Raw genomic sequence first — 58849 nt, forward strand, 5'->3', positions numbered from 1 at the left:
ATGCACAAGTAGCACGTAAAATGCATAAGGATGGTCCTTTATATTGGGTACACCTGTCCTAGACGAACCCAACCCCTGTGTTGAGTCCCCAAAGTCAAATGCACGTGATACAAATAAACGTTCATACTAGGGATCCGGCATGAGGCTATGATATTCTAGATTTAGATCCTGGGTGTGTTGTTCTAAACCTGGCTTACCCGAGCGGACAACTCGAGCCGAGGGAGGGCAGCATACCGGGAATACAAAAGCTTCACCGGCTTTGCAACTTGTCCGATCCTTATTCTAAAATTAGGGGTATGACTCTAACAGAAAAGAAGTCACGCGAAACGCACGCTTCCCAGAAGATTTAGAAGACTCAAAGAGAAGAGGGTTTCGTAACAGTTTATATACAGTTCAAGCAATATCAAAGCGGTAAAAAGCGGCATTTAGCACATTAGGCTCAAACACGTAAAAATCAGATAATAAATAAAAGCCAAGTATAACAGCTATTCTAAGATCGAATTCTGAACCTTGAACCAGAGATTCTGGGTTCTTTTCCCCAGCAGAGTCGTCAGAGTTGTCACACCTTCTTTTTCCCGCATTGGGAATAGGGGTAGGGGAGTTTTTCCAATTAAAGTGACATTATTCGAAATAGAATTATTTGTTTCAGTCAGAGTCGCCACTTGAAATAATTTATGGTGTCCCAAGTCATCGGTTTATTTTAAATCTTAAATCGAGGAAATTTGACTCTATTTTTGTGGTCTGTGAACACAGAAGATCAGGTAAGGAATTCTGTTAACCCAGGAGAAGGTGTGAGGCACTCCCGAGTTCCGTGATTTTAGCACGGTCGCTCAACTATTAGTGATTGGCCTAATTATCTTATTTAATACATGCTTAAAACCTATTGTGTATTTTTAACTTTTAATCGCTTTTAATTATTTATGGAATTTATTTGAACAAGTCGCGATGTCGCACACTCATTTGTTTTTGTACATATTGCGAATCGCATCACGTGAAATGCACCCGCGATTTACAACATGCTTATTTTTATTATTATTCGAAGTTGAAGTCAAGTCGCGTGAAACGCGCACTTGAGTTGGAGTTTACATATTGTGACTATGCAACGGGAACCGTATCCATAGTCACGATGATTTATTAATCGCGCCTAAAGCAAGCTATGAATGTTTATGAGTCTATCTTCCTAAACTAATTTGAGATTATTGTGAAGGCCATAGATTATGGAATTTATTTGTGGATGACATGTCTTAATTGCTAATGGATTTTAGTACTTGATGATCAAAAGGCTCTTTCAATTCATCTTATAATCTATAGAATATGCCCCAAGTGATAGTAATATATTAATTAATCCAATCGTTCTTATCATTAAAAAGTAATTCCTAAAGCCCAATCATTTCATGTGAATGTCCAACTCATCTTTCAAGATATTAGTGTATGGCCCAATTAGGAAATAATTCATTTACCAATTAAGCTTTGAGCCCATATTCTTAGCACTAACAATCATTCCAAAATAACGACACCGGTGAAGCAAAATTCACGTCTTAACACCAAAAGAATTAACCAAGGACTTCAAGGCATGCTAATTAACTAAAACTAAAAACAGTAAGCAATTAGACTAAAATATCCTTAAAAAATAACAAGTGAAACGGTAAACCAATCGTGAAACAATCTTTAAGCAAAACAGAAAAAAAAAAACATTCAAACTTATAGCAAATATAATATGAATTGGAATCCGAAAACTGGAGAATAAGAAATGGCCCTTTCAATAGCTAAATATTCTTCGGTACAACATTAACAAAGCTCTGATGGACTTTTGTACGAACTAACCACAACCGGAAACGGTATCGAGAACATCGACGGAGCTTCTAACCTCGACTGAAACTCTTTTGTTTTAGTGTTTGGGTAAGTTTCAGATGGTGGTTCATGGAGGAAGATGAGGTGTTAGGTGTTGGTTTTTTGCTGGAATTTTAGGCTGGATTTTCGAAAGAAAGACGAAGAAAGAATGACATAAGTAGAAATTCCCTTATCCTAGAAGAAGAAAATAAATTTCTCTCAATTCCCTCCTCCCTCTTTTTTTTTCTCCTTTCTCTCCTTTTTTTTTCTCACATTTATCTTCTATTTATAGAAAATTTTTTGGATTTTTCAGATTTTTTTATTTTTTTAATTAAAAAGAATTTTCACTTCCCATTTTTTTTTATTTTTTTTAAAAAATAATTCCCCACTTTCCTTTACTTTTATTTTTTAATTTCTCACTTTTTTTTACTTTTAATATATTTAAAATCCCACTTTTTTTCTTTTTTTTTTAATTTCCCACTTATTTTACTTTTATTTTTTTTTAATTTTCACTTACTTTTACTTTTATTAAAAAAAAATCACATACCCTTACTTTTATTTTTTAATTTCAACTTTATTTTACTTTTCATTTTTTTAAATTTCCACATTCTTTTACTTTTATTTTTTTTACTTTTTCACTTTCATTTACTTTTTTATTAAACAATTTTCACCTACTTTTACTTTTACTTTTTAATTTTATATTTCTACTTTTTTTATTTTTTAATTCCCATCCGAAATTTTAAAAAAAATAATTAATTTTTAATTTTTTTTGTTTTTGTAATTCATTTTATTTAAAACTAAAGATAAAAATAAAAAATAAAAATAATACTAATAGTAATAATTGATATTTTAAATTATTATTAATTTTTACACTATATAAAAAAAATGTAACAAAGCTAAAAGAATATATATTAAATTTATGAAAATATTTACATAATAGAATGTGATAAAAATTCAAATATAGTCAAAAATTAGGTGCTCACAGTGTCTAAACCTCCAGCTTCTCGTTAACGCCGGCTCGCGACTCATCAATCAGAACTATGCCATCAACGAATAGCATATACCATGTCACCTCCCCTTGAATATGGTGTGTTAACGCGTCCATCACCAGGGCAAACAAGAACGGACTGAGCGCAGAACCTTGGTGTAATCCCATAACAATCGAAAAATCTTTAGAGTCGCCTCCTATTGTCCTAACCCGAGTCTTAGCCCCATCATACATGTCCTTAATCGCCCTAATATAGGCAACCGACACACATTTCGCCTCCAAGCAACTCCAGAAAACTTCTCTAGGAACCTTGTCATATGCTTTCTCTAGGTCAATAAACACTATGTGCAAATCCTTCTTCTTTTCCCTATATTGTTCCACCAATAGTGTAACAAGGTGTATAGCTTCCGAAGTAAAACGACATGGCATGAACCCGAACTAGTTGTCTGATATTGACACCGTCCTCTTCGCCCTCACTTCAACCACCCTCTCCCAAATTTTAACGGTATGAATGAGTAATTTGATACCCCTGTAGTTGTTACAACTCTGGATATCGCCTTTGTTCTTATACAACGGTATCACTGTACTCCACCTCCACTCATCCGGCATCTTCTTTGTCCTAAAAATAATATTAAACAACACAGTCAGCCACTTCAAGCCTGCTCAACCCACATACTTCCAAAAATCAACCGTAATTTTGTCTAGCCCGGACGCTCTGCCCCTACTCATCTTACACATAGCTCCCACGACCTGCTCAACCTCGATATGCCTGCAGTACCCAAAAGTATCCATTTTCTCTAATTTAATATTGTAAAGGTATTGATTTAGTATCTTACGTATCAAACGTTTCAATACAACGATAAGTATTCCTTTATACTTGGTAAATAATACTTACCCTCAAAGTTAGACTTTCTAGTTAGAATCTAGATGAGTTTGGAGTACCGAAGTGGGAAACCAAAATAAAATTCTTTATCTTTTTTTTTTGTTGTTATTTTTCTATTGCGTGGTAAGTTATTTGAAAAAAATAGATGGACATGTATTTTTTTTCATCTTTTAATTTTTGTTTATTTATATTTTTGTTGTGGAGTAATTGAAATTTGAAACTCAAAAACTTCATATAAATAGAGAAATGGAAGACAGTCAAGTCTTTTCTTTTCCTGGTTGTTCCATTTCATCCCCCATTACTTTCTCAATCTGTCTCCAAAACTTCCATCGGACGCAGTCACCGTCACCATTTCCGATTCAACAGAGAAAAACAGTAGTAAACCTCGAAAACTACAGAGTCTTCCCTCAGTCCAAACTCTGCATCAGTAGTCAAATCTCCATTCTCATGTTCTAGTCCAACTTCACAGCCCCTCATGCTTCTACAGCTGGGGCTGTAATTCACTTCAACAAGAAATAACAAGTAATCAATTAATTATTAATCACTAAACCCTAGCTATGGTATTCAAAGGCCGATTTTTCTCATCTAAGAAATCCGACCCATCAAGCCCAGATGGATCCTCCAACAACAGTCCACGATCCCTTGGGTCCAATTCCCCGATCCGATCCGACAAGAAGAAGTCTAAGTCCACTTCTACTTCTTCTTCCAACTCTCCTATTACCCCATCTTCCATTTCAACCTTTGCTACTAAGAAAAAAGATGTTAAAGGTAAAGAAAGTCCGAGCCCGAGTCCGACTTCCACTAAGAATCCGGCTAAGGAAGTGGGGCCTACGTCTGTATCAGTGTCGCCGATTGTGGCATCATCGTTGGGCTTAAATAAGATAAAGACTCGATCTGGGCCGTTGCCACAGGAGAGCTTTTTTGGGTATGCTAGTAGAGATAAGGGAAATTCACTGGGTGCTAGCAATCTGTCAAAGAATGTAGTGGGCCCGTCGAGTTCTGTTTCGGGTAAGAAGAGTGTTGAGAAGAAGTCAGTGATGGGTTCCGCAGATAATGTGAGAAATTCAGATAGTATGTCTTCTGAGAGTGGTCATTCCAGGGAGCAAAGTCCACGTGTACCTGGTCCATCGAGGCTGCAGAATGGTGAATCATCTACTGAAGCAGGTAAAGTCCTTGCCTTTGCTATTACAAAAGCTACATGAATTACAATGAATTACACACATACAGTATATCTGTATGAAGCACGTAAATATTAGTGAGTGAGTGTGGTACTTCACATCCACTGGCTTAAAATGTGAATACTAGTTGCTGTGTTTGAAAGGCTAATTCTATTATCACACAAGGGAAGTAGAAAAGTAGCAAATGCTGATGCAACTAGAAACTCTGATACAACTTTCAACTTGTGTATTTCAACAATACAAGGATCTTAGTTCCAAATCAGTTGATTCTTGGCATACGGTGATCCAACACTCGAACACTAAGACAGATGCCCTTGACGGTGTGATTTACTAGGTTAGGAAACTGAATCATGCAGTACATGGTTTTTCATGGTGATCTTGATTGTTAGAATAGTAAGTTTCTAGACAAAATGAATTATACACTATTTGACAAGGAGGTAGAAGCTAAGGCTTAGTGTAATTCTCAGAAGGTTTTACTTTTGAATGAAATATCTAGTTATGCAGAGGGCTGTCTGCTATTTTCCAAATGAGCAAATGTTCAATTGGAGTCAAATGGAAGAAAGATGGAACATTTTGGTTTGCGGGGAAAAATTGGTTTTGGTATAGAATTCCACATTGTCCTCGGTCACAGTTTAGTTGAAGTGCTTTCTGTGAATCCATTGATACGTCAGATGATAGTGACAGGCGGAGTGCCGGAGGTTTTTCTTTTGGGTGGGTTTTCTTCAGGGACAGGGAGCAGATGGTGGTTGCAGTGTTTCTCATCTTGCAACTTTTCATAGTGCCTTAGATGTTGAAGGAAAATTATGGAGGAAATAAGACTTTGTTGATAATTAAGTCTGATACTACGAACTAAGTTTTGAGGGCTGCTAATACAAAAGCATTGATACTTTTGATTTCTACTAGAAAACATAACGGGATTCTTAGTTGGCCCTGTTTCTTTCTGGTTCACAAAGAAATATTAAGAATGGGGTATGGCAAGATCTATTCCTCCAGGGATGATCCTCATTGTCCTAAGCTATCACAATAAGTGACTAAGATGAAGTGGGTGGGTTGGCTTGCTGCGCACCATCAAAGCCATGTCATGGTTTATCGCTCAGGCTGCTCTGCCCTTGTTGGTACGTGGTCGAGGTGCTGCATGCCCATGTGTTCCACCTTGCCCTATGCTGTCACTTTCATGTGCAGCACTGGGCTCTCCCATGCGTGTCTCGTTGCTGATATTCACCTAAACTGTGCGGTTGACATAGCTGTCCTGCCCACATCCTTGACATTCTAATTGGGTAACGTGGTGCACCACCCCTGTGCCACCATATAATGATAACACCTACAAAACTGTACGGCAGAATTAAAGACTGATGCATATGAAATTCTTTTGGCTTCTGTTTTGGCATTTTTTTCAAGTTTTCTGAAAAAAGGAAATAAAGAACCAAATACACCTGTACTGATAGTTTTAGAAATTTAGCGTACATAATGTTTATTTAAAAATATGACGCATATAAAAATAAGGAAACAGAACAGTTAGCCCTGGAGATCTCAATTGGCCCCATAAAAGGATAACACAATCAAAGATGTTTGACATAGTTAGTGGTGAAACTTTGGCCGAGCAACGATACTAGATAATTTTTTTTTTTGATGTAATAAATTGTTGTATTAAAAGGCATCAAGAAGATGCAAGAGTACAAGGAGCTACTTACAAGAAGCAGATATACAAAAAAAACAAAAGTGAGTTGCTAGCCCCTATACAATGTCTCAATCTAGGACAAGAGAGCTAATAAACTCCAAAAAGTGTTCAGTACTAACTATTGGGGACAACTTTGTCCAGCACGATACTAGATAAATTTCCCTTTTAGGCTCATGAAATTATCATCCACAAGCAAGAACTGCATATTGAGTTTAGATTATTCAGTGGTACATTATTATTTTTAATTTTCAGGTTTGATTTCTTGTTACACTATTTTGCATGTTCATCCATATTTGGTGTTTTTCCTAGTCTTCTGTGATTCCCAAAGAAGGTGGAAGTATTGGATTTTTTCATTTCCATGATTAAGCAATGCTAAAAGCTTCTGCAATAATTTTATTGTGATTTTATTGTCTTAAGTAGGCTCCATCGACTACTAAAAAAAGAATCTCTTAGGCTCCCAAGGACTACCCTTTCGCTTTGCGGCAGACTGAATCCTATTAGCGGGCTTTGTTTATAAAGTTCGTAAAAGTCCGATGCAAAGTTACATTTGTTTCCTATAGTTTCAGATAAAAATGCACTAGTTTGCGACTCTGATAGGAAATTGGCATTGGTCCGATAAAGGACAAACATGGCTGGTTTCCGATCTTTCTTCCTTCCTTTCTTTCTTTCTTTCTTTCTTTCTTTCTTTCTTTTGTTTTGTTTCCTTGACAAGTCTGGTAATCCCATGTTTCTGGTCCATACAGTATCATGGAAGTAGTTCTTCTTCACTACTTCAACCAGTTGTACCTTATGCCTCTGGGCTCCCTTTCTTGGCTGCTTGAATGTTGATTACCTCTATCCGACTAAGGATTAGACGTTAGGTGCATATATGGACAGAGATATAAATTGATCATTAGGCATTTTAACAACTGAAGTCCAGTAAGAGCTAGTTCTCCTCCATTGCAGTAAGCATTCTAGGGAATTGTATGAATGGCTTTGTTCTTACTACATGCAACGTTTTGTGTTGTAATCTGGCCAACAAGTGTTCTTCCTTTTCTTTTATTCGACTTAAAAAAGAAAGCTATTCATATGACCGCTGAAAAGTCACTGAATTAGTAATATGTTCTGGGATAGGAAGTTCACGTAGTTGCTTGAGGTTAAAGTTATGCTCTAGTTTCTTATGTTTTGATCCTTATGCAGGCCGATTCAGTTCATCTTGCGGCTATTCTGGAGGTCTGAGGAGCTCAGATGTTTATACTCCAGAATTGAAGGTAAAGAGGATTAACCTGTTGCATTAATTGATTCTTTTGTTGCTATTGTATTATTCTTATTCTAATGTAATTTGTACTTTCTAGGCATCTTATGAATGTGACAACCCAAAGGAGTCTGAATCACCACGCTTTCAAGCTTTACTCCGGGTGACTAGTGCTCCTAGGAAAAGGTTTCCTGCAGATATAAAAAGTTTTTCGCATGAACTAAATTCCAAAGGTGTACGGCCTTTTCCATTCTGGAAACCTCGAGGTTTAAACAACTTGGAGGTAATTCAACTGTTTTGCAAGGTTCTTGAAGTTTGTAAATGATCAGCATACTTTTTCAAATGTTGATCAGTATATTGCAATTTCAACAGGAGGTTTTAACAATGATCAGGGCAAAGTTTGACAAAGCAAAGGAGGAAGTCGATACTGATTTGCGTGTTTTCGCAGCAGATCTGGTTGGAGTTCTAGAAAAAAATGCCGAAACTCATCCAGAATGGCAGGAAACTATTGAAGATTTACTGGTTTTGGCTCGGAGATGTGCAATGACATCTCCTGGGGAATTTTGGCTTCAGTGTGAGGGCATCGTTCAGGAACTTGATGATAGACGCCAGGAACTCCCCATGGGTACGCTAAAGCAGCTGCACACTAGAATGCTTTTTATACTTACAAGGTGCACAAGATTGCTTCAGTTTCACAAGGAAAGTGGATTTGCTGAGGATGAATCTCTATTTCAGCTTCGTCAATCGTTGCAACCTGTAGAGAAACGAAGAGATGGAAAGATATCTGGTCCTCTGAAGTTCCCAAAGTTGCCTCCTACAAAAAAATCTTACAGTCAGGAACAACATGGCTCTGAATGGAAGAGAGATCAAGCTGTACAGCCAGGTAACTTTCAGACCTCAGAAGCTGAAACTGCAAAAAAACTGGATTCTCCAGGCAGTAGGAATCGAATGGCATCTTGGAAGAAATTTCCAACTCCAGCAGGAAAAAGTCCCAAAGAAGCTTCTCCAATCAAAGAGGAGAACACTGATAGCAATATTGAATCTACGAAGCTATTAATGGATAAAAGAGGCCCTTCTGATGATCTAGCTACTGCTAAGCATCCTGATCTTTCTTCTGCTAGGGATTCTCATGCACACTCCTCAGTTCCTTCCAAACACCATCGTAAAGTTTCCTGGGGTTACTGGGGTGATCAACCAGGTGTTTCTGATGAGAGTTCAATAATATGTCGTATTTGTGAGGAGGAGGTCCCCACATTACATGTAGAAGACCACTCCAGAATTTGTGCAATTGCCGATCGTTGTGATCAAAAGGGTCTAAGTCTTAATGAACGCTTGATAAGGGTTGCAGATACTCTTGAGAAGCTCATGGAGTCATTTGCACAGAAGGACATTCAGCATGCTGTTGGAAGCCCAGACGGTGCAAAAGTATCAAACTCTAGTGTAACGGAGGAATCTGAACTTCTTTCTCCAAAGCTTAGTGACTGGTCTCGCAGAGGTTCAGAGGATATGCTCGACTGTCTTCCTGAAGTGGATAACTCTGTTTTCATGGATGAACTTAAAGGTTTACCTTCTATGTCGTGTAAAACCCGGTTTGGACCCAAGTCTGATCAAGGAATGACAACATCATCTGCTGGCAGCATGACACCTAGGTCCCCATTACTGACACCAAAGACCAGCCCAATCGACCTGCTATTGACAGGAAAAGGTTGTTTCTCTGAGCATGATGATCTCCCTCAGGTAGACACTACTATGATTCTTCAGCCTGTAGTTGTTTCACTTTTTTTTGGTGATACGACTATAAAAATTTTATTGCTGCCAGCAGAGTCTGCATGCACTTGCATGTATTTTCTCTGGTTGTGGATATGTTAGTAGATGTAGCCTGTCTTAGAAATTGTTATCTAACCTGAAAATTTCAATTTTGTGCTCTTTTCTCGAGATGCAGTCACGGTGCTTCTTGTGGAAAGTTGGATATCCTTATAGGTTATAATTGATCCAGCTGCCACGAAATTGTTCATCATTTTGGCAATTTTTGCATGAAACTGTTTTTGGTGGCATCCTCTCCATTGAAGTTTCTAGAAGTTGCAGCTTTTCTGTTAGGTCCATTAACGGAGTTGTCAAATCCCTTTCTCCCCTTTTTTCTTTTTCTCTCGCGCATCAAAACCTTGGCCCGAAATGATTTTGCTGCTGCTAGTTTTTCTTCTTCTCCTTTTCCTCCACCTCCTATCCCCTCAAACATTAGTCATATTCTTATTCTTGCCCTCCCATGCTTCGCTGGATGAGACAATAGAGAGAGATGCAACAACAACTACGCCTTAGTCCCAAACAAGTTGGGGTCGGCTATGAACCCTCACTTCTTTCTTTAAGCTCAATTCATATCATCATCATGCCAAAATAAAATCAGAGTGAAAGTGAAAAGGAAGTTTTATATATTATAATAATAAAAGAAATTCTATAACACGTCTAAACCTATATCCAACCAGGAGATATCACCTATATGGATCATTACAATAGAGAGATGAAAGGGAGAAAAAGAAAGTAAAATAGAAAAGAAAATAAAGAGAGAAACACGAACATAAAAGTACTTCGGCTAACAGTTCTGGGCTCAAAAGCACACTCCTTCCTGTGCTGCTCTGGATGAGAGCATAAAAGGAAGATGAATGGGGAAAAAGAAACAAGAATAGAGAAAAAAAACAACGATTAAAATGAACAAGAAAGCAGTCTGCTTATTCGTACTGGGCTTGCTGCCGGCTATCTATGGGTTTGACCATCCTTTCACCGGTTGGTCAGTTATAGGATGCTTTCATTTTCCTACTCTGCTAAGGTGCATAAGTCGAAAGAAATGCTAGTTCATTCCTTCTCCATACACGAATTCTTTTAGTAACTGGAATTACAAAAGTACTTTAGCTTTTGCAATGTGATCATGATAAGCAACAGGCATATTTTCACTGTCCGAGCAATGGAGATGGAGATACAAAGCAATAATCTCTGCCATTGTGCTTTTCCTTCACCTGGCTATTCCACCCCCCCCCCCCCCCACCCACCCCCCTCAAAAAAAAAAAAAAAAAACTTAGGAAATTAGAGGAGAATAAGAAAGTGAAGGTAGGCAGGGAGGAGAGAAGTGGTCTATCTTATTTACTTTTTCTTTTTGGAAAGAAAGAACCCATAATTTTTTAAATTCCCACTTTGCTCACGGAGTTCCCCACTTTTTTTAAAAACTAACGAAAGAGGATTTCGTACAATGGTTTAAATTTAAAGAGGTTAATACCAAAAAAATCTGTTTGATGGGTGAATTTCCAAAAGGTGAAAAGGTTAGTGTTCTCTGGAGCACTGCTTTCTGTTTCCCAGTGTGAATATACATTTAATTATTGTCGTGGATGGTTTTAATTCTACGGGTGATAAGCTGCCTAACTGTTGACTTCAATAGGTGCAGGATAACTTGTATCGACTTCTTTTATAATGCATCTTTCTTCTTCTCTTTTGTTTATTCGCCTGGAGGATTTTTTTGACAGCTTCATGTTACTTTTTAAATTTTGCAGATGAATGAACTTGCCGATATTGCTCGATGTGTGGCAAATACGCCTATAGATGATGATCGCTCTTTACCTTATTTGCTCTCTTGCCTTGAAGATTTAAAAGTTGTGACGGAACGCAGAAAGTTGGATGCACTTACTGTTGAAACATTTGGAACTCGCATTGAAAAGCTGATTCGGTAATTTGACCTTTCCTGTGTTTTATCCATATACTGCTTGTACTCTCAAAAAACAAATGATAAATAGTAAGAACCATGAAGTGGAGAGGGGGCTCGGAGATAAAACAAAGGAATCTTGCCATCCTTTTTCTTCTTCTTTTTCCTTCTACTCCATCTTTCAAGAAGTTTGTCTTTATCTTGAGTTCACAAATATCCAGGGAGAAGTATTTGCAACTATGTGAGCTGGTCGATGATGACAAAGTGGATCTAACTAGCACTGTCATTGATGAAGATGCTCCCTTGGAAGATGATGTTGTACGTAGCTTGAGAACCAGCCCAATTCATTCTAAAGATCGTACGTCTATTGATGACTTTGAGATTATCAAACCAATTAGCCGTGGGGCATTTGGTCGGGTTTTCTTGGCGAAAAAGAGAACAACTGGGGATCTCTTTGCAATTAAGGTACTATGGTGGTTTGCTGCTTGTGTTTTATTGATCAACATTTCTTGAATCATTCAGTATTTCATTTTTGAAGTGATTTTTGCGTGACCTGTGATCAAGCACATGTGGAATCCCCTTCCGCAATCGTGGTCCCAGGCCAAGGGAAAACCAAAAACAATATCTCTGTCTGTAAGGGATAGCGTCTTGTCCCATGTCTTTAACATCTGTTTTTATGCATGTCTCATCTCTAGCAAACAAATATATGGTGAAATTTTTGGGAGTTTATATATAAGGATTGTGTTACAATTGCATGTTGTCTTGCAACGTTACTTATAAAAAATAAACAACTAAAGGATCTTATGAAACCTCCATCTCCAATTGCTATTGGTGATTAATGGAAAAATTGTCTTGTTATAAATTTACTATTTTCGATATCTACATGTGTATTACATGTATCTCTCTGAAAGGGATGTTACGTGTGTTTACAAAGGGAGGGTTAGGATTCCTCCCTTTCTAACTGTGGGTTTCCCAGTTTTATTTTTCATGGTATATGCTTCTTTTGTTATGTCTGTTGGTTTCTCTGATGACATCATCAATTCAATTGTCAGGTGAAACCAGCATTCCCAACTCGTCGTAACTGTTAGTTTATAGATATGTATAGTGTAGTCTTGTCCCACATTGGAAGAGGAGTAATATCTCCTTGTAGTGTATAGCTATAAATAGGGACATCTTGTATTGAATTTATCATCTAATATCAATAACATATTTTCTCCCGTGCCTTCTCACATGGTATCAGAGCATTAGTGAGAAAAGATCGATGTGCGTCATTCCAGCGTTAACCGAGAAGAAAGAACTTAGTCATCGTGTAATTTTCCGGTGACCTAAGGCTTGTCTAAGTGAAAGTCACTTTCTGTCGGTGTTGTGCTAAAACCAACACCACCACGAGGTAGATCACCCTCCGACTACCAACCCCTGAAATTTTATCCGGCAGAAAAGCCGCCACGCTTCTCCACGCGCCGGCAACAACTTTTCCGGCGAGGGTTCCGGCCACTTTCCGGCCATTTTTTCGCGAAGCTTCTTCAGGACAGTGTGCTCTCCTCAAAATTCCGAGCCTGCCCATCTAATTCAAATCAAATTCCGGCCACTTTTATATTTTTCCGGCGTGAACAGTGACCTTTCTGGCCATTTTTTGAAAATATTTCTTCAGGACAGCTTGCTCGCAAAGGAATTCCGAGTCTATCCATCCTGGTTACAACAAATTCCGACAACTTTGGAATTTTCCGGCGAGCTACAGTGTTCCCGGCGTGAACAGTGTTTCCGGCACAGAACAATGTTCTGTTTTCCTGCTGTAAATAGTGTTTTTCAAGCTATTTTTTCAGTTTTCTCACAGGAGTTACTTATTTCCACTATTTCAAGTTAACCATACTACTACAAATTGTAGCGACATGGGAACCGATGCTTTGAATAGTCGGATGGTTTCTTTAGCAGAGTATATTGAGTTCCTTCAGTATAAAGCATGTAAGCAGACATCTTCTGAGATAGCTTCTGTTGTTCAAACAGGTAATAGCGTGACTTGTTTCTCCCAATCTTCATCCTCTGAGTCTTGGGTCATTGATTCAGGTGCATCAGATCATATTTCTGGTAACAAATCTCTTTTCACTACTATTTCATATTCTCAATCTCTTCCAAAAGTCACAATGGCCAATGGGTCTCAAACCATGGCAACTGCAATAGGTCAAGCAAGCCCACTTCCTTCCTTACCTTTAGATTCAGTCCTTTATGTTCCCAATAGTCCTTTTAATCTCATAGCTGTTAGTCGCTTAGCCAAATCACTTAAATGCGCTGTTTTATTTCTTGATGACCATGTTTTTATACAGGAACGCAGTACGGGGCGGATCATTGGTACCGAGCGTGAATCAAACGGACTTTATTATCTTATCCTTGCTAAATCACATGGACTCACATCTTGTCTTCCTTCTACAACTTGTCTTGTTACTGATTCACCAGATTTATTATATAAACGGTTGGGACATCCCAGTTTGTCAAAACTTCAGAAAATGGTATCTGGTTTATCTCACTTGTCAGCTCTAGAGTGTGAGTCATGTCAGCTCGGTAAGCATACCCGTTCCCATTTCCCTCGGCGTCTTGATAATCGAGCAGAGTCACCTTTTACTTTAGTCCATTCAGATGTTTGGGGTCCTAGTCGGGTCAGTTCCACCTTAGGATTCCGCTACTTTGTCAGTTTCATTGATGATTATTTTAGGTGCACTTGGATATTTTTGATAAAAAAATCGATCTGAGCTATTTTCTATTTTTCAGACCTTCCACGCTGAAATTCAAAATTAATTTGGGGTTTCTATTCGCACATTTCGTAGTGATAATGCCCGAGAGTATTTGTCTTCCCCATTTCAGCAGTTTATGAAATCTCATGGGATTATTCATCAAACATCTTGTCCGTACACATCTCAACAAAATGGGTAGCTGAAAGAAAGAATAGACATCTTTTTGAAACTGCTCGTACCCTACTCATACAATCTCATGCTCCGTTGCGTTTTTGGGGGGATGCCGTTCTTACATCTTGCTATCTTATTAATCGTATGCCATCTTCAGCTATCCAGAACCAAGTTCCATTCTCTGTCATGTTTCCCCATTTACCTTTGTTCTCTTTTTCACCCCGTATCTTTGGAAGCACTTGTTTTGTCCATAACCTTACTCCAGGAACAGATTAGTTAGCTCCTCGTGCTCTTAAGTGCGTATTTCTGGGTTTCTCGAGAACACAAAAGGGGTATCGATGCTACTCTCCTGACCTCCGGCGGTACCTTATGTCCGCTGATGTTACCTTCTTTGAAACCCAATCATACTTCACAGGTTCGGGTCATCACTTAGATATTTCTGAGGTACTACCAGTTTCATCTTTTGGAGATTCAGCACTCCAGCTCCACCACCTACAGCTCCAGTTGTAGCTCCACCACCTATAGCTCCAGTTGTAGCTCTACCACCTATAGCTCCAGTTCCACTACCTACAGCTCCGGTTGTAGCTCCACCACCTATAGCTCCAGTGCCTCCACATAATCCAGTTCAACCTTCTGCAGCTCCACCACTCTTGACTTATCATCGTCGTCCACATCCAGCATCAGGCCCAGGTGATTCACGCCCCGCATCAGATTCTGCACCTACTGCGGACTTGTCTCCTCTTAGTCAACCAATTGCACTCCGCAAAGGTGTACGATCCACACTTAATCCTAATCCCCACTATGTCGGTTTAAGTTATCATCGTCTGTCGTCACCACATTATGCTTTTATATCTTCTTTGTCCACTGTTTCTATCCCTAAGTCTACAGGTGAGGCACTATCTCATCCAGGATGGCGACATGCTATGATTGACGAGATGTCTGCTTTACATGCGAGTGACACTTGGGAGCTTGTTCCTCTTCCTGCAGATAAGTCTACTGTTGGTTGTCGTTGGGTTTATGCAGTCAAAGTCGACCCGGATGGCCAGGTTGATCGGCTTAAGGCTCGTCTTGTTGCAAAAGGATATAATCAGATTTTTGGGCTTGATTATAGTGATACTTTCTCTCGTGTGGCTAAAGTAGCATATGTTCGTCTCTTTTTGTCCATGGCTGCTGTACGTCATTGGCCTCTTTATCAGTTAGACATTAAGAATGCTTTTCTCCAAGGTGATCTTGAGGAAGAAGTTTATATGGAGCAACCACCTGGTTTTGTTGCTCAGGGGGAGTTTAATGGTTGTGTGTGCAGATTGCGCAAGTCACTATATGGTTTGAAACAGTTCCCTCGAGCTTGGTTTGGTAAGTTCAGCACAATTCAGTGTTGTGAAGAGCGTGAAGCGAGAAAAAGCGACAAACCCCATTTCGCTTAAAGCGAGAAGCGAAGCGCTCGCTTTTTTGAAGTGAAGCGAAATTTTAAAAAATAAAATAAAAAAATATTGCATAGACAACACATGTAATTGTAAGCAAATGTTCAATACTTCAATGTAAAAACTAAATAGTAGCATCAATTAAAGCACAAAATGAGCATCCTATTCTTCTACAAGATTGTCAAATTCTTGTATTCCACTATCATTATTATATTGCTCGTCATCTTCTTCAACTTCTTCTTCTTCATCAACTAGGGACAAAGTAGCTGCCTCTTTTCCCTTCCTCTGTGAACTTGAAGTTGAGGTACTCCCCCTCAAACCATAAATCCTCTCCCCAATTCCACGCGCCTCCGCAACATCACCCCAAGTGAAATCAGAAGTTTCCTCAAATACTTCTTCATCTGCATGATCTTCCGGGACTCCAGTTAGCCATTCATTAGCATCATCGATGTTGTCCAAACTAATTGGATCAATTACATTGCGAGCGTTGTAACGACGCCTCAATGTTCTATTGTACTTAATGAATACTAGATCATTGAGACGCTTCAAGGTTAGTTTGTTCCTTTTTTTGGTATGAATCTGCAAATAATAAGTAATTAGTAAGTTTAGGACAATTGAGATATAATTTAATTATCTCAATATACTAAATCTTTCTTCTTAGTTCTTTCATGTTCAAACACGCTCCAATTCCTTTCACACCCGGATGAGCTACATGTTAGACTTAGAACCTTGATGGAAAACTTTTGTAAATCCGGAGTGGAATGGCCATATTGCTTCCACCATTCAACTGTAGAAGTAGAACAAATTTTCAAAACATAATATTGATAAAGAAATAACTTATTAACTATAAAACAACATATAAGCACTCGCTCACCTGGTGACTTCGTCTTTCTTTGTCTAATCGCCATGTTTTTTCCAAAAAGTTGCTCAGCGTTCCTATAAATACTAAATTGCTCTGTTATTTTATCTTGCACGGATTCTTCAGGTATCAACTTCTCAATACATTCATAGTATCCATTCCACAAAGGTTCATCTCCTAGAATCCTTTCTTCATTGTCATAAAACAGTTCCGGGTTCAAAACAAGTCCAGCTGCATGCAAAGGGCTATGAAGCTTACTATCCCACCTTTTATCTATGATCTCAAAGACTCTTTTGTATTTTCTTTGATGACTAAACGAGACTTGAATAGCCTCCTTTGCCCTATCCATTGCTTCGTACAGGTAGCCCATTGGTGGCCTTTGCTCCCCATCCACCAAACGAAGCACTTTAACTATAGGACCACCAATCTTCAATGCATGAACCACATTGTTCCAGAATGAAGGAGAAAGTATAATATCTGCAGATTCTCTCCCTCGAGCTTCCCTTCCATAGGCACTGTTAGTGTACTCATCTGAAACAAACAACTTCTTCAAATTGCTTTTTTGCTCATACATCCTATGCAAAGTCAAGAAAGCAGTAGCAAATCTTGTCTTTGCGGGTTTCACCAAGCTTCTTTGTTTAGTGAATCTCTTTATCATATTCAATAACAAAGGCCTTTGAACAATATAGGAATGCACTCTAATTGCCTGATTAAAGATTGAACTAAAGGGTCTTTCCTTGAAAATGTCACCGAAGATCAAATTAATAGAATGTGCTGCACACGGGGTCCAATAAATATGCGGGTACCCAGCAGACATCAAATCGCCAGCTTTAACATTTTCACTGGCGTTGTCCGTGACAACTTGAACAACATTTTCTGCTCCAATAGAGTCTATTGTACTCTTGAACAAGGAGTACATTTTGGTTGAATCAGTCAAAGAGTCGCTTGCATCAACGGACTCAAGAAACAGGCTTCCCTTAGGAGAATTCACCAAGATATTGATGATCATTTTTCCATTTCTCGCCGTCCACTTATCCATCATAATGGAACAACCAAACTTGTTCCATTCTACTTTGTGCTCTTCCACGATTTTGTTCACCTCTGCTACTTCTTTTTTTAGATATGGCCCTCTAACTTCATGATATGTTGGAGGCTTCATTCCTGGACCATATTGGCCTACGGCCTCAATAAAAGCAGAAAAAGTGTCAGTATAATTAACACAATTAAAAGGAAGACTTGCATCATACATCCACCGCGCAAACATTGTAATTGCACGATCCCTCAAAATCGTTTTGGCATCAATTTGAGGATTACCACTTTTTCCTTCCTTATCTCCAGATTTTTTCGAGAAGTAACAATCCATAGGACCTTTGGTCTTGCCAGTAGATCCACAACTAGAAGACATTGGTTGCATCCTTCCCCGCTTTTGTGATTTTGGTGGAAGCGACGAAGCATCGTCACCTTCTTCTGTTTCATCATCGTCATCAAGATTATACAGTTCTTGTTCATGAATCAGTTGAGTCTTTAACTCTCTCTTTTTATGAAGGAATGCTTTCAAATCTTCCTTCACATGCGACGGAACTTTAAGACAAGATGCGACATTTGGATCACCGCCGATTAGATGCGCTTTTTGACGATAGATTCCTCCATTTGAAATCTTGTCACAAAAAAGACATCTAATTGCCATCTTGTTGGTATCGCAAACTCTTTCAGAGTAAGCCCAAGCCGGATCTTTTCTATCTTCTTTTGGCGCCATTAAAAGAACAACTACATAACACATAAGAAAGGCAATAAGAACTAAGAATAAACTATAAAGGATATAAAAAATCATAGGAATTCTCTGTTAATAACTGGAAAAATTGGGCAGTAAAATTCTGGAAAAAATTCGCCAGCATTTCGCTGCTTTTTGGACGTTTAGAAAGAAAAAGAATAAGAAGAAGAAGAAGAAGAATGGAAATCAGAAGTTCAGAACATACCTCTTGAAGTCTTGAACTTGAAGTTGAAGAAGAAGAAGAACAACCCTAGCTGATGATTTGAGATTCTTTCAGAAATCAGAAGTAGATGAAGAAGAAGTCGCTGCTGTTGGAAGTTGAAGAATACGAGTCGCTGTTGTTGAAGATCAGTGTTTAATCCAAAAAACTTGTTTTTAATAAAATAAGGTTGGGTATTTTAATACAGAGAAGCGGACGCTTCTTCTCTTCGCTTCTCTTTCCCCGCTTCTCGCTTTTTACAGAGAAGCGGTCGCTTTTACTGACCTGAGTCGCTTCAGCAAGATGAAGCGCTCGCTTCTCGCTTAAAGCGATGAAGCGAGCGCTTTTTTAAACACTGGCACAATTATTCAGGAATTCGGCATGACTCGTGGTGAGGCTGATCACTCTGTGTTTTATCGGCATTCTGCTCCTAATCTGTGTATTTATTTAGTGGTTTATGTTGATAATATTGTTATTACTGGTAATGATCAGGATGGTATTACTAATCTGAAGCAACATCTCTTTCAGCACTTCCAGACTAAGGATCTGGGCAGATTGAAGTATTTTATAGGTATTGAGGTCGCTCAATCTAGCTCAGGTATTGTTATTTCACAGCGGAAGTATGCCTTAGACATTCTTGAGGAGACTGGAATGATGGGTTGCAAACCTATTGACTCTCCTATGGATCCGAATGCTAAGCTTCCCCTTGGACAGGGGAGCCTCTTAGAGACCCTACGAGATATAGGAGGTTGGTTGGCAAATTGAATTACCTCACAGTGACTAGACCTGACATTTCTTTTCCGGTGAGTGTTGTAAGTCAGTTTATGGATTCTCCCTGTGATAGTCACTGGGATGCATTCCATTTTTGCAATATAAGAATTTGACATTAGAGGGATAGCCTAGTGATAAGGACCACCCCCACCTTATTAAATAAGAAAAAAGGACCACCTTCCACCTTGGTTTGAGTCACCAAGGAAATAAATGCGGAAACGGTCACTGGCGGATCCTGAGAAGGACGGTTTGAGTGTGGGGTTTTGTCATATATATATAATAGCTTCTTGCTATTATATACATTCTTTAATACTCTTTCTTTTGGATAAGGTATACTCCAGTTTTGCTTTTCCTCAAGTTGGAGTGTACATATTGTTTCCACCTAGCTTGTGTGTAAATATATGATTAGGTAGGTCCTAGAAACGATTTTGTAAGTGCTAACTGATTGTTTGAATTGACAGAACAAGTAGTAATACATCTTTACTCGATGTCTAACATGAGCTGTCAGAGGGTTAGATATTAATGTCTAACTTGTTTATACCAAGAGTAAAATACATAAAGGTGGGGGATATGCTACCTTTTCTCCTTGAATCCTTGTTCGTTAAAGATAACATGCCTTGTATTTTTATGAGGTTCACTTTAGTTCTAATAGAGGCACTAATATGTGGCCCTATGGGGAACTAAAAAAACCAGTGTGAGTATTACCAGGTTTGGGAGTACTTTTTCTCCTTTACAAAAGATTGTGTACAATAAAGAATTACATTTAATGACATATACCAAAAGTGCTTCTAGAACTTGTATTATAAGGCAAAAACTGTACTAAAGTACTTTTAAAACTTGTAGTCTTAGATATACCATGACATTTGGCCCTAGGCCTTTGGGACCTTGGTCTAGTGATAAGAGCGCACCACGTGATATGCGGGTTAGGCGCATGTCACGAGTTTGAACCATGTCACAGACAAAAGCGTAGTATTTAAATGGAGAATGGTGGAGGGGCAGACCCATGTTTGCCGAGTTTCGAACCATGCCTCACTGACTCTCGGGGATTTCTCGGTTGTAAAAAAGATGTAATATGCGGTGACACTTCTATGGCTACAACAGTATGCCATTAAGGGTTTTCATGATCTTATACAAAAATAGTATTAAAGGTAAAATGAAAGTTTAAAGCTAAAGAGTTCCCAAATATAAAGTGTCATTCTTTTTGGAACAAACTACTATACTTTCCTCTCCCTAGTATTAAGGGGATGGTAGAGAGTGTAAACCGCAGAATTTGCGGTGACAAGTCAAATCCCTTTTGAAGATGTGTTCTCACTTTTCATTGCTGTGGAGGGACAATTGCAAAACAATCAAAAGCGTGAAGTCAAAAACGTCAAGACATCTCATGGCCATGCACACGAACAAAAAGAAATTTAAGGTTGTCAGACTAAATAAAATGATTTAAAGCACATCCTCACAGCATGAAGTTTCTTTGTATGATGAAAACACATCCCTAACAGTCACGATCATGGTCTTTAAGCTGCTTCCATATCTGCAAGGAAACAAAACGAAAATTTGAAACCATCAAGTGGTATCTTTAGGCAATATATTTTGTCAGAGACACACATCTACAAAGTAGGTATAAAGACATGGAGATGATTGGGCAGCTTTCTGCTTGATTCTATCAGCTCAAGAAACCGAGATTTGATTACTCTGACAGGCGTGGTTTTCTCTTTCTTTCTACTGTATTTCTTATGAGTAAACATATTTTGACTCATAATTATCGAATTTTCAAATTTTGTTCATCATTGGGAAGGACCCTTTGTTGCCATTATCCTAATGGGTAAAGTTCTAATCCTGGGTATGCTATAGCATATTTCTTTGTGGCACTTCAACTTACAAGTTTAGTTACAGGTCCTGAAGAAGGCAGATATGATACGCAAGAATGCCGTTGAGAGTATTTTGGCAGAACGTGATATCTTAATATCAGTTCGAAATCCCTTTGTGGTGAGCATGCTGAAGTGGAAAAGCATTTTACTAAAGAAATGATTATACCTTTTTTTTACTGATTGTATTATGGATTAGGTTCGCTTCTTCTATTCATTTACTTGCCGTGAAAACTTGTACCTTGTGATGGAGTACTTGAATGGTGGGGACCTATATTCATTGCTGAGAAATCTAGGCTGCTTAGATGAAGATGTCGCTCGTGTTTATATAGCTGAAGTTGTGAGTATCTAGGTCTCTGTCTTGCTCTCAAAAGTTTTGCACATATGGTGAAACACCTAAATCTGAAGTTGTGAGGTGCCCAGGTGCTTGCCCTGGAATACTTGCACTCTCTGCATGTGGTTCATCGGGATCTGAAGCCTGACAATTTGTTGATTGCACATGATGGTCATATCAAGGTAAAACTTGCGCCTGAAACGAACCTTTCTTGATAATTATATGTATTATCATGTTCCTTGTCTTAGGTGGGCTTATTTCATCTATCAGGCTTAGATATAAAGCTTAATAGGTAAAATTTGGTGGCTTTTTTTTTTAAATCCACCTGGTTTGCTCTTACCCTATATCAGTAACTATATGTCTGAAATCCAAGTTGTCAGCATCAGCTTTCTTAGCCATGGACGTTATTTGTAATCCTTTGTTTAATTATGGAATTTCAAAATTGGACTTGGGCCGGGCTTGTAACCATGTTCATATTTTGACCACATATGAGAAAATGAAGGCCACATTTTTTTAGAAGCACCATCATTGGTTCTTTTTTGTGAGAACTAAAAGCACCCTCATTAGTTTGGCATTTTGACGTCCATATTGAGCGAATGATGGCCAAAATATTAGCCCTTCCGTCCCAATTTATGTGATGGTGATTGATTGGGCATGGAGGTTGAGAAAGATAGATTTCTTTTTTGAAACTTGTGGTCTAAAACATGCCATGAATATTTCTTTGGCTATAAATCATTTCATTAAGGGTAAAATGGGAAGCGTAAAATAAGTTGTTTCTAAATCTAGGAAGACAAACTAAAAAAGTATTTCACATAATATGGGAGAAAGGGAGTAAAAAAATGAAAAAGGAAAAGCCTAACTTTTTATTTGGATAATAGTTACAGCAATGTAGAGAAATGCTAGAGCTTCAGTACACCAATGCAGGTTCAGATAATTTTGTTGCAGTAAACATAGCTATTTATTCAAATAAATCTAACTGCAATTCTGAGATGATTACAACAGTGATCCAGATGCCAAAGGAAACCCTGCACTACGACATCAAGAGTTTATATTTGCACAAAAAGGTCAACAGTTTAATGTAAAATAGTTTGGAAAATACTGCAATAGAGAAATTAGATGGACATCTAGTGTTTAAGTCAAGATGTTCCTTGAGGCCTCTGTTAGGGGTTTGCAAATCATTCTGCCATTGCTATGTGCCTACTTGTACCCTTATTTTTGTTCCATCGTTTGTTTGCTTATTTATCTTGGGGATGATGATCGGTGTGCTGATGCTAATGTGTTCCCCCTTAAGTGTAAATCATAGAAGTGTTTCTCATGGTTCATATTGGCATAATGACAGAAGTGCAACTTGTTAAATCATGTTGCACATTGTTAATTGCCATTGTTGTATAGCAAGCTCATAGAAAAACAACTATGCCTCAATCCCAAGCAGCTCATCATGGGATAAAATTACTCTTATAGTATCCCTTGATTTCTCCACATGCCGTTGATGTTCTTTTCTAGCATTATTAGCTATGTTGCTCGGACTCTCCAATAATGTTGTTTTACCAGTGTCGGATCCTCCAAAATGCATTATTTTTGGAGGATCCGACACGCACCCGACGACATTTTGAAGTCCTTGTAACATAGATTATTAGGGTGTTGTTAAAGCTCGCAGTGGTAAACATGTCGATGACCTATTTGTTTGTGCTTTATGCTTTAAATGACATTAGTTTCACGCTGATGAGTTAGTTTTAATTGGTGTAATTTTTTTCAGTTGACAGACTTTGGGCTTTCTAGAGTTGGTCTTATCAATAGCACAGATGACTTGTCTGGTCCAGCAGTCAGTGTGGCATCCATGATGGAAGATGATGAATCTCACCTATCTGCATCTGAACATCAGCAGGAGAGGCGGAACAAACGTTCTGCCGTAGGTACACCAGACTATTTGGCGCCAGAGATCCTTCTGGGAACAGGGCATGGTTTGTATCTATGTTTTTTCAGTCTGTCTTCTTTGACAATGAATAGCTGATTATCCTTGAACATGGCAAATATGCAGTCATTTTAAGTGATCAACTTGATAATGTTGTTGAATAAAGTCCCTTTTCCCTTTTCTTCACAAGTCCCAGTAAAGAAGGTTTGCAGTAGGTTGAGTGTCAGTGTCGAAACTATTCTAATGGTGATGAATTGTCTAAATACTGAATTTATTGGGACGTGTCTACCTAGGCACATTTTGGCATGATAATGATATGAGTTGAGTTTAAAAGAAGAAGTGAGGATTCATATCACCAACCCCAACTTTGAGTGGGACTGAGGTTTAGTTGTTGTTGTGTGTACCTAGGCACGTACGACTCGGCACTTGGGTGTAAACTTAAATATACGAGGAGTTCATTGTGCGAAGGAGCAGAGGCAAGGGTTCTCGCACCATTGAAAGGTGAGGGTGCAAAAAGAGTTAGTCCCGCCTTATCAACACGTAGATGTGGTGCTATATATAGGAAACCTTTTGCCTCATAAAGAATGGCGTAGGAAACTAACATGACTTTGATTCAAATAAGTAGTTGGAACTCGTTGACAAAAAAGTCAATAAAATTGGTGGTTACATTAAAAAGATAAAAGAGTAGATATTGCGTGTCTGCAAGAGACTAAATGGACATGAAAAAAATGTTTGGGAGATTGGTTATAAATAATGTTTTTATGGGATAGATAAGAATAGGAATGTAGGCAGGAACCAAGACTTACGGATAAAACTACATAAGTAAAGAGAATAGATGATAAGTCTATTCCATTAAGAGTGATTTGGAGAGATGAGACAATCAACATCAATAGTGGCTATGCTCAGCAAATAGAATTAGATGGGAAAACTGGGATTAAATTCTTGGAGGATGCAGTTATCTTTGTCAGGATACGTGTGGGTAGATGTAGTTGTGACTAAGTTCACGGAGAGGAAGTCATACTTGTCATTGTTCAAGATTGGAGATAATCATAGCCAAATAGACTTTATATCTTCTGCAAAAAGTGATCGCAAGGATTGTAAGGTTATACCAGGAGAAGTCCTAACCATTCCACATGGCTTGATGGTCTTAGATGTGAAGTGAACGAGTGGACAAAAAGAGGTGAAGAGTTACATGGAACCAAAAATTCTATAATGGACACTTTAGTCCAATACCCGATATTAATCGTTTGATTAGCTGATGAAGGGAGCATGAGATTTAAAAGTTAATGCAGATATCTTGTTGAAGGTTTAATCTTTACCTTATCAAAAAAAATATCTTGTTGAAGGTGATAATAGGTTGCATTAAGAAAGTAGAAAGTGAAGTTCTACGTGTGTAAAGACATAGGACTCTTAGCCACAAGAATATTCATGGTGAAAAGAGGATGCACAAAGAATTATCAAAGCAGAAAGAGAGCGGTATGGGAAGTTACCACGACAGGAGTTAGAGAAGCCTCCGGAGAATGTGAGATAGCTAAAAGAGATGCTAAGAGGGCAATTGTCGAAGCCTTAGACAACTTGTACCGGAAGTTAGGGATGCGGAGTGCGGAAGAAGAAATGTTATACGCTAGCATGACTGAGATAGAATGTACTTAAGGACTTGAACCAAGTTGAGTATATTAAAGAGAATTTCTAGCCAAAGTTTTGACCGGAACACACTAATAACTATGCCTCAGTCCTAAACAAGTTGGGTCAGCTATATGAGGCATTATTGCTATCTTAAAAAAGAGAGGTAAAGATGTTATTGCAATCAACTTCTCATCACAAATCACGAGAATAACTTTTGAAATATTTTTACATCCGTGATTAGAAGAGACCTTAGTTAACTTATAGAATTAGGTCAATTGAAATAAAAGATGCCTTGAAAAATATGAGGATTAGGAAAACCTGATGTCTAAATGGTATCTTTGTAGAGGTTTGGAAGTTCAGCGGAGAGGTTGGAGTAGTATACGCCAAGCTATTTAATGTTACATTAAGTAACAAGATGTCAAACGAATGGAGAAAAAGTACCTAGGTTTCGATATATAAAAACAGAGGAGATATTCAAAGTTATACGAGCTATCGTAGTGTTAAACTTATGAGTCATACAATACAACTAAGGAAAAAAAGGTAGAGCAAAGAGTTTGTGAAATTACAAGGGTGACGTTAACAATTTTGGATTTATACCAGGTAATTTTACAGTAGAGTATTTTTTCTCTGAAGGAAGTAACAGTAGACATCATTGTGGTGCCTAAACATTGATGATTTAGATATCTAGACTTAATCTTATGGGATATGATAGACGAACATGTAAGACAATAAAAGTAGGATGACAGAAATAGAGGAATAATACAAAAGTGACATGTGATAGGACATGTCTGGCGAAGTGAAGTGCAATTTAGAACAGTTGTTGAGACCGACAATTAGTGCAACAAATTCATAAGATGAATTTCGTAAAAGCGTGAATGTTACGATTGACGTGCAGTTCTCGTACAAGTTTGAACGAGATTAGAAATGATCAAATATGATGGAAGCTGCAAGTAGACACACCTAGAAGTAAAACGAGAGGTCATTTATGCATCAGTTTATAGTAACAACATGATGGTGGAAAACAATAAAAGAAAATAAGGTAGACTAAAAGGAGGGTAGTTGTCTGAAAAAGGATTTGCAATCTCTTGAAATCTATATGGACTTGACAAAATCACAATGGAAGTAAAAGATTCATATAGGCGATACAGACTTGTTGTGTTAACACTTAATTGTTGTTACATCTACATTACATTTGATTTTTGTCAGGAGTATGTTTCCTTCTATATTGATTAGAAACTTGTATGCTAGAGATAGGCGTGGTTTCATAATATCTGGCTCTAAAGAATCCTTAATTTGTCTCAAAAGACAAATTACTTAGTATTGGATGCATTTACATGATTAGAGCAGATACAGATAGATAATTGATCCAAGTAACTTGGGTTTGATTGATTACTAAAATTGGATATTGTACTACATAGCTGGGCCTCTAGAAGAAGGCAGAGACGATATAGAACATGAGACTTTTGGTCCCTCTAGCCCTCATGTGTGTACTATGGAAGGAGAGAAGTGGAGAGTGTTTTGAAAGGATAAGAATGACTTTGTACATTTGCATAATAGTCTTTCCTTTTGTTTGTTGTTAATTATGGTGCACCATGAGAACCCTGATTGGGTGTGTTGTGGAGAGGACCATATTTTTTGTATAAGCTCTACTTTTTGGTAGACTGCTTGTATGCAAGAGCTTTTCTCACATCAATAAAATTATTTACCTTGTAAAAGAAAGTAGATATGGTACTATGCACTCATGCATGCCATAGAGGTTAAAATTCTTGGAGAGTAACGAGGATGAGTTGGTGGACAGCAGGACAGGTTTGAAGTTTCTTCCAAATTATTGCTTTTTTATGGAAATCTGGACATTGAACCTTTGTCGACAGTCTCATGTTAGAAGTTTGAATATATGTCTAACCTGGCATTCTTATAAAACAATTGGATTTGACAGCATTCTTTTTTTTTTTTTGCGCCTTTCTGTTTGCTATTTAGTTCTTAGGCTACATAATTCTTTTCAGGTTTCACGGCTGATTGGTGGTCTGTGGGTGTTATTCTCTTTGAGTTGATTGTCGGTGTTCCTCCTTTTAATGCAGAGCATCCTCAGGTTAATATGTTGTCTTCTTATTTGTATCTTTAGTCCTTATTCTTCCATGTAGTTTTTTAACCCTTAGGTCTGAAGGAGTAGTACTACACTACCCATTTAGCTTTGGATTAGTTTATATATTAAAGGGAAGAAAAAAGGCCCCGAATGTTGCTTATGCTTTATATTATGGTGCGTTTAAGTCAACATAATTTGGGAAGAATCAAGGAAAAGATATAGACTCAAATCCTGTATTTCGATGAAAGTTCGAAAAAGAAAAAAGAAATGGGTTAAGAGTTAAGAAATTTTAGCTCTTTTATCTGATGTCGAGCAGTTCGTTGTATGTAACTAGGAATGGCAATGATGCAGGACAAGACCTTAGCGGGGCAGGGAAGGGCAAGACCTTAACAGGGCAGGGAGGTTAAAATTTAGTTTGAAAATCCGTAGCAGGGCAGGACGGGTCACAGGACCCGCTAAGATTCTGGGCGAGATGCACTGGTTTTAGACTTGGAAGATGCACTGGTTCTGCAATTGCTCTAGGCAGCCAACATGCCCTATTGGCCTCCGTATAATTAGGCTAGTTTCATAATTCATTTAATTGATGTTAGAACTAGAAGAAGGAGCCATAGAGTTTAAATCCTGCCCTGCTCCATTAATATAAGGAGTTCAATACTAAGAATCTTAAAGGCAACCTATAGAGTTTAAATCCTGGATCCGCTTCTGGTTAACATTTTAGCCAGTTGAGGCTTGACCTGCGCTTGTCAAAAAATGTATGTAACACTTGATATGCGTAGTTTAGTATTTGCAATTCTGATACCTTTATGCTTTTATCGCTTACCGTAGAAATTCTGTGAGCAGTTCTTTTTTTGATAACATACTCTGAGCAGTTTCTTTTTTGATAACGTACTATGTGATTTTTTTGTTTTTTTGTTTTGATAACGTACTCGGTGAGCATTTTCTCACCTGTGATGTACTATATTGATGAGGTTACTGTTTTATGAAGCACTTCTGATGTATTGCTCTTTCTCTTTTTACTTTTTGTCATTTGCAGAAAATATTCGATAATATTCTCAATCGTAAGGTACCTTGGCCAGGGGTTCCTGATGAAATGAGCGCTGAAGCACAAGATCTGATTGACCAGTAAGAGAATCATTCTGGTTATTGTTTTAATATCCCATTTTTGTCTTCCTAGTTTTGAGTTTACTAAGTTCTTTTTCCAAGAGCCTTCATCTTGTAGCCAGTTCTCATTTTAACTTCTGGGATAAGGACATGTAGATGTAAGCTCTATGTTATGTGGCGTGCATGAATTATGAGGAAATAGTTTTATTGACTTGAGAGAGGGCGTGGATCATTAGAATTTAGTCGACTTTTGACTAAAAAGCATCATCGGGGATTATTTATGAAAAGATTGTCTATAAATACTCTGAAATCGGTCAACAATCATGACCCTGGAACAGAAGAAGAATCTTACTATGAAAAGGATAATAGTGATAAATATACATTTGGAGTAATCTATTCTGCCAAAAATGAGAACAGGCTGGGTTTTGAACCTATAATTGATGGAGAGTTTATTCTGTAATTTTCAGGTGCAGCTTCTAAGATTAGCATCATTGGGCTTTAGTAATTATAAGCTTAGCGTTCTTCTTTTTGTAACTTATCTATTATAGAACTAGTTTGTTTCTGCCTCTCAACTTATGAATGCTGCTATCGTGTTAAATTTCAGGTTACTAACAGAAGATCCTAATGTCAGACTTGGGGCCAGCGGAGCATCAGAGGTGATGTTCTTTTTTCCATCAAACTTTGATATTGGCCCTTGTTACCTCTGTCCATTTGAAATCTTGAGAATAAATCTAGAATGACTATGATTCTTTCTTATGCAGGTGAAGCAGCATCCATATTTTAGAGATATTAACTGGGACACACTGGCTAGACAGAAGGTTTGACTGCAATTATTCATAGAAGTGATTTGTCTTCATTTAACTGTATCTGTACTAGCACATAGCCAACCCCACCTAGTTTTGAATTGAAGCATACTAACTCCGCCTAGTTTTGGATTGAGGTGTAGTTGTATTATTGTTGTTGTTGATGTATTAGCAGCTAGCAGGTGGTCGATCATATTAGTTCTACTAATTAGTGTAGAATCTATGCATGTACTTCTCAGGCTGCGTTTGTGCCTGAATCAGAAGGTGCACTGGATACTAGTTACTTCACAAGTCGCTTCTCTTGGAATCCTTCAGATGAACATGTGTATGCAGCCAGTGAGTATGAGGATTCTAGCGATGATGGTAGTGTTAGTGGTAGTAGCAGCTGTCTAGATAATCGCCAAGATGAACCGGTATGTTGATAACAGCCACACACACACACACACACACACCCCAAAAAAAAAAGGGACTGGTGTGTTACAACCCTTCATGTATTTAAATTAATTTTTATGGTTGACTCTGTTGATTTTTCATTAAATAGATGTAACTTAGTTGCAATAATGTGCAGGGTGATGAGTATGCTGGTATTGCAGAATATGAGTCAGGCTCTTCTGTCAACTATCCTTTCAATAACTTCTCATTTAAGGTAATTTCTTGTTTAACAACACTCCGTTCATGATTGGCTGCTTTTTGATGGCTGGGTGTTTTCTGGATGAGGGAATACATGACAGGGTATGGCTGGCTGCAGCTGTTGGATGCATTCTTAAATCGCTTTAAGAGGATGACATACTGTTTTAATGTTATCTGGATCTTTTTTGATCTTTCTTTCTACCTTTATGCTGCTGTTTGTTGCTTATGATCAGGAGATTACTCAGAGACGGAGCCAGGATTTGAGATTAATGCGTTCTGAACTTTCCACTAAACCCATAACTCGTTTTAGTAATTAGGTTTTCAATTAAATATTTATACATATTTAATGGATTTCCTAATACAAACATAGGGTCTAATCGAAAGCTACTGGATTCGTCCGAGCCCGTGTACCTTATTACTCTATCTCCGCTCCTGAGATTACTAAGCTTGTTTGACTAGTAAACAACACCTGGCATTCAGCAACCTCGGACTTTGTTCTCTCATTTGTTCTAACAATATACTCTCTACTTTGATTGACCAAATTTTACTTCTCTTTAATTACATGTGATACTTTGTCTGGTACTTAACAAGAGTTGATGTAAAAAGCCATTCAGCTCATAAATTAGTCCTAACAACTGATACCACACTATTTCTTTTCACTTTCTTCCAACAGAACCTCTCCCAGCTTGCATCAATCAATTATGATTTGCTTACAAAGGGTTGGAAAGACGATCATCCGTCAAATCATAATGCATAGCCACTGGGAACAGTGGCTGTGGAGTATTCAAACCTCGGTCTCTTGGGCTGATAGAATCAAACAGAACGTGGGCCAATCATCTCCCTGTCTTTACACCTTGTAAATGTATGTATATGACTAAGTTTAATGAAATAATTCTAAAGATACTACTTTTCTCTTCATTGTTACAGTTTTACATTTTTGTTCCATTGCAGATATAGAAGCAGCTTAAAGATCACGATGGGGACGACTGGGGATGTGTTTTTGTCATACAGAGAAATCTCATGCTGTGAGGTTGTGCTTTGAATCGTTTTATTTGTAGTTTGGCAACTTTGTGTTCTCATGCATGGCCATGAGATGCCTTGTGGTTTTTGACTTCAGGCTTTTGAGTGTTTTGTAAATGTCCCTCCACAGCAATGAGAACACATCTCCTGTTTCGAAAGGGATTGGACTTGTTGCCTCAAATTTTGCTTTTTGCAGCCTCTTCCATTCCTTTGATTCTTCTCTCTTGTGCAAGTATCTGCTAAATCTGCTGTGCTCTCTTGGTGTTGGCTAATTTCTGAGAAGAGATTAGTCAAAGGTCTAATAGAACGACTATTTTGCCTTTGACAGTGTAAAATAAAAAGATTTGAAAAGAAAAAAAGGTGTCCTAACACAGCTAAAATCATTTAACAAGGATCATAAATGATATTGCTACAAAGAGTTGGTACCATAATGTGGTTTTGTTGAGGATGCCATATTTCTTTTTTGGATGATATAAATTTTATCAAATTGTACTACAAAGTGTAGGTTACTATTCTAATAATTGGTTTGTCCCATTTTGTGTAAGATGCAACACCGTTTCCTTTTATGACATTAAATAACTATATGATTTCACCATTATTATATTAAGCTTATTTCTAAGCTGTTAAAATCAGTTGTGCCAAGATCCAAGGAAGACGAGATTTTGACATGTTTCAAAATGTTTGCAATGGTTTGGTCTATCTTCCAAGAAGTGATAGAACTGAATTTTTCTCACTGTAATCGGAAAATTGTGAAAACTTCACATGTCCCACTTTGTAGCTGAAAACAACTCTACATCACTGTAATCTTCCTGCTGGCTTCAGCATATCCAGAGTCACATGCACGCATGCCTCTTATATTCAGATAACTGTCACTGACAATTAGAAAAAGAAAAGGCAAAAGTAAAAGCTGAAGTACTAATATTAAAGAAAACATTATCTACCCAACACGAATAAATAGTACAGATATTGGCCCCCCCAAAATGAAAATGAAGATGAAAGGCTCAACTACAATAGGGACTTTGACAAAAGGGGCCATAATCTGTTAATTCAAAATGAAGTAAGACCTCCCTAAAAAAGAACAAACAAATTTGGGTTGGATATATGAACTCACTGACCATGTTTCTCCATTTAAATTCATTTCAGGCAACAAACAACAAACTCGATATGCTTAAAAGTTGGCCTCTGTATCTGATTTTAGTTTAGTTACTGCACTTCTCAAGACTAATGACCAATTTAATCTGTTGCATTGACAAGATCAGAGTGTTCATGCAAGGTTGAACGTCGAAGTTCTTCAATCCCCTTAGAAACCTCGGACATTGAAGGCCGATTATCAGGATATTGAGCAGTACAATCTATTGCTAGCTGCAATAGTTGAACCATCTCTTCTTCAGCAGTATGGTATCTGAGGAGTTCTATATCGAATACTTCAGAAGGCCATTCCTCGCGAACTACAGATTCAACCCACCTTGGTAAATCAACACCTTCTTCATTCATAGTAGGTGCCTTTCCAGTAAGAAGCTCTAATAGTAATACTCCAAAGCTATAGACATCTGCTTTTTGGGAAACCTTACGAGAATCAGTTACTTCTGGAGCACGATATCCTGCTACTCGAGTAGGGGACGATGGCGGTCCAACTAAGTTAGCTAGGCCAAAATCTGAGACTCGTGCTTCGTATGATTTGGTGAGAAGAACATTACATGATTTAATATTCGCGTGGGATACATTAGGACCTTGGGAGTGTAGGTAATCTATGCCATGAGCAATTCCCAGGGCTATACTCGACCTGATTTCCCAATTCAACGGCGTTCTGCCTGTCCCCTTGCTTCCTAGCAAATTAAAGAAATTATAGTGAATAGAAAGAAGGTTACAGTACATTAAAAAAAACCTCTCTTTGCGTACACATTACACTTACACTGTGTTTGTTGTTATTGTTGTTGTAAAGAAGGTTACAGTAAGCAAACAGCTCATTTCAGCTTCTAAGCTCACTTTAACAAGTTTCAAGTGTTCCAGAGGCAAAAAATCTACAAGTTCATACAAGATTCACATGGCAGAAAACTAGTCTCCAGTATTCAAAATTCTACTCCTGCTCTAGATAGTAAAAAGAACATATAATTGTAGACCCTATTTTTGTAGGGTTAAGTGAAAGATTATATTGTGCTTCTGCAACTTTCCCCTGTATATGGACAGGTGACCTACAAAATGACAAAAGGTCCTTTGGCTATAATGACATCAACTAAATCAAATAAGTACTACTTATAGCTTTTAATTACAAACAACTTTAGATTTAACATACTTCCTTATATTAGAAGCATGCTTTACGTGATGAAGAGTGAGGGAAATGATAATAAAGAATGCTTAATTCTAGGATCACATTTTCATTGAGTTGAGGGCCCCAGTACAAACACTGCAGGTAACACAGTATGCAACATGTCAAACTAACTAGTAACATTTTACCTTTGACACACTCATTAAAAAAAAACGAACTTCTAGGAAAAAAAAAATGTATTCACTAAATTAACCTTAATTAATTGTTAGCTTGACATATTGGAATGGAATATGTAAAGAAGGGCAAATTTTAAAAAAATAAAATTAATTCCTTCTTGATTATGTAAATGAACATTTATTTTGGACCAAAATAAAAAGATAAAATGATTACTTATTAAGGGTATTTTAGTCAAAAACCCCTCTAAATTTCTAGGAGCAAGTAACTTTCTTAATCAATGTGCCCGAGCCTAGAACAACAATTATTTTGGACCGGAGGGAGTACCGATGAAGGCAGAAGAATAGAGATTGAACTCTGGTAAGTAGCATGGCTCCAACAAAATATCAAAAGCTGGAATTAAGAACATAGTGTATCTTCAAAAATTAATGGAAATGAAGTAAAAGCACCAGATTTTGGCATTAGTGAATTGTAACTCTAACTTACCATGAAGAAATGCAGACAAGCTCCCCATTGGCATATAATCATACACAAGAAGTTTCTCCTCTCCACTGTAATAATATGCCCTAAGAGGCACCAAATTCTCATGATTCATTGCTCCAACTGTTTCAATTTTATCCCTGAACTCCTTTTCAGATATAGCCACATCTTTCAATCTCTTAACAGCAACAATTGTACCTATCTCCAAAACTGCCTTATAAGCTGTTCCAAATGTTCCTTTCCCAAGAACCTCAGCAGATGCTTTCAACAAATCCTCCAAATCAAATGCTTTATAATAATCTCCAAAAAACACAAGTTTTTTAGCCCCATTTTCACTAGTACTCAATGCTGCTGCCACAGAATACCCATTATTTCCACCTCCATTCTCTGATTCCACAATTTGCTTCTCCACTGAAACTTCTGTTTCTGTTTGCTTAATTACTGAAGTCTCAAAAGACCTTTTTTTATCACTTGTAGTCCTACATAATACAAACAAAATTAACAACAAAACAAGAAACCCCACAACAGAACCAATTACAACCCCAGCAACAGCTCCACTGGACAACTTATTTTTCTTAGTTGAATTCCCAATTTCAATTCCAGCAGTAGCTATAGCAGGCTGGGCCCCACCTCCTGGACAAATACCAAGTGGCTTTCCACATAGTGAATTCCCAAGAAAAGCATCCACAGGCATTGACTCCAAACTTCTCGGAACAGACCCATTTAATTTATTAAAAGACACATTAAACTGTTCTAGATTGGTAAACTTTAGATCAGGTAGAGACCCAGAAAAATGATTCCTTTCAAGAAGAAGTGTTCTCAATCGGGTCAAATTGTTAAACCCGGATGGTATTTCACCAGAAAAGTTGTTATGAGCAAGATTTAACCGAACTAAAGAGCGAAGCCCAAAGAGAAAAGAAACTGGGCTGGTAAAAAAGTTACCCTGAAGATAAAGGTTACGAAGCTCAACATTTTTGGAAAGGTCATAAGGGAGAGGACCCGAAAGGTTGTTGAGACGAAGGCTGAGTGTACGGAGGCTCGTGAGGTTGGAGATGATGTTCACCGGAAGTTTACCGGAGAGAGCGGAGGCCGGTAGCCGGAGAACGGTAACACGGTTGTTTTCGCATTGTACACCAGCCCAGTTGCATGGGGAGGTGGTGTTGGAAATGTTCCAGAGGAATGTACGGCCACCTACGGCCGAACGAAAGGCTAAAAGGGCGGCGCGGTCGGTGGTCAGGTCCGAGGATGTTGAGGAGAAGATGAGAGCATGAATGAGGAGGATTAGTAGTAGCATTTTCAGCTTTGGCTGTAGAACTAAGGTAGAATAATTAGGCAGCATTTTGTAGGAGAGTGATGAAAAATTATGTAGTTGTAGTACAAGAAAAAGAGAGTGTAAATTAAGAAAGAAAGAAAAAACCATAGCTGTTAAATCAGCTAGTGATTATGGTCAACTACCAGTTGATGGATTTCATGATTAAATTCAAAAAGACAAAGCGGAGTGTACTGTCTCTGCTCGAGGGTCAGTCTGCCGCTTTTTCTCAGACTTTCTTTTGCTTTTTCTAGTGTGGTTTTGTTTTTCCCCTTTTCTTTTTGTTGTTTTACTCCATCCATTTCAGTTTAGGACTAAACATAACAAACGAGAGATAACAGCTAATATACCATCTTCTAGAGCAGAAAATGAATCTATAAATCAACATTAAATATCAAATAACGGTGACATTGTTACTCAGAAAAAGAGAATACACGGTGGCGTGATTAGTGAATAACCACATTTTTCTTAGTCATTTTCTTGGTTAAATTAGAACTTCAAGAAACCCTTCTCTCTTCCATTAATTAGCAATTACAAAGATTTTTTTCCCATCTTTTCTGTTGAGTAATTCTCTTTTTTCTCTTCTTTTATTGGTTGATCAAAAGCCATTGTCAATGAGCTAACAAAAGTACGTTCTCACATGGATTGCAGAAGGGTACCATTCTGTCTCTCCAAAAAAGGGATTAAGAGAATTTACGATATAACCACTCCTCGTTTCTTTCCAATTTTTCCTTTAGCCCCTTTTGATAAATACTCGTCAATGGGGACTCCTAAAGTGGCTGCATCCAGAGTCCGGACTGTAACGATCCGATCGGTCGTTTTGAGTATTATAATTCCGTTTTTTCATTTACTGCTCAATTTATGCTTTACATTTGTTATGTGACTTGTCGGGGGTAATTGGTTCGGGTCCGGTGAGATTTTTGAATGATTTGGAACACCTAGTTCCAAGGTTTCGAAATTCAGTTGAAAATGTTGACCAGATGTTGACATATGTGTAGTGACCCAGAAAATTTTGCTAAGGAAATTATTAATAATCAAAAAACAAATGCGGAAGCAAAGTTTGAAATATGGTGGAATAATCCATAAAAATGACGAGTCCAAATACCATCCCAGAATTGGTGTCACAAGTGCACGAACTTCTAGAATAAATACAAAAAAAGTTCGGAATAAAATATAGCTATATGGAAATAAACACACATCTAAAGTAAAATAGATGGGGACTTCAGAACTGCAAACGCCATGCAGTTATACCTCAAGTCTCCTGTGGTAGCTGAAATCCGAGCAAGTCTATGGTACGCCGCTGGGACCAACTCCAAAATCTGCACAAGAAGTGTAGAATGTAGTATCAGTACAACCGACCCCATGTACTGGTAAGTGCTGAGCCTAACCTCGACGAAATAGTGACGAGGCTAAGGCGGTTCACTTACATTAACCTGTACGCAATATTAATAACAACAACAAATAATAGAAATAAATCAGATAACTCATTTATAATAATTGAAGCCAACTCAGCAGTCATAATCCATTATTATTTCAACCAATTCTGTTGCAGCGTGCAACCCGCTCTCACAATATATTCCTTTGAATCAAGTCTGTCATGTATTTATTTCATTCAAGTATATATATAGACTTTTAAATAAGTCTGTTGCGGCGTGCAATCCGATCCCCCAATATTGACTTTTTATAATAAGTCTGTTGCGGCGTGCAACCCGATCCTCCAGTATGGACTTTTTAATAAGTTTGTTGCGGCGTGCAACCCGATCTTCTAATATATATCCATTTCAATCAATTCTGTTGCGGCGTGCAACCCGATCCTCCAATATATATCCATTTCAATCAATTCTGTTGCGGCATGCAACCCGCTCCTCCAACATATTCATTTACCAATTCTTATAGAAGAAATTTTTCCCATAATTGCAACAATTAATATAAATCTATAAGACAACAAGCATACAGTAATTATGATTTAATTATGAAACGAACAATGAAAAATAACAAATTATTATAAAAATCAGGGAGAAAATAGACAGTTTAATATTTAATATGCTAAATGTCAAATAATAATTAAGACACATAATTCAAATAACATGAAATAATTAATGCAAGAATTCAAGGATTAATGTTTGACAAAGAATAGGAGAGAAACAATTATTATAATAATTAATTCATGATTTAAAATAATTATGATTTTCAAGTAAGTAGGCAAACAATCAATTTGACGACGTATAGACACTCGTCACCTCGCCTATATGTCGTTCACATGCATTTCACATAACAAATAATTTAAGGGTTGTATTCTCTCAAGTCAAAGTTAACCCCGACACTTACCTCGCTTTGAAAATTCCAAATCAATTATTCAACCACAGCTTTTCCTTTTAAATTTGCCTCTGAAAGCTTCGAATCTATCTCACCACCTTCTTTTGAACTATATCTATTTCTTTTAGCACTCTAGACACACTGACGGGAGCAAACAAATTTAGAAGTCCCGCGGAGCTGATGACCGCGGGTGGAGAATTACTCGATAAATAGAAGACCATGCTACTGTTTTGGGCCAACAAAGTCAAAATCTTCGTCAACGCAAGGAAAGGACATGACAGGGGTGGCTAGTTCGAGTAAGAGAGACAGATACAGATAAGGTTCTTTTTTCTGAGAGACCCGCTCTTGACTTTAATCATACCCACTAGTAAGCGCAGTGGATGCTCCTTCATATAGTCTTCTTGACATATCAAGTCAAGAGGGCGAGGCTCCTAGCAATGGAGGGAAAGGGGAGTGGGTAAGCGGGCTCCTTTCACTTGACTGGTTAGTTAGGAGTGATCTTTTTTCGCACATCTCAACTCTTTTTCTCTTTACCTATTATTCCTACATGTTCCATTAGTAACATTCCCTTGAGATGTTACTGCAGATTTTGCTTGTGTTTAATTCACAAACAATTCAATATATTCAATACTAATCATAGGAATTAATTTCTTATGAATTTAAAAAACTTTCGGATAAAAATTCGAAATTCATTAAAATATTCGGCAGTGGGACCCACATCTCAAATCCCGGAAAAACTCACGAAATCCGAATACCCGTTCCGATACGAGTTCAACCATATAAAATTTGTCCAATTCCGATATCAAATGGACCTTCAAATCTTAATTTTTCGTTTTTGAAAAATTTTATAAAAATCTGATTTTTCTTCCAAAATTTTACGGATTCATGATAAAAATGAGTATGAAATCGTGAAATATAATAAATATAGAATAAGGAACACTTACCCCAATATTTTCCCGTGAAAATCGCCCAAAAATCGCCTTACCCGCGCTCAAAAATGGGAAAGAGTTGAAAATGGGTTGAAACCCCATTTCCAAAACTTAAGTACTGTTTTTGGGATTTTTACCCTTCGCGAACGCGGTCAGTGACTCGCGTTCGCGAAGCACAATTATGTGCTGTCAAATTTTACTATTTGCGAACGCGAGGGCTACCTCGCCAATGCGGTGCATGCCTGGCTTGGCCTTCGCGAATGCGAAGGCTAATTTTTCCTGGCCAGTCTCTTTCCCTTCGCGAACGCGAAGCTTCTATCGCGAAGGCAAAGCTTTGAACCTCAAGCCTTCGCGAACGCGGTCACTATATCGCGAACGCGAAGCACAAAACGTGTGAGCCCCTATTTGCTCTTCGCGTTTGCGAGAGTACCTTCGCGAACGCGAAGAAGAACACACCAGAAGCCTGAAGTCTGCAGAAAACCAGATTTCTTAAGTTCCAAATCATCCCGTAGCCTATCCGAAACTCACCCGAGCCCTCGAGACTCCAAACCAAACATGCACATAAGTTCTAAAACATCATACGAACTTGCTCGCGTAATCAAATCGCCAAAATAACACCTAGAACTACGAATCGGACACCCAATCAAAGGAAATTTTCAAGAAAACTTTAAAACTTATATTTTTATAACCGGGCGTCCGAATCACGTCAAATCAACTCCGATTCTCACCAAATTTGGCAGACAAGTCATAAATATTATAGTGGACCTATACCGGGCTCCAGAACCAAAATACGGACCCGAGGTCAATAAATCCAACATGAGTAATTTCTTAAAAATTATTAAGCTTTCAAGCTTTTAATTTTTCATCAAAATTCCATATCTCGGGCTAGGGACCTCAAAATTCGATTTCGAGCATACGCCCAAGTCCCAAATCACGATACGGACCTACCGGAATTGTTAAAATACTGATCTGGGTCTGTTTGCTCAAAATATTGACCAAAGTCAACTTAGTTGAGTTTTAAAACTCTAATTCACATTTTAAATTCATTTTTCACATAAAAACTTTTCAAAAAATTGTACGGACTGCGCACGCAAGTCGAGGAATGATAAATGGTGCTTTTCAAGATCTTTGAATACTGAATTACTTATTAAATTTAAAGATGACATTTTGGGTCATCACATTCTCCACCTTTAAAACAAACGTTCGTCCTCGAACGGAGTTAGAAACAAAAATACCTGAGCTGGTGAATAAGTGTGGATATTTACTCCGCATGTCCGACTCGGACTCCCAGGTAGATGCCTCTACCGGCTGACCTCTCCATTGCACCCGAACTGAAGGATAACTCTTTGACCTTAGTTGTCGGACCTGTCGGGCTAGAATAGCCACCGGCTCCTCCTCGTAAGTCAAATCTTTGTCCAATTGGACTGAGCTGAAATCTAACACATGGGACGGATCACCATGATATTTCTGGAGCATAGACACATGGAATACCGGATGAACCGCTGATAAACTAGGTGGTAATGCAAGCATGTAGGCTACTTCACCCACCCTTTCAAGAATTTCAAAGGGTCCGATATACCTAGGGCTCAACTTGCCCTTCTTTCCGAACCTCATTACACCTTTCATAGGTGAAACCCGGAGCAATATTCTTTCTCCAACCATGAATGCAATATCACGAACTTTTCGGTCGACATAACTCTTTTGCCTAGACTGAGCTGTGCGAAGTCGATCCTAAATAATCTTGACCTTATCCAAGGCATCATGTACCAAATCGGTACCCAACAACCGAGCCTCTCCCGGTTCAAACCAACCAACTGGCGATCGACATCGCCTTCCGTATAATGCCTCATATGGAGCCATCTGAATGCTCAACTGGTAGCTATTATTATAAGCAAATTTCGCAAGTGGCAAGAAATGATCCCAAGAACCTCCAAAGTCTATAACACAAGTGCGGAGCATATCTTCCAATATTTGAATAGTGCGCTCTGACTGTCCATCTGTTTATGGATGAAATGATGTACTAAACTCCACCATCGTGCCTAACTCACGCTGTACAACCCTCCAGAAATGTGAGGTAAACTGCGTACCTCGATCTGAAATAATAGACACGGGCATACCGTGAAGGCGGACAATCTCACGAATGTAAATTTCAGCTAACCTCTCTGAATAATAGGTAACTGCCACTGGAATGAAATGTGTTGACTTGGTCAACCTGTCCACAATGACCCAAACTGCATCCAATTTTCTCTGAATTTGTGGGAGCCCAACAACAAAATCCATAGTGATACGCTCCCACTTTCACTCATGAATTTCTGACTTCTGAAGCAAACCACCAGGTCTTTGATGCTCGTACTTAACTTGCTGACAATTCATACACCGAGCTACATATGCAACTATATCCTTTTTCATTCTCCTCCACCAATAATGTTGCCGCAAATCTTGATACATTTTGGCGGTACCTGGATGAATAGAATACCTGGAACTGTGTGCTTCTTCAAGAATTAATTCACAAAGTCCATCCATATTAGGCACACAAATACGACCCTGCATTCACAGAACCCCATCTTCCCCCACAGCAACCTGTTTGGCATCACCGTGCCACACCGTGTCCTTAAGGACAAGTAAATGAGGATCATCATACTGCCTCTCTCTGATGCGCTCATATAAAGAAGACCGAGCGACTGTGCAAGCTAGAACCCGGCTGGTTTCTGAAACATCTAACCTCACGAACTGATTAGCCAAAGTCTGAACATCTGTAGCTAATGGTTTCTCACCAACCGGAATATACGCAAGACTGCCCATACTCACAGCCTTTCTACTCAAGGCATCAGCCACCACATTGGCCTTTCCGGGGTGATACAAAATGGTGATATCATAGTCTTTCAACAACTCTAACCATCTTCTCTACCTCAAATTAAGATCTTTTTGTTTGAACAGATACTGAAGGCTGTGATGATCAGTAAATACCTCACACGAGACACCGTAGAGGTAATGCCTCCAAATCTTCAGCGCATGAACAAAGGCTGCCAATTCTAAGTCATGAACAAGATAATTCTTCTCGTGAACTTTCAACTGCCGCGACACATATGCAATTACCTTGCCATCTTGCATTAATACTGCACCAAGCCCAATGTGAGATGCGTCACAATATACCGTATACGATCCTGAACCTATGGGTAATACCAACACTGGCGCCGTAGTCAAAGCGGTCTTGAGTTTCTGAAAGCTCAACTCAAATTCATCTGACCATCTGAATGGGACACCCTTCTGGGTTAGTCTGGTCAATGGGCTTGCTATAGATGAAAACCCTTCCACGAACTGACGATAATAACCTGCTAAACCCAGGAAACTCCGGATCTCTGTAACTGAAGTAGGTCTAGGCCAATTCTGAACAGCCTCAATCTTCTTAGGATCTACCTTTATGCCTTCTACCGATACAACATGCCCAAAAAGGCAACTGAGTCTAACCAAAACTCGCATTTTGAAAATTTGGCATATAATTGATTATTCTTCAATGTGTGAAGCACACTTCGAAGATGCTGCTCATGCTCCTCTCGACTGCTGGAGTAAATCAAGATATCATCAATGAATATAATCATAAAAGAATCCAAATAAGGCTTGAACACTCGATTCATCAAATCCATAAATGCTGTTGGAGCATTTGTCAACCCAAATGACATCACTAGGAACTTATAATGCCCATACCGAGTCCGAAAAGTTGTCTTAGGGACATCAGATTCCCTAATCTCCAACTGATGGTAACCAGATCTCAAATCAATCTTTGAAAATACCTTGGCACCCTGAAGCTGATCAAATAAGTCATCAATTCTTGGCAGCGGATATTCTTTTTTGATAGTGGCCTTGTTCAACTGCCGATAATCTAAACACATCTGCATCGAGCCATCTTTCTTCTTTACAAATAATACTGGTGCACCCCAAGGCGAGACACTGGGTCTAATGAATCCCTGATCAAGCAAGTCTTGTAATTGCTCTTTTAATTTTTTCAACTCTGGCGGGGGCATATGGTATGGTGGAATAGAAATGGGCTGAGTGTCCGGAGCCAAATCAATACAGAAGTCAATATCTCTGTCGGGTGGCATCCCCGGCAGATCTGCAGGAAATACTTCTGAAAATTCACGAACAACTGGTACTGAGTCCATAGAAGGGACATTCGTACTGAGATCGCGAATATAAGCCAAATAGGCTAGACACCCTTTCTCTACCATACGCCGAGATTTCATATAAGAAATAACCGTGCTGGCAGAATGGCCAGGAGTTCCTTTCCACTATAACCGAGGTAACCCCGACATAGCTAGGGTCACTGTCTTGGCATGACAGTCCAATATAGCATGATAAGGAGACAGCCAATCCATACCCAAGATGACATCAAAATCTACCATATCAAGAAGTAGAAGATCCACACTAGTCTCAAAATTACCAATAGTAACCACACACGAACAATAGACATGATCTACTACAACAGAGTCTCCCACCGGTGTAGATACACACACAAAAACACTCAGAGAATCACAAGGCACAACCAAATATGAAGCAAAATAGGAGGACACATAGGAATAAGTAGATCCTGGATCAAATAGAACTGAAGCATCTCTATGAAAAACTAGAATAATACCTGTGATCACAACATCAGATGACTCGGCCTCAGGCCTAGCTGGAAAAGCATAAAATCGGCGGTGGGCACCACCACTCTGAACTGCATCTCTAGGACGGCCTCTAACTGGCTAGCCTCCACCTCTAACGGTCTGACCTCCATCTCTAATGGCCCGACCTCCACCTCTAGCTGCCTGACCCCTACCTCTAGCTGGCTGAGCAGGCGGTGAAGCAACCGGTGCTGGTATGATGGCACGAGAATCCTGCCAAGATCTGTTACTCGCCAATCTAGGGCAATACCTCCTGATGTGACCAATGTTCCCACACTCATAACACCCATCCTGATGTCGTGGCTACTGAAGCTGAAGCTGACCCAAATGGGCCGGATAACCACTGTAGTAACTCTGGAGTGGTGGTGCACTGATAGAAGCTGAACGTGCACTGAATACTGGCTGCCCAGAGTAAGGCATAATAGGACCGTGACTCCCTGAAGCACCGGGAGATGCATGAAGTGCTGAATGAAATGGTCTGGGAGGATGACCCCTACCAAAATTACCCCTGCCTCCAGACGAGGCACCACTGAAACTACCGAACTGACGAGGCCTCTTATCAGACCTCTGCCCTCTCTCCTGTGCAAGAACCATCTCGATCCTCCTGGCGACATTAGCAGCTGCCTGAAAAGAAATCTCACTTCCGATTTCCTTGGCCATCTGAAGTCTGATAGGGTGAGTGAGTTCCTCAATAAACCTCCCCACTCTCTCCCCCTCCGTAGGTAGTAAAAGGAGAGCATGACGGGCAAAAACCATAAAACGGGACTCATACTGAGTAACAGTCATACTGCCCTGCTGTAGACGCTCAAATTGCTTGCGGAATTCCTCTCTCAGTGTGATATGGAGGAACTTCTCCAGAAATAGTTGAGAGAACTGCTCCCAGGTAAGTGCAGGTGATCCGACTGGTCGGTTCAATGTATAATTTCTCCACCACCTCTTGGCGGAACCCGTCATCTGGAATACAGCAAAATCAACTCCATTGGTCTCAACTATACCCATGTTCCGTAACACCTCATGGAAGCGTTCAAGATAATCTTGTGGGTCCTCAGAAGGTGTACCACTAAAGTGAATTGGAAATAGCTTACTGAACTTATCCAGTCTCAATAAGGCCTCAAAAGACATGGCGGGCCTATCACCGGTCTGTACCGCAACAACCGGCTGAACTATCCCAACTGGCGGGGCTTCTGGAGCCTGATTCTGGGGAGCTATCTGCTCCAGAGCGGGAGTAGTGGGAGTTTGTGCTCCTTCCCCAGCCCGTGAGATGGCTGGTGCCACTAAAAATGTACCATTCTGGGCCACGCCCTCCATAAGACTTACTAGACGGACTAGAGCGTCTTGAAGTACTGGAGTGGCTATGAATCCTTCCGGGACCTGAACTGGCCCAACTGGTACATTCTGAACTGGAACCTCCTCCTGAAGGTCTACCTGAGGTTCTACAACAGGTGCAGTTGCTCGAGCTCTGGACTGAACTCTACCTCAGCCTCTAGCACGACCTCGGCCTCGACCTGTACCCCTGGCCATAGTTGCCACCGGGGGTTCCGGTCCCTGTCCATCGGTAGAGGTATTACGTGTTCTCACCATTTGCGAGATAATAAGAGTAAAATGGTTCAATCATCGATGATAGAATAAAATCGCACGACAGAATAAGAAAGAAGTGATATTGTTCCTAAACTTCATAGCCTCTGAGAGATAAGTACAGACGTCTCCGTACCGATACTTCAGACTCTACAAAGCTTGCTCGTGACTCGTGAGACCTATGAAACCTAGTGGTCTGATACCAACTGTCACGATCCGAAATTTTCACCTTCGGACCGTGATGGCGCCTAACATTTCACTTGCTAGGCAAGCCAACGTTAGAATAATATTAACCAATTTTTAAACAATCTTTAAATTATTAATAATCAAAAAATAAATGCGGAAGAAAAGTTTGAAATATGGTAAAATAATCCATAAAAATGACGGTGTCTAAATACCATCCCAGAATTGGTGTCACAAGTGTACGAGCTTCTAGAATAAATACAAATAAAGGTCTGAATAAAATATAGCTGTCTGAAAATAAACACACAGCTAAAGTAAAATAGATGGGTACTTCAGAACTGCGGACGCCATGTAGTTATACCTCAAGTCTCCTGTGGTAGCTGAAATCCGAGCAAGTCTATGGTACGCCGCTGAGACGAACTCCAAAATCTGCACAAGAAGTGCAGAATATAGTATCAGTACAACCGACCCCATGTACTGGTAAGTGTTGAGCCTAACCTCGACGAAGTAGTGACGAGGATAAGGCGGTTCACTTACATTAACTTGTACGCAATATTAATAACAACAACAAATAATAGAAATAAATCAGGTAACTCATTTATAATAATTGAGCCAACTCAGCAGTCATAATCCATTATTATTTCAACCAATTCTGTTGCAGCGTGGAATTCGCTCTCCCAATATATTCCTTTTAATCAAGTATGTCATGTATTTATTTCAATCAAGTATATATATAGACTTTTAAATAAGTCTGTTGCGGCGTGCAATCCGATCCCTCAATATTGACTTTTTTAATAAGTCTGTTGCGGTGTGCAACCCGATCCTCCAATATGGACTTTTTAATAAGTTTGTTGCATAATAAGTCTGTTGCGGCGTGCAACCCGATCCTCCAATATGGACCTTTTAATAAGTCTGTTGCGGCGTGCAACCCGATCCTCCAATATAAACTTTTTAATAAGTCTGTTGCGGCGTACAACCCGATCCTCCAATATATATCCATTTCAATCAATTCTGTTGCGGCGTGCAACCCGCTCCTCCAACATATTCATTTACTAATTCTTATAGAAGAAATTTTCCCCATAATTGCAACAATTAATATAAAGCTATAAGACAACAAGCATACAGTAATTATGATTTAATTATGAAACAAAAAATGACAAATAGCAAATTATTATGGAAATCAGGCAGAAAATAGGCAGTTTAATATTTAATATGCTAAATGTCAAATAACAATTAAGACACATAATTCAAATAGCATGAAAGAATTCAAGGATTAATGTTTGGCAAAGAATAGGAGAGAAACAATTATTATAATAATTAATTCATGATTTAAAATAATTTATGATTTTTCAAGTAAGTAGGCAAACAATCAATTTGACGACGTATAGACACTCGTCACCTCGCCTATACGTCGTTCACATGCATTTCACATAACAAAAAATTTAAGGGTTCTATTCCCTCAAGTCAAAGTTAACCCCGACACTTACCTCGCTTTGCAAATTCCAAATCAATTATTTAACCACAGCTTTTTCTTTTAAATTTGTCTTCGAAAGCTTCGAATCTATTCACAAACAATTTAATATATTCAATACTAATCATAGGAATTAATTCCTTATGAATTTACAAATTTTTCGGATAAAAATCCGAAATTTATTAAAATATTCGGCAGTGGGGCCCATGTCTCAAATCCCAGAAAAACTCGCGAAATGCGAACACCCATTTCGATACGAGTTCAACCATACAAAATTTGTCCAATTCCGATATCAAATGGACCTTCAAATCTTAATTTTTCGTTTTTGGAAGATTTTATAAAAATCTGATTTTTCTTCCAAAATTTCACGGATTCATGATAAAAATGAGTATGAAATCGTGAAATATAATCAATATAGGATAAGGAATACTTACCCCAATATTTTTCCGTAAAAATCGCCCAAAAATCGCCTTACCTGAGCTCAAAAATGGGAAAGAGTTGAAAATGGGTCGAAACCCCATTTCTAGAACTTAAGTTCTGTTTCTGATATTTTTACCCTTCGCGAACGCGGTCAGTGCCTCGCGTTCGCGAAGCACAATTATGTGCTGTCAAATTTTACTCTTCGCGAACGCGAGGGCTACCTCGCGAACGCGGTGCATGCCTGGCTTGGCCTTCGCGAACGCGAGATGCCCTTCGCAAAAGCGAAGGCTAATTTTTCCTGGCCAGTCTCTTTCCCTTTGCGAACGCGAGGCTTCTATCGCGAAGGCGAAGCTTTGAACCTCAAGCCTTCACTAACACGGTCACTATGTCGCGAACGCGAAGCACAAAATATGCCAGCCCCAATTTACTCTTCGCGTTCGCGAGAGTACCTTCGCAAACGTGAAGAAGAACACACCAGAAGCCTGAAGTCTGCAGAAAATCAGATTTCTTAAGTCCTAAATCATCCCGTAGCCTATCCGAAACTCACCCGAGCCCTCGGGGCTCCAAAACAAACATGCACACAAGTTCTAAAATATAATATGAACTTTCTCGCGCGATCAAATCGCCAAAATAATGCTTAGAACTACGAATCGGATACCCAATCAAAGGAAATTTTCAAGAAAATTTTAAAACTTATATTTTTACAACCGGGAGTCCAAATCACGTCAAATCAACTCCGATTCTCACCAAATTTGGCAAACAAGTCATAAATATTATAGTGGACCTATACTGGGCTTCGAAACTAAAATACGGACCCGAGATCAATAAATCCAATATCAGTAATTTCTTAAAAATCATTAAGCTTTCAAGCTTTTAATTTTTCATCAATATTCCATATCTCGGGCTAGGGACCTCGGAATTCGATTCCGGGGATACGCCCAAGTTTCAAATCACGATACGGACCTACTGGAATTATTAAAACACTGATCCGGGTCCGTTTGCGCAAAATATTGACCAAAGTCAACTTACTTGAGTTTTAAAGCTCTAATTCACATTTTTAATCTATTTTTCACATAAAAACTTTTCGAAAAATTGTACGGACTGCACACGTAAGTCGAGGAATGATAAATGGTGCTTTTTGAGGTCTTAGAATACAGAATTACTTATTAAATTTAAAGATAATATTTGGGGTCTTCATACCACTATTCAAAGAGATAGAACTCAAGAAGAAGAAAAATGCTTGCTCTCTTCTCTTCCCCTTTTTGCAAAACTAGCCTTCTTTTTTGGTGGCTACCTTCATATTTCTGTGACAACAATAGGAGGAGACCAGTCGGAACTAGAATTTTCCTAAAGAAGGTTCAAAAAATTAATTTGTTTTTTAAATATGTGGAGAAGTCAAGGTGATTCAATACCTTATATATATATATATATATAAACTTTCCGAAAAATTATACGGACTGCACACGTAAGTCGAGGAATGATAAATGGTGCTTTTCAAGGTCTTAGAACACAGAATTACTTATTAAATTTAAAAATGACATTTTAGGTCATCACACCACTATTCAAAGAGATAGAACTCAAGAAGAAGAAAAATGATTGCTCTCTTCTCTTCCCCTTTTTGCAAAACTAGCCTTCTTTTTTGGTGGCTACCTTCATGTTTCTGTGACAACAACAGGAGGAGACCAGTCGGAACTAGAATTTTCCTAAAGAAGGTTCAAAAAATTAATGTTTTTTTAAACATGTGGAGAAGTCAAGGTGATTCAATATATATATATATATATATATATATATATATATATATATATATATATATATATATATATATACATAACATTAAAAACTCAATTTCCGAACGAAAGAGAGTTTGGACGAACCCCGAGCTCGGTCACTGCAGGAGACATCGTGATTGCATTTGAGATATCAATTTGTTGGATTTGTTGCCCTGAGTAAGTTTTTTTTTATGATTGACAAAGAAACACACGCATGAACCAGGTCCATCACAAGGCATGCGTGTTAAGGAGATCAGCATAAATGGTTATACTGAATGTCTCCTCAACAAAAATGTTGCATATTTGATAAGGAGAAAGACTCCTTACTTAAAGAGAACTCTATCCTAGATAAGGGAGGAGTTAGAAGTTAGAAGATAAATTGAACTCTTCCTTAGCATTAGAACTCTAGTTAATCATATTCTACTAACTCAATAAATATTACTCCCACCGTTTCAATTTATGTGAACCCATTTGACTGGGCACGGAATTTAAGAAAAGAGAGAAGACTTTTGAACTTGTGGTGTAAAATGAAGCATATATATTTTGTGTGGCTATAAATCATTGCATAAAGGAAAATATTTTCCAACTAGGGAAAGAGATCATTTTTTTTGGCACGGACTAAAAAGGAAATAGGTTCACATAAATTGAAACGGAGGGAGTACTTTGTTCTCTTCTACAAGTAACGCACAAATGCAGAAGTTAAGCAAGAGTTGAGAGCAAAATAGCAAGATATTTTGCAAGTAATTCAAGTGTGCGAGCTTAAAGCTACATGAACTAGGGCTGCTTATCGAGCGGATTGGGCGGTTAATTACTCTTAATGGTTTGGCTTAACGGTTATCGACTTTTAAATGTATTAATCTGCTAGCCACTCGATAAGATATCGGGCAGATTGGTATCGGTTTAGCTCTTATCGGGCAGTTTTCAGGTGGTTTATCGGCCTAATTCAATCTATATTGCGTGCATTAATTGTTTGCTGACCGCCTAGCATACAAATTCAGAATAGAAAGTTACACATTGAGTCGAGACATACATGTTTGTTAACGCCTACATAAGAATGATGTAGTGTGTCATGTGTTGTAGAGTGAAAAAGCAGAACACATTGTAGACTACATTACATCCCAAAGTAGACTACATATGAGTCCAGACATACATATCTGTTAACGCCTACCATTAAATCCCAAAGTAGACTACATTACATGAGTCTAGACATACATATGTATAAAACGCCTAGCATACAAATTCAGAATAGGAAATTCCAGTCTATATTCAAAGTGAGTCCAGAATACATATTTCAAAATGATTAATCCATAAGTGAGCAGACTACACATAAATGTTTGGCCTACATCTAACGCCTAACCGTGCTTGAATTTCTGCAGCTTCAAAGTTCAAACAAAAGCTTAATCCATAAGTGAGCAGATCCCTATAAAAAATATGCATACACCAAATTTCAGCATTAGGCAACGAAGTAGAGACTGATAAATACTACGGTCTTGAGGCAATAAGAAGAGTTGAAGACCACACAAACCATTTCAGAATAGAGAAAGGTGAACGTAAAAGTACCCCTTTTTCACAGTATCATTAGCATACGTTAGCATCTGAACAGAAGTCGAAGCACAAGTCACAAACCAAAACCAAACAAAAGAAGGTTCCAGTTTGCACCAACTCCAGTTATGCCCACAATTTCTAACTTAAACTCTCAACCATGTATTTCACGCTATATCATTAACCATACAAACAACACCGAGCAAAAGTCAATTACGTATAGAAATAGGGATGAATTATAAGCAGTAAACAATTTATAGGAAATGCAGATGCGCTCTTTCCCCATAACATAATTCAAGACACTACTATCGTCAATATTATGGGATAAAAGTTGTGGCACATCACTGTTTTTCTTCTATTAAACATAGACATTAGGCATTAGTTTAAAAAAACAAAAGCAGAGGTGAACCATAGACAACAGCTTAAACAATCTTATTGTAGGGTGTGAGAATAAACTAAGCTAAGCCAAGCCTGGGATCCTCTGATGCATAGTACGTAAGAAAGTAAATACACACTTATATACAACAAATACTTGAAGCCTTGATGAGTTAAATTCAAATTCTTACCAGATATATTAACACTACACGTCAATTATGGAAGGGTCTTTTCCATTGCTGGCTAAATCTGAAGAAAAAAATTAAAATAATGAGTCGTGCGATAAATATAAGCATATCAACAACACTTATATACAACAAATATAGTAACAATATTATTACCTTATTCAAGCTGCTCGATTTTATCAAGATCTTCCTCAATACTAACAGGTTGTTTTAATTTTTTATTTCGAAGCCAATCTTGAAGACACACTAGAGCTTGCACCAATTTAGGAGTTAATGAACTCCTAAATGAATCAAGAAGACGTCCTCCCGTACTAAACGCACATTCGGATGCCACACTTGAAATCAGAATAGCTAATACATCACGAACCATCTCCGCAAGAATATGAAATCTAGCTGAGTTCAATTTCCACCAAAGAAGAACATCAAATTCTTTAGTGTCATCCTCAGTTTCTTCACCTAAATATTTATCTAACTCTGTTCTAGTATCAACACCTCCACTCCCACTTTTATATTTTTTTATATATTGCATGAGTAATTCTAAAAGTCTTATATTTTGGGTGCTTGCTTGACTGCCAGAAAGCCCGGAAGTCGAAGTGTCCTATGAAGAACAATCTGAAGATGAAGCAAGCACGACACCTTTTGAGCTGGACTTTACATACTCACTAAATAATGAAGTCATGTACTTCGTCACTTCTGCTTATATAGTTACCCCCAGATCTATACCAAACATCTTTACAAGTACATAGCCAACTGATTCGAGCTTGTAGCGTGGATCCAAAATACATGAGATAAAAATTATCTTGTTTATTTTCTCTGGATCACCCCAATACTTATCAAACTTTTCTTTCATATTCTTTGTCATTTCACTTAAAATTGTATCTTCATTTGCTATCAATTGCTTCAAATAAACAGCAACTGCACAAATTTCAAGAAAATAAATATTCGATGTAACATAACGTGATCCAGATATCTTAAAAGTAAGAAGATAGAAGATTTCAAGAAACATTGTAATTCTTTTTACATTCTCCCAATCACTACTCAAAAGTTCACCTGCAGGAATTCCAACATCAATATAAGAATGCTCAAGATAATGTCTCAAGCCAATTTCACTAGAAGCATAATGTGAAAATGCACTTTCAAATTCAACAGCCCTGCGCAACATCAAGTAGGTGGAATTCCACCTAGTTGGAACATCTAAGCATAAAGTTTTTTTTTACAATTGAGTTGTTCATCATCAAAACATTCTTGAAACCTCTTCAATCTCGTAGGAGACTGCCTAACATATCTCACTGCATGGAACATCAATACATCTCATGTGAAGGTGAGTACCATTCATCAAATTAGTTTCCATTTTTGTTAATTGCTTAGACAATTCTTTTACTGTCATATCATTTGAGCTTGCATTATCAACTGTGATAGTGAAGATCTTATTTATCCCCCACTCACGTAAGCACCTACCAATACCATTTGCCATATCTTCGCCTTTATGATTAACAATAGGACAAAAATTAATTATTCTCTTATGCATATTCCATTCACTATCAATCCAATGGGTAGTGATACACATGTAATTGATTCTTTGTATATAAGTTCAGGTATCAGTGGTAATACATACTCTTTATTTTATTTCTATAAAAGACCTCTTCAACTTTTATTTTTCTTCATTAAAAAGATCAAAATAATCCCTAGTTATAGTACTACGGGAAGGGATCAGAAAATAAGGTTGCGCCATTTTCATAAAGTCTCTAAAACCTTCTTTCTCAATAAAGTTAAAAGGAAGCTCATCAACTATTACCATACGACATAACGTCTTCCTACATTCTTCTTGATCAAATTTCTAAGTAACAACAGCTACGTCACCCTGACTACCCTCCGGAACAGATTGAAAGCCTAAATTTGATTGTTTTTATCAACAATAGCAGGGCATTTAGGACACTTATTCATATGAATAAGAAGTGTCGACTTACCATCTTTGGTCTTAAAACAATGCTCAATAAAGCAATAGTCACATTTTGCTTTTGTACTCCCTTCAGAAGTAATAATTTCTGTAAAATTATCCCATACAACAGACCTTTTTTCTTTTCTTTTTTTGGTTATATTTGACTCCGTTGTTTGAGCTTGACTTATTGCATTTGAATTAGAATTTCCATTTTCACCCATCATCACCTTATCACTTTGTATATTTTCAGCCATGTATGAGTCACTGCAACAAGAAAAGAAAAGGAATGAGAATAACAAGTTGCTTAACAGGTATTTATACAAGCCATGTATGAGTTGTTTAACAGATTAGTCATCTGTAACTATGATATGATGTAATTAAGGAAAAAGTAGTTCTAATGGATATGCCACTGTAACTCTTGCTATCTATAACATGGATCATACAAGGATATCAAATTTTATTGAGATAACTATGTGATTACCTAGGTTTAGATGTAAATGAACAATTTTAATAGTTTAGCTCATTAAATATAATGGTATCTAAGCTTTTATTAATTTATTCATAGCACAAACAAAGCAAAATTACAATAAACGTGTGGTCCTTTCCTATGTTTCTTGTTCATTTCTCTTAGAAAGGTAACAATATATTAATAATCAATACAAAGGCTGTGCTAGAGCCATATTTACAATATGAGCTTGCTCTTCATACTAGGGCACTAAGATAGAGTGCTGGAAGCCTGAAAGTCGACGAGATAGAGCACTGCGGGTGGCTGCTAGTTGAGTTTCTACTGAAGCTGGTTGAATTATGGTCGAATCAAGAGAACCATAATTCTGCTGGTGGCTAGAACTTAGAGATAGAGCACTGGAAGAAGTGGAAGGGTTTTTGATATTTAATATATATATATATATATATATATATATATATATATATATATATATATATATTATATTCTTAATGGGTTAACGGATTATCCGTTAAGAAAATTGAATAATCCGCCCCCAAACCAATAAGCCGTTAATAAAAAAATTTCAATTCATTCCCCGTCTGTTAAACCGTTAACCCGATACCAATAAGCCATTAAGCTTCGGTTTCGATTCGGTTTTCGGTTTCGGTTCGGTTTTGAACACCCCTAACATGAACCAGATAGAAGAACCAGTTCTATGTGACTGTCTTTTATTCTAGTTTTATTGTAGTAAGACTTTTGAGTTGTACCTTTCAACTTTATCTAGAAGCATTTGTATTAGGTACTCTGAGTGTAGTATTCAAGTTAGAGTTAACTTGAAGTTGTCGCAACAGCTTGAGGTGGTTGCCACAAAGGGTTAGAGGTAATCCTTAAATTTACAAGAGTTTTGTAAACGTTGTTTTTGGCTCAGTAATTTAGTGAAGTATTGGAAAAATCCTACGGGTAGTAGGTCGTTATTTTTTCACCTTTTGAGCCAGGTATTTTCCACGTAAAAATACTTGTGTTCTTTACTTTCTGCATTTATTATTCCGCAACAGTAGTATAAGGAACACATAAATGAACCAAGTCCTTCTATAATCAGTGCAAGCGAAAAATTGGACACCACACAAATCACCTCTCTTGTGTGGTATTGAAGTATAAAACATCAAAATTGTAAAAAATTAATTGCACATGATATATACACTATAACACTAAATCTTATTAATATACTATATTAGATAAGTAGTAGTAAATTAACTTTTTGCTTACTAATAATAGCGTAGGTGAAGATACATGTCATGTTTTACATTTATTTGGAGTAAATTTCAGGAGTAGATTAATATTTTCCGACATCAAACACCTGCTTACCAAGGACATGGCTCCGAGGACATGGCGCGAGGTGATCATACAAGACATGGCGCGACTTCAGATCTCCGAGGATATGACTCTGGATAGGAAGGGGTGAAGGTCGAGCATTAGGGTTGTAGGTTAGGGTTGTTCCGGGGGCGGGGCTGGCCTGTTGTTGTTTCGTCGTGGGTTGTTAGTTGTTTATGTAGTTTCCTCACTATTTTCTATGGTAGTATTGTTGTTTATAGTTATTACTTTTACGTCTATTTTTCTATTTCTTACGATGCTGTTAATATTTTTTATCTTCTATTGCTGTCACTGACCTATTGTCTATTATTTATTTTTCTTCTTCTCGAGCCGAGGGTCTTTCAGAAACAGCCTCTAACCTCCCCATACCTCACTTGTGGGATTATATTGAGTTGGTGTTGTCGTTGTAAACACCTGCTTACCAACTTCATAATGGCATGACCAGTGTAGAAATAAAGTGAGTGCAAAGTATAGTGGAAAAGTCAACAAAATAATATGTGCATTAGCCTAAATCTATCGCTCTCTGAAGGAAATGTTCTAAGGTGTTTGTTTTATGAACGACAAATTTGACAATATTATTACAAGTTAGTTTGTTCAATCGAGTGTTATGTTAAGTACAAGGAATCCAACTAATTGATTTGATTTCTTATAAAAGAACGAAAGAAAACCCATGTACTGGATGAAAAAGTCTTATTTACCAACTAAAGATAGGTGGATACAAAAAGCAAATAATGAGGAACAAAATTTACACTCACAATAATGCAAACTAGCAAGGCAAGACAATGTATATAGCAAAACAGGTAAATCTGGTAAATAAACTTAGAGAAGCTTATTTGCGACAATTTAATTGCATGTGCAAGCAAACTGAAAGTTGTATTAATGTAAGGATTGTTTATACTATTAATGTAAGTTAACGCGTGATAGCAAGTTAGTTAATTATTAATTTTACTAAATGGCCAATTAATGCTTATGATAGAAATTTATTTATAATTACCTTACAAATGATGATTGGCCGTTAATTACTAATTTTACTAAATGGCCAATTAATCCTTCTTTTATTAAGTACTAGTGAACTTGCCGCGCTTCGCGCGATTATAAAAAATATTATTATATTGATCTTTTTAATAATTAATAGTTTTAAAAATTCAAAAAATAAGTTGTGAAGATCTAATTTTTAACGTTTTATATCTTGTATATCGTGTCTGGTTTCACAAAAAAAGGAGAAATTCGTTTAATTCTTTCTTTTGCATGAATTATGCATAAATTACTTTATTAGATGTTCGATACTGTGCAAAGGCAATAAAAGAGACATATTTTCTCGTCTTTGTCTAATTTAAAAGTAATTTAAAAATTAAAGTCAGTATATTGAGTTTTCTCTTTTGTATTTCTCGTGTTTAGCTTCCCAAAGGAAAATGACGCTTTTCGCCAGTTTCATCCTTCTTCTTTTCCCCCTAAAAAAAGGTCTCAATTCATGTATCTATATGATATTTAAAAAAAGTTTAATTTAAAGCAAGCCTTGATCCCAATTACATCTCTTAATTTTAAGGTCTTAGCTTTTGGGATTAAATTAATGATTTATTAGCAGTTAGCAAATCAATTAATAACAATCAAGGATTTGTTGGCAAAAGAATAGCTTATGAATAAGTTTTTGTTACGTTACTTGTCCACTCAAAACAAATATTTTAATAAGGTTATACAGATATGTTAACAACATCTTCAGCTTTGCCAAGTTATATGCCTTGCTTAGTTTTTCAGAAATGGCAGAAATAACAATTCACAAAATTATTAATCTTATTCCATAAGTCACAATATTACCATTTGATGTATATAAATAAGTCTTACCCACTCCAGGCGCAAAATATGACAATTCTCACACAAGCAAAGAATGAGATGATATCTGGTTTAGGACAACAATATGGAGGCCCTCCGACTATCTTCTATTCTTTCTCTCTCTTTTCTTTTTTCTTCTTCCTTCCTTTTTTACTTTATTCTTTATTTTATTTTTCCATTCTTACGTGCCGATTTTCTAATAAAATCCAAAATCACCCCGTAAATCTGCACAATCCCTTTTCGTCTAAAAATCACGCTAAACATCTTAAAAATTCTCCATCATCTCAGAAATTTATCCTTACAAAATACAATCTCTTTAAATTTTCATATAAAATCCCCACTGGAGAATTGAAGAAAATGAAACGAAAAACTTAAAAATAGACTCAAACTAAAACGTTATCAGTTTTTTAACTAAAATGCCAAAACCCTACAACAGCATCTTTGTAGGCGTTCCATATTCCAAAGCTACGAGGAACTCTTGTCAAAATTTAATTCATTTGAATCATCAGCATCTGTGTTCCCTTGTTTCTCTGCAATGTGCATTAGCTTTATTCAAATTTGATACCGCTTTCAGATGGATCGGGATTTCTAAAGATGTGAATAAATAAATAATATGAAGTGCAAATAAGCAAATAATATGAAGTAAACTCAAACCCCACCTAAATTCCTGTATTATATGGAGTAAGAAAGAATCGATACCCTGCATGTGGTAAATTCCAGTGAGAAATACTTTTCTATTTTGTTGAAAGTTGCGAGTGATATGACTCTTGACGGAAGAAAACTGATGACTATTTGTTAAATGAACATTACACCTAACTCGACTTCAAAAACTATCTCAAGATGTGAGGATTGTCAAAGTTCATATAAAGAGACCACACATCCCCTTCAATGTCGTTGTGGGACTCAACACCCCCTCTCACGAAAATAGGGATGGGTCCTTCTCTTATACCATGTTAAATGGACATTGAGCCTAACTTAACCCAAAAAACTAGCTCAAGAGGTGAAGATTGCGGAATCCATATAAGGAAACCACCCATTCCTCCAATTTTGTGGGACTCAACACTATTCGTATATATTAACACTATAATATAATAATAGGTCCAACATGAATATTTGTCCGTACGTTTTCGAACTGATGTGTCTCTGTACGTTAGAAAACGTTTGGGTTCCTTAAATTTTAAAGTAAACGGTTGATTTATTAGATAAAGTCTTTTAAAAATAGAAGGAAATTTGAAAAATGGAGAAAAAAGATATTCCAAGTCAAAGAAGCATGCCACGTGACCTTGCCAAGTCCCAACTTTTTATATATATTCGTTCATTCCTATCGATCAACCATGTCTTGAGTTAGTATTTTAACATATTATTGTTGTTGCAAAATAGGGCATGTCCTCCTCGTGAACTTCCCGCAAACATGTCGGGGAATCATTTAAGGAAATCATATGATTTAAGACCTCCTGCAGTTTGTAGTTTGAGACGAATGTTTTAAAAGTGGTGGGAAGGACGGTGGTTTTAGATATATCTTAGCGAGGCGTAAGTCCCATAAGTATTTAATTTTTAATATTTTATAAAATAATATAATTACAGTAAATATTTATAAACATGTAAAATTACATAAAATTTGAAAAAAATTATAAATATGTGAAAAATATACATATAGATGTGTTACATCCCCACAAAAAATTAGTCAAAATAATCTATTATATGCTACTTAGAAGCACGGGTAACTTGAGTCGAAAAGAATAAAATTTTCTACACGGAGAAACAAAAAGGATGACTAAGCTGCAATTTGAACTTTGAACTCCCTGCTACGAAGGAGAATAGAATTCTCTTTGTATTTGTAAAAAAATAATAACTGAATATTCGTTACTTTTGGGAGATATTAACAGACTAGTGGACAAGATAAAAAATTGGGAAAGACCATGAATTAGGGCTTCAATCAATAAAAAAAAGGTCTTGACTTTTAAATTTAATACATTTCAGTTCCTTTTTAAAACTTTTGAGTAATTACCAAGCTGAATTTTAAGAATTTGGGTATTATATGAAGGGCTTATTCAACAAATTTTGTTTTAATTTGAAAAAGTCTCTGAAGCTTACGCCTCGTTAAAAAACGCGCCTCAAACGCCCGGTCGTACGCTCCGAATTACTGAGCGTACACTTCTTGAGACTTTCGCCCCACACCATCGCCTCGGGACGTTTTTGATGCGTCTCGCCCCGAAAATACCTTTTAAAACACTGTCTGAGACTACAAATTATATTTAAGATCTCTATAGGAGAATTGGGATTAATGTGTCGTGTTTGAACCGGGTGAATTTATAATTGGGATGCTGATTTTACAGCAAATTTGGCTCAATCTATTAAATGCTACTGAAACTAATCAATTCCTTCACCCCTCTATTATACTATTATCTAACTAATCATAACATCCGGGTGTTGTGCGCGTACCTTTGTTTCAATGAGGAATTTTTTTAAGTCACATAAATATTTTATTAAAAATTATGTTTGAGTTATAAAATAAGAGTTTAAGCACCAGAAATTGATGAATAAAATAATTGATTACAATAAGAAAAATATAACTAGAACAATTTGTTCGTATCAATGGTTTTCATAATAACAATAAAAACTCAAACAGTTATTTAAACAATTGAGAATGAAAGAGAATAAATTCTTTTAAAGGAAATAATCCATGCATATAATAAAAATAATAATTATTTAAGATTACGGCATATGTATAATATATATTATATATGCTTGAAAACTTAATTATTTTGTTCCAACATTATATATGCCCGAAAACTATTTTATTCATTTATTCATTTTCTCAAGAAAAGATAAAGGTTGATAATT

General features: G+C 37.6%; 3 protein-coding genes across 3 annotated transcripts; 1 reads left to right on the forward strand and 2 right to left on the reverse strand.

Annotated features, from left to right (window-relative positions):
* The first annotated feature begins 3947 nt into the window (after positions 1 to 3947).
* LOC107768627 (putative serine/threonine protein kinase IREH1) lies at positions 3948 to 30946 on the forward strand. Its single transcript, XM_016587749.2, has 18 exons — positions 3948 to 4865; positions 7737 to 7807; positions 7892 to 8074; positions 8164 to 9528; positions 11328 to 11500; positions 11698 to 11941; positions 21285 to 21377; positions 21456 to 21596; positions 21680 to 21772; positions 23347 to 23551; positions 27132 to 27217; positions 28245 to 28333; positions 28917 to 28968; positions 29074 to 29130; positions 29355 to 29528; positions 29684 to 29761; positions 30419 to 30607; positions 30697 to 30946. Exons 1-17 carry the CDS (start codon positions 4259 to 4261, stop codon positions 30500 to 30502), a joined length of 3795 nt encoding a protein of 1264 aa, XP_016443235.1. The 5' UTR covers positions 3948 to 4258; the 3' UTR covers positions 30503 to 30607; positions 30697 to 30946.
* Positions 16292 to 18624, reverse strand: LOC142175690 (uncharacterized). The gene is made up of 2 exons (XM_075242660.1): positions 16669 to 18624; positions 16292 to 16581 (listed from the first exon to the last, which is right to left on the reverse strand). Exons 1-2 carry the CDS (start codon positions 18482 to 18484, stop codon positions 16430 to 16432), a joined length of 1968 nt encoding a protein of 655 aa, XP_075098761.1. The 5' UTR covers positions 18485 to 18624; the 3' UTR covers positions 16292 to 16429.
* Positions 30947 to 31668: 722 nt separating the features above from the next.
* LOC107768626 (putative inactive receptor kinase At1g48480) lies at positions 31669 to 35217 on the reverse strand. Its single transcript, XM_016587748.2, has 2 exons — positions 33692 to 35217; positions 31669 to 32591 (listed from the first exon to the last, which is right to left on the reverse strand). The coding sequence occupies exons 1-2, from the start codon at positions 35103 to 35105 to the stop codon at positions 31999 to 32001; spliced, it is 2007 nt and encodes a 668-aa protein (XP_016443234.1). The 5' UTR covers positions 35106 to 35217; the 3' UTR covers positions 31669 to 31998.
* Positions 35218 to 58849: the final 23632 nt, after the last annotated feature.

The sequence above is a fragment of the Nicotiana tabacum genome, chromosome 22 (assembly GCF_000715075.1).
Source record: "Nicotiana tabacum cultivar K326 chromosome 22, ASM71507v2, whole genome shotgun sequence".
Taxonomy (NCBI): Eukaryota; Viridiplantae; Streptophyta; class Magnoliopsida; order Solanales; family Solanaceae; genus Nicotiana; species Nicotiana tabacum.

Excerpts from the sequence above, each read along its gene's own strand:
- LOC107768627 (XM_016587749.2), top strand. The coding sequence starts at position 4,259 with ATGGTATTCAAAGGCCGATTTTTCTCATCTAAGAAATCCGACCCATCA. Across the intron at positions 11,942-21,284 it reads GGGATCTCTTTGCAATTAAG|GTCCTGAAGAAGGCAGATAT; the intron begins GTACTATGGTGG and ends GTTTAGTTACAG. Across the intron at positions 21,597-21,679 it reads GTGTTTATATAGCTGAAGTT|GTGCTTGCCCTGGAATACTT; the intron begins GTGAGTATCTAG and ends TGAGGTGCCCAG.
- LOC107768626 (XM_016587748.2), bottom strand. The coding sequence starts at position 35,105 with ATGGTTTTTTCTTTCTTTCTTAATTTACACTCTCTTTTTCTTGTACTA. Across the intron at positions 32,592-33,691 it reads CTTGTCTGCATTTCTTCATG|GAAGCAAGGGGACAGGCAGA; the intron begins GTAAGTTAGAGT and ends TTAATTTGCTAG.
- LOC142175690 (XM_075242660.1), bottom strand. The coding sequence starts at position 18,484 with ATGATTTTTTATATCCTTTATAGTTTATTCTTAGTTCTTATTGCCTTT. Across the intron at positions 16,582-16,668 it reads AAGAAAGACGAAGTCACCAG|TTGAATGGTGGAAGCAATAT; the intron begins GTGAGCGAGTGC and ends CTACTTCTACAG.